At 43.3% G+C, this 64,274-nt stretch overlaps 4 protein-coding genes across 4 annotated transcripts in view; 2 read left to right on the top strand and 2 right to left on the bottom strand.

Moving 5' to 3' along the window:
- Positions 1-16,460: 16,460 nt before the first annotated feature.
- LOC149279242 (RAS protein activator like-3-like) lies at positions 16,461-26,623 on the bottom strand. The gene is made up of 13 exons (XM_089501443.1): positions 26,614-26,623; positions 26,217-26,326; positions 25,690-25,768; positions 25,138-25,190; positions 24,397-24,470; positions 23,218-23,338; positions 21,789-21,887; positions 19,940-20,464; positions 19,713-19,857; positions 17,987-18,131; positions 17,442-17,678; positions 16,760-16,961; positions 16,461-16,568 (listed from the first exon to the last, which is right to left on the bottom strand). Exons 1-13 carry the CDS (start codon positions 26,621-26,623, stop codon positions 16,461-16,463), a joined length of 1,908 nt encoding a protein of 635 aa, XP_089357569.1.
- A 3,272-nt stretch (positions 26,624-29,895) lies between these two features.
- LOC149279241 (N-acetylmuramoyl-L-alanine amidase-like) lies at positions 29,896-32,307 on the bottom strand. Its single transcript, XM_089501404.1, has 3 exons — positions 31,428-32,307; positions 30,696-30,906; positions 29,896-30,199 (listed from the first exon to the last, which is right to left on the bottom strand). Exons 1-3 carry the CDS (start codon positions 32,305-32,307, stop codon positions 29,896-29,898), a joined length of 1,395 nt encoding a protein of 464 aa, XP_089357530.1.
- A 6,627-nt stretch (positions 32,308-38,934) lies between these two features.
- Positions 38,935-48,714, top strand: LOC149279240 (mucolipin-1-like). The gene is made up of 14 exons (XM_089501442.1): positions 38,935-38,986; positions 42,872-43,068; positions 43,658-43,825; positions 44,089-44,239; positions 44,607-44,673; positions 45,054-45,150; positions 45,409-45,508; positions 46,123-46,229; positions 46,490-46,639; positions 47,039-47,140; positions 47,641-47,763; positions 47,927-48,133; positions 48,324-48,457; positions 48,678-48,714. Exons 1-14 carry the CDS (start codon positions 38,935-38,937, stop codon positions 48,712-48,714), a joined length of 1,692 nt encoding a protein of 563 aa, XP_089357568.1.
- Positions 48,715-53,260: 4,546 nt separating this feature from the next.
- LOC149279239 (patatin-like phospholipase domain-containing protein 6) overlaps positions 53,261-64,274 on the top strand; it is a 21,395-nt gene continuing 10,381 nt past the window's right edge. Inside the window, exons 1-11 of the mRNA XM_089501441.1 lie at positions 53,261-53,348; positions 56,733-56,833; positions 57,007-57,080; positions 59,483-59,642; positions 60,892-60,972; positions 61,747-61,875; positions 62,343-62,470; positions 62,580-62,667; positions 63,418-63,510; positions 63,824-63,901; positions 64,116-64,274. The exon at positions 64,116-64,274 is cut by the window's right edge and continues 44 nt beyond it. Coding sequence (XP_089357567.1) covers positions 53,261-53,348; positions 56,733-56,833; positions 57,007-57,080; positions 59,483-59,642; positions 60,892-60,972; positions 61,747-61,875; positions 62,343-62,470; positions 62,580-62,667; positions 63,418-63,510; positions 63,824-63,901; positions 64,116-64,274 — 1,179 coding nt within the window. The remainder of the gene's footprint in view (positions 53,349-56,732; positions 56,834-57,006; positions 57,081-59,482; positions 59,643-60,891; positions 60,973-61,746; positions 61,876-62,342; positions 62,471-62,579; positions 62,668-63,417; positions 63,511-63,823; positions 63,902-64,115) is intronic.

Below are 64,274 nucleotides of genomic sequence, written 5' to 3'. Positions count from 1 at the left end.
CCTTGGACGAGTTTGTACCAAAGAGGCATTTTGGGCACTGCAGACGAGCGCCTCTTCCCTCATCTGCCAAACTTTCCAGCTTGCGGATTTCCTCCATAATTTTCTGCCTGGATTCCTGATGTAGTTGACGATGGGATGTTAAACTGCTTTCATCCCCAAAACATTTTCCACACTCCCCGCAGGTATGTGGACCATCACCTGTTTGTGTTCCTTCTCTTTCACCCTCTTGGGTGTGCTGGAACATATGCTCCAACAGGTGGGCTTTTTTCTTGAAGTATATGCTGCATTCAATACATGTGTAGACAGAGCCTTCTTCATCATCTTCATCATCATCCTCCTCTTCCACTTCTACCTGCGCTTCTTCCCCTGAATAGTTGCCTCTCTGCCAGGCCTCTTGGACTCTCCCCAACTGCAGAGCTCTTCTGAACACAGGCATGGTAATAGCTGGTGGGTCTGACCTAACCATCATGAGTTGGGAGTGACCTTCACTGCCCTCCACACTTGAAGTCCAGTCAAACCTTCCTGTCTGCATATACTCCCCGTCTGAAGACATCCCATCCGCTCGTCTTTCGTCTTCTTCCTGAGCGTCTGTAACTGAATAGCTCCAAGAAGAGGGACGGGAACCTATCTGATGTAGGGTCTTGAAGTCAGCAGGAGGAAGAGAGAATTTCGATGTCGCCAACATTGAAGTGTGGTGGTCTTCTTCTGAGCTGTAGGACAAGGAGGGAAACATTGTTACCACAAAATAACGTGGTATAGTATTTAGCAAAAGGAAACGTACTGGTCATTTGGATTCTAATTAATATACTAGCCATTAATAACAATGTATGCTAATCCAGGGCTCGACAAATCCCAGGCGCCAGGTCGCCATGGCGACTCAGAATTTTGTCCTGGCGCCTAGGAGTTTGTCAGCCTCTTACATCCAAAAAAAAAAAAAAAAAAAAAAAAAAAAAAAAAAGGAGTCTGGGCAGACAGCACAGCAACTCAGAGCCCGCCCCCGAGCCTGAGATCCCACAGAGTGATCCTGTAGGCTGAAACCGCGATTGCAGGAAAACCCGCAATAGCGTTTTCAGCTGCCACAGGCAGCTTCAGGAAAGGGGGGTTCAGTGTTGATTGGGTCCCCACACAAGCAGCCCCAACACCCCCCCTGCTGCCTGATCGCTCCCTGAGAGCGACAGTGCAGCGTTAACCCCTTTAATTCCACAATTGTCTATAACACATTCGTGGCATTGCAGGGGTTTACATTTGTCCCCACAAGCTTGTGGGGACTAAATATCAGTCAATGCTGTGCTCCAATGGAACATCAGCATTGAAAGCGTTAAAAAAAAATAAAATATATATATATATATAACAAAAAAAAAAAAACAGCACTGACCTGAAAGTCCAGGGTGCTTCCAGGTCAAACGCTGTGAGTTTAGTAAGTGGGCTGATGATGATCAGATCACTCCTAACCAACTGTTAGTTTAAAAAAAAATCCTGGCTCCTAACTTTTTTAGCTGGCGCCGAGATTCACAACAAATTTGTCAAGCCCTGGGCTAATCAATTCAGTATTTGTCCTGAAACCTTTCTGGTTTTCATGGTTGGTTGAGTGTCTCTTCCTGTAGTCTCCACAAACCTCTTGCAGACCGTTTTAAAATCGTACATTTCAAGCAGCCAATCAGTGGAGATAATAGTCAGGAATGCTTTATTTATTTATTTTAATGAAAAATGCCTACTGAACTGCTCACACTGTATTTTAATATGCATTCTCCTTTTACAGGGGACGTCAGGGACGTCAGACTGTCCCTTTAAGTAAAACAATGGAAATTGGTGTATTTAGTAAACAGGAATAAGATAAGCAAAGAAAACACAAACACTGAAGTATGTTTAGAATGATAAAATAAGTTGTAAAACATACGTGTCCAACATCACCTCTCATAACAATGTACATAAGACTACAATGTCCCAACGCTTTTACAAAAGTGTCCTCACCGTCCAATGACGCCACCGGCGACCTCATCTGGCTCCATAGGGAGGTGGCGTCTCATACCTAGAAAAAAAATGAGGAAAAGTGGTAAACTAACACAGAAAAAGAGTGGAGCTAAAAGCTAGATAAAGAGTGTCTCGTATGTCTCGCGAATGTAATGCAAACCTCCAGAATGTCTCTTTAAATATGAAACGCTCACAGCGCAGGTGGCCAAAAGCAAAAACAGCAAAACATTATTTAGAAAACGCATAATAGGACTAATTAAACAAAATATTGGCGGTCATAATGAAAAATATTCTCCAAAAACTGGTGTCATTCCAGAATAACGAATATCTTGGCTCAGAATCAAGGGGATATGGCTTCAAAGTTGAGTGGAGATGAAGCCATATTTACCAAAAAAGAGCAAAGTTGTAAAGTTGGAACAGATCACAGAAATAAAAATCGGAATTCTTTAGCTTTGCCCTGAAACCCGTGGTCCACGAATCCTAGCGCTTTCCACGTACAAACGGAAAAATACGGGCTCTGTCAGCATAAGAATACAGCCAATCAGAGCTGAGCCTGCATTTAACAACCAGCGCACGACACAACTCAGCAGAGGTCCAGCACATGGAAGGCGACTTTCTTGACAATCCGTGATCATGCCTGCCTTCAGATGACTGCATTATACAAATATGTTTAATGACCCATGGAAAAAAGTGCGCGCTCCAATAAAATACAGCACTGTGCACCGTAAAGTAGGCTGGCATTGACGACTAAACATGTTATCTCGTTTTGTTCCAACAAACCTCCTTTATCTGCAGTTATGTTAAGCGACTCTCCTTGTTCAAAAATCACACGGAGCCGATTCTTTCTAGTAAAGCCTGTTCTTCAATAGAGTGTCTGGCAAGGTGATTAAGACTGAGCCTTACTGTTGTTTACCTCAATCACAACCACCACCACCAATGGCGGTACCGAAATAATTAGCGCCATGGCAATAAGGCGTCGTAGTTATAGGACATATCATTCTCATATTGTTGGTGGCTTCCAAATCAAACAAGAACAGTGCGCCCTTTATGTAAAAACAGGGAAAGAAACAACTTTGTTTCTCCACATCGAGAGGAATTGGAGCGTGGTGGTGGTAGTGGGGGATTTACCAAAGCCTCGAGTTATCCGATGATGAATCGCATAACCCAGGATATGTCCGGTCAACACTAAAACGCAGCAGTCCTGTACAACATGACGCTACTGACATGGAGGATGTAAGCGACGATGTGTGGAAAGCCACACAACCTTATAGAGAATAACAATTTGATATGCGGACGAGTGACCATAACACAGACTATAGGACTGTCATGGCCCACTGGGTATCCTTCTCACCTCTAGCACGTGCTCAGATCTCAGATCTAAAAGACTGAAGAGTCGGAGTAGGATTCGGTGGACACACACACACACACACTCCTGATAAAGCAAGCAAACCTCACCAAAGCATGGACATACAGAGCTACAGCACGAGTGGGTAGAAGACTCTGCGGGTACCGTGCCACAACTCTGGCATTATTAAAATAATGGAAAATTATGCTACTGGAAGGAAGGTTTGTTGGTGGAGTCCAGGACACTGTAGGAGACAGTCCTAGAATACAGCTAATTCGGCACTCAGGACATGGTGGTCTGACGTGGTAGTTGCTTACATGCATGATAACGTGTGTGCTGGCAGGATACACGCTAATGTGCACTGCAATCAAAATCTTCAGGTGCCCAACAGTCGTTTCAGAGACAGTCTCCAGTGCAGCAAGTTACGTTGTCAATGAGATGGAGCATTTCTTCTCAGCTGCAGCACGGAGATCCTAACTTTTCACAAGATGAATTAACACCTCATTCTTACACATGTCATTCTAGAGGCAAGCCGGGGGGGGGGGCATCAGAGCTTGGGCTGTACAGAGGAATAATGAATGAACACCACGAACAATCCGCGGTAAAAGAGCAGTCCTATTCCAGACCCAAGAGGTAGACCCGGATTCTGTGGTGGCAGACATTTCTCCTACAAAGTGTTTTTTTCTGCTGAACTGTTTTTCATCGGGCACAGACAGAGCTCAAAATTCATTTTCTATTTTGACATCCAGTGGGGCCTCCCAACCACAGCCAAGAATACAATTAATCCAAACATTCTAACCAAGCTTGGTCCTTATTCCTTCATTTGTTCTTCTGTGGGACACTACGATAGACTCATGTCTACTAAACATTCTGAACGCTAATAAGAGGGGCATCAGAGGAAGAACGCGGGACAAAGGAATTTGGGTTCAAAGAAAGACTTTGGGTTGAAAAGAAGGGTGTACAGGGTACATACCAGTCGCAAATTTCATATATATTTTTAAAAATGCAATGTCAATTTTGCATTTTTGAGTTAGAAAATGTTGCTTTGGTCTCCTTTTCCTCTTTCAGCATCTACTGAAGCATGCAGTGAGCTTAAAGGGAACTCTCGTCATCTTGTAACAGTCTATTCTTATAACATTCATCTAATCAAATTACCAATAGCTTGTGCCTTATGTTTGTCAATCAGTTTAATTGAGAAATTCATGGAAGACTGATGACAGCTTGTGGCAGGACCAGCATTATCAGATTGATTTCCTTATACTGAAGCTATAGTGCCTTAAAAAAAGCCTAGATTGTAAGCAGGACCCTCTACACCTAATGTTCACACTACAGCCTAAAATTATTAACTATTTTAAGGTGACATTGGTTTCATTTTGCTAAAACTTCAACTCTTAAAATGCTACGCATTCATTTTTGGGCCTTTTGGTGCAATTAGGTTGCTCAGGCTGGTTAGATGTCAGGGGATGATCTACGGGATTAAGAGCACTCACTGGGCCACTTTTGGATATTCAACTTTTTTGTTGTTAAACCATTTGGGATTATTACCCTGCTGTAAGGTGAATCGCCCCCCAAGCTGCAGTATGTTAATGGACTTAAGCAGGTTTTTCTAATAGCATTGCACCCAGGTTTGCTCCTTCAATTCTTCATTCGATTGTAAGAAGACACACAGACCATGCTGATGATGAGAAGCTTGATAACGCTGTCTCCACCATAATGTAAGGGTTGTTGCGTTGAGGCATGGTCATGGTTAGGCTTGAGCCACACATAGCGTTTTAGTTTTTAGCCAAAACCCTCTTGTTTGACCACAAAACCTTTTCCCACATAACACCTTGGACGCTCTCTTGATTTCTGCCTAACTCCAGATAGTACTTTTTGAGCAATGGCTTCTTTCTTGCCACCCTCTCATACAGGCCAGTGTTATTTGCTGCTCTTGATGTCGTCTACTGATGCGCCATTACTCCACTCCCAGCCTCTGTTGCTCCATGAAATATATTGTTGGCGTCTCTGTGTCTTCTCTGAGAACTCCACTTGCTTGAGCTCTGATGCTTCTGATGGAGAACATTTCCTTCAGAGCCACAGATCTGACCTGTTAGATTTTTATCCTAAAATGTCATAGCAACTTCAATAATTCAGAGGTCCAAGGCCTGGTACGAAAATGTTGTCCTCTCGCGGGCAACTTCTTTAACCTCTAAGAACTTCCAAAGCACAGGGATCAAAAACTAATCATAGCAACATCCAACATACATGATTATGTTTCTTAGTAAAAAGTTTACAAAAAAAAAATAAAAAAAAATAGTTCCGTCGTGATAACTAATTCAATGTTTTACACTAAATTATTATACAGAATGAAATTCCGAATACTTTTAACACGACTCTCCTCCACCCACTCTTATCAAGGCTGCCCAAACAACAATCATCAACTTATAGATATGAGATAATGGGGTGCAATAATCACGCAGATCCTGAGAGCAGAGAGATACATTCCCCTGTTGGTTTTTTTAATAGGTATATATTCACACTATTACACAAGGTTATCTAGTGTAGAGAACTGTATAATACAAGATTTGGGAAAAGTGACATGCACTTTAAGTATCGTAGGAGTTCCCACTGAAACACAAGACTTGACACAAGTCTCTAGTGCAAAGAAAATTACATAGCGTTCCTATAAAAGTGGCAGAAGTTCAAATATCTGAACGCTGATCTCCTCCCTGATCTCCTCCCTAAGTCTCTAAGTTGTGAGAAGGACATTATGAGACTGATGTCCTCAACGACTGCCCACTGCAGGCTCTCCACCCCAAGGACCACGCATGGGGGCGCTGGCTTCATTCTGAGCCATGGATGGAACCTTGGCAGGTTGTCAATATTCTCATGACTAGAAAATCACATCTATGAAGAGAAAGAGCTGTGAAGAGGGGGAAAATGGTGGTAGGAAATTAGAACAGTGATAAACAAGTGATTATTGTATTTCCTTGATGATAACAAGAAAAAAATCATCTGAAAAAAACACCTTGTGTTTATAACCGTGGTCGCCTTTAGTTCAGACTTCAGATCCGCGGTTAAGCCGACTAGGTCTAGGGGCTTGTAACTCATACTCTCCTAAAATGCTTCCCTTTCTCCACGAACCTTTTTGCAATATTCTGGCCTCTTGGAGTACTTCCGCTAGGGGCGGAGCCAGGGCGCGCACCACGTGGACAGCCTATTCCCATTCCACCAACCAGGGGGAGAGGGTGTGCACCGAGGCTGCGACCTTTTGCGGAAAAAGTACCTGGATAACGGAGCGGATACCGGGGAGGAGCGGACGAAGACAGAAGAACAAGAAGAAGCAACGGAAGAAGCGGAGCTGCAGAAAATGAGACAGGGACACGGAATCGGACGGCGGAGAAAGTAGGGAGACACTGACAGAGAGCTCGAGAGATTGTGAATGAGAGAGTGAGAGAGTGCTAGAGTGAGTAAGATTGTGAGCGGAGTTTTTTGTTGTTTTTTTTTGTTTTTTTTACATATGGTCGTCTTATATTCAGGCCTTTTCCTTTTTTTTTTCTTTTCTTTCATTGAAATCAAAAGTCGTCTTATAATCTTACAAATCGAGCAAACACAATAAAACAGTACAGAGTGACGGACACTAACAGAGGAAAGAAGAAAGGGAGGTCAGAAAAAGGTATTCCTACTAATCTTTAAATGATAAATTCTGCTTTTAAAAAAAGTAATTTAAAGTATTTCTTTAAAAAGTAATCCAATAACTAAAACTGGGCCTTCAGAAGTGAATGAAGTGCAGGACCCTTATTTCAAAACAATAAAGATACACATAACTCACCGCTGCAGGCCGTAGAGCGCCAAAAACTAACCGCTGCAGGCCGTAGAGCGCCAAAAACTAACCGCTGCAGGCCGTAGAGCGCCAAAAACTAACCGCTGCAGGCCGTAGAGCGCCAAAAACTAACCGCTGCAGTCCATAAAGCCTCAAAAACTAACCGCTGCAGTCCATAAAGCCTCAAAAACTAACCGCTGCAGTCCATAAAGCCTCAAAAACTAACCGCTGCAGTCCATAAAGCCTCAAAAACTAACAGCCGCAGGCCCGTAGAGCGCCAAAAACTAACTGCTGCAGGCCGTAGAGCGCCAAAAACTAACCGCTGCAGTCCATAAAGCTTCCAAAACTAACTGCTGCAGTCCATAAAGCCTCAAAAACTAACCGCTGCAGTCCATAAAGCCTCAAAAACTAACCGCTGCAGTCCATAAAGCCTCAAAAACTAACCGCTGCAGTCCATAAAGCCTCAAAAACTAACAGCCACAGGCCCGTAGAGCGCCAAAAACTAACTGCTGCAGGCCGTAGAGCGCCAAAAACTAACCGCTGCAGTCCATAAAGCCTCAAAAACTAACAGCCGCAGGCCCGTAGAGCGCCAAAAACTAACTGCTGCAGGGAGTAGAGCGCCAAAAACTAACTGCTGCAGGCCGTAGAGCGCCAAAAACTAACTGCTGCAGGCCGTAGAGCCTCAAAAACTAACTGCTTCAGGCCGTGGTGCGCCAAAACTAACTGCTTCAGGCCGTGGTGCGCCAAAACTAACTGCTTCAGGCCATGGAGTGCGAAAGCTGGTAGAAAACACGCTACAGTGGCGCTCAAACAAATTCTGCTTAAAAGTAGTATTTATAATATACACACACACTAATATAATGCAATATATATATAAATACACACACACATATATATATATATACATGTACACACACACACACACACACACTCACTGTAGAGCGGAAGTTTGTGAGCAGGACCCTCTTAACTTAATGTATGAGTTTATAGTCCGGCACACGTACGTTTATCATATCGTTTAATGTATCTTCTGTAAGAAGAGCTGTATCGTCTGTTGCTGTTGTATAAAAATAAATAATATAAACACACACAGACAGCCTGTCACAAACGTCAGTCGTATACGATTACCCCACAGCGAAACCTCCATACATACACACACTATATAAGCGACACACAACAATATGTTATCTTCCCCATACAGCAAATCCCACAACACCAAGCCACTGCCAACAAAAACCTTTTGTTGGGGCCAAATATCAATCCCACCTCACAGACACAGGCTGGCAAACTGGGGTCATACCCACTCCCGCAGTGTGTCACTATCACCACATACATGATGAGCACACATATATGTGTATGTGACACTGTCATGGGTACATCATATAGATATATAGACTCGTATACACACGGTCAGGGACGGGATGGTACATAACACATGTCTCTTTATAAAAGCACTGTTTACACATATGTCTCTACAGATCTTCTGTCATCCTCCTGCCTCTCTCTCCCTCCCCTCCTCCCCAATTATTGCCCTCAAGTGACAGGTGCCTAGGTAAGTATTTTTTGACCTATGCTATAGTCTCCACCCCTAGCGCTACCCCGGTGTCTTACCCCCGCGTTGGATACCGGGTGCCTTTTCCTGTGCATGGCCCCTTTAAGAGCGGCTCCGGTACAAGACGATCCGTCCGGAGACAGGAGACGGGCTGAGCTAGACAGGGCGCGGGTTAGTAGCGTCACAGGCTGCACCGGCCTCACAGAGGCGCCATATTGGACGAGGCAAGGTAGTGGGCGTGGCGACAAGGGGTCAATGAGGAAAGCGGGGCGGGCTCCCAGTGTGTGTGAGAGAGAGTGCAGCACGGTGTCTCAATGCTCCTGCACAAGCAGCTGTTACATAGATTAAAACAAACCAACTTGGAAGCGAGTGCTGCCACCTCTACACAACTTTATCATGTTTCAGAATACTACATTCTCTTCAACAGAAAACACTTTTTAGCCCCCAAACACTTGGCCAGACATACTGTAAATCCATACCTGCTAAGTATTCCTCTTTAGGAGCGTCGGTCCCTTTTTGTCTCCCAAAACCTTTTACCCCTTCAATCCCCCTGATGTCCCTCTTTTGTAGGAGCTCAGAATGTTTGCTGGAAATCATCAAACTTTGGGGTTTTTACCGTGCCAGCGATGCGATCTCTTAAGAAATCAACTAGCTGCACGCTGGCGCTTTAAATTCACCCCCACGGTGTTTGTTCTTGTATAGTTTCTAGTGATGGGAAGTTCGGATCATTAAAGTGAATCGGATCATTTCGATTCGTTCACTGAAATGATCCGATTCATGATCCGGATCTTCGGATCACTCAGTGTGTCTGCACGGAGTTACTGTTTTCCAGTAACTCCGTGCAGGCACACTAACGATTGGCCCCGCCCCTTTCATTATGAATCCTCCCCCCTGCCTCCAGTGATGTCAATGAAGGCAGAGAGTCGTTCAAAGATTCGGATCTTACAGGGATCCGAATCTTACAGTGATCCGGATCACTGTAAGATCCGGATCACTGTAAGATCCGGATCATTGTAAGATCCGGATCTTTGAACGACTCTCTGCCTTCATTGGCATTCTAATCATTCAGAGAATGTCACCATACTGTTATAAATAATACATTAATAATCACTGCCCCCAGGATTTACATCCCCCTTTACCTGCAACTGCACCTTAAGTTAACTTTATTAAATTAATTAAATTAACCCTCACCATTAAATTAACCCTAAACACCCCATCAACCATGTCTGCCCCTAAAATTAACCCTTAACACCCCATCAACCATGACTGCCCCTAAAATTAACCCTTAACACCCCATTAACCATAACTGCCCCCAAATTAACCCTAAACACCTCATTAAGCATAAATGCCCCTAAATTAACACTAAAGACCCCATTAAGCATAACTGCCCCCAAATTAACCCTAAACACCTCATTAAGCATAACTGCCCCTAAATTAACACTAAAGACCCCATTAAGCATAACTACCCCCAAATTAACCCTAAACACCTCATTAAGCATAACTGCCCCTAAATTAACACTAAAGACCCATTAAGCATAACTGCCCCCAAATTAACCCTAAACACCTCATTAAGCATAACTGCCCCTAAATTAACACTAAAGACCCCATTAAGCATAACTGCCCCTAAATTATCCCTAAACACCCCATTAAGCATAACTGCCCCCAAATTAACACTAAAGACCCCATCAACCATACCAATTTATTAGGTAATTTATCTGGAGTACATGCAATTAATTTAGGGGCAGTTATGGTTAATGGAGTATTTAGGGTTAATTTCTGGGGCCGTTATGGTTAATGGGGTCTTTAGGGTTAATTTCAGGGGCCGTTATGGTTAATGGGATCTTTACGGTTAATTTCAGGGGCAGTTATGGTTGATGGGGTATAAGGGTTAATTTTATGCTGATGACTGAGGGTTAATTTAATTAATTTAATAAAGTTAACTGTAGGTGCAGTTATAGGTAAAGGGGGGGCAAACTCAGGGGAATCTAAATCCTGGGGGCAGTGTGAACATTATTAATGTATTTATTTATAAAAGTATGGTATCAGTGATATTCTCTGAATGATTCAAATCTCTGTAAGATTCGGATCCTTGTAAGATCCGGATCCCTGTAAGATTCGAATCATTCGACTCTTCGGATCATTCGACTCTTCGGATCATTCGACTCTTCGGATCATTCGACTCTTCGGATCATTCGACTCTTTGAACGACTCTCTGACTCTAAGAGTCATCGTTCCTGTGTGAATTAATGAGCTGTAACCTGACCCCAGAGTCTGTGTCTGAGTGCTCTGCAGATGACTCACAGCTCTAGGATCAGGTTACAGCTGCATGATTCACAGACTGAACCGTTACAAACGAATCGTTCAGTCTAGTGAACCGACTCATCCGGATCACTAAAAAGAACCGGATCAAATGAACGATTCGTTCATGATCCGGACATCACTAATAGTTTCATCAAACCGTGGGGTAGTTCGCTGCGGGCGGAAATCCATGAATTAGGAGACGTATTTTTGATGCTGATTCATCAGTCTGCCGGTGATTTAAACAGCTGAGACGCGCTGACAGCTCCTCCCTTTTATTATGTCACTTATAATGTGCACTTATATCACCACGTTTCTACCCAAAGTACCCCAACATCCCTTTATATAATAAATTATTTACCCACCGCATAAAAATATCCATAGTCAAAAAGTTCACCATCCCATTCTGGACCATCCATACGTTGTGATGTATATAAGCAAATGCCAATGGACATATGACTTGGGTCATTGGTATGTATTGTTTCTATATAATACTTTAAATCTGAGTGTGTTTTTGCTATTTGCTGTAAAATAACCACCACTATCGCTGGTTGTCGTCAGCCTCATGAATAATTTAGCGTTGGCCGTATCCGTCAGGAACGCAAGTAATTCCGGCTAGTTGTCGGGCAGGTGGGCTCGTTCTTGCGTGGGAAACAAAGTTTTGAAGATGCGTAAATGTATCAATGATACTGGAATGGCTGAGTATAAGAAGTCAAGGCTATATATCCAATCACCATGATTCAATGTATTCAATGTCGATGCTATAGTGGGGAGTGTTTGGGTTTTTATATATATTTTATCCATATATGTATTTATATACATGTTTATTAAGCACACTTAATGTACACGTTTGGTAGAAGAAGGTACAGTTATTGTTTTAAGAAGTGCAAACGGGGGCACCAAGCACCCACAACCTCTTACTGCAGCCACGCAGCAGTGAAGATAAAGAAACAAGAAATCTGTGGACCCCCTTCTTTTATTTTATCCCCTCTTCCCAAAACGTGACCCATCTAGAGCATCTATTGACGTTATCATTATGGGTAAAGCAGTTGGCTAAATGGTGGGTAATCTGTAGGACGCAGAACACCAACATGCACATTCTTATGGCAGAGTTTGAATGAAGTGTCACATGAATGAGCGATACCACGCGCACTACGCTGGTCGGATGCGGTCACTGTTGGAGATCCTTTGTACTGGGAACACTTTCTAAGATAGATGCGTGTTCCCTGGGAGAGAAGGGGAACAGGGTGTTAGGGAACTGGTTGTGTTTTCCTCTTTGGTCTCTCCCTGAAGTGTGGTCTCAGCGGAGTCCACGGACGCCTTCAATTCTTCCAGTGTAGAAAGGCGTTTCTCCTGCCAAGGTATGAGATACATGCTTGAATGAGCCATTTAACTCTATGTACACTATATGGACAAAAGTATTGGGACAACTGACCATTACACAACAGGGACTTTTATGACATCACATTCCAAATACATAGACATTAATATGAAGTTGCAGTTATAACAGCTTCTACTCTTCTAGGAAGGGTTTGGGGGAGTTTCTGTGGGAATTTTTGCCCATTCATCCACTAGAGCATTTGTGAGGTCAGGCACTGATGTTGAATGAGAAGTCCTGGCTCACAACCTACGTTCCAGTTCATCCCAAAAGTGTTTGATGGGGTTGAAGTCAGGCCTCTGTGCGGCCGGTCATGTTCTTCCGCACCAAACTCATTCAACCTGCTCCTACAAAGTTGGAAGCATAGCATTGTCTAAAATGTCTTGGTCTTTCCTTGTTGGTGTAATGGCCGGTTGTCCTAATACTTTTGTCCACATAGTGTAGCTATGTAACAGCATTATAAGCATTACGCTGCATCTGTATCCCAGATTTACCGGAGTTATGCTGTGTGTCCCAATGTAGCCCGATACATACATTCCAAGTGCCCCAATCTGTCTTTCTTTTCTAGGGGCTCATAATGTTTGCTGGGTATGAGTGGAACCATGCCCCCCTAAAACAAGTCTCTCTCTTTGGCCATATGAGATGTTTGGAGGTATGCTGACAAATTTTGTATCTCTTTTGCCAGTTTATCATTATAAGGCATATCAGAGACCCTGAGGTCCTGCCCGGCAGAAAAATTGCCACCTTCCAACCCAAATCCAAATCCCCAAGCGTGGTAATGAGCTGGACATTTCCTTATAAACTTCATAGGGCATAGAATCTCACCAAAGCCACAATGTGCTTTTGCGTATCTTCTCCATTTGTCGTCTCCTGGGTCACTTTCCCCTCTAAGGCAACAATCCTGAAATAAAGCATCAGAGCAGTCATTGAAACGAGACGTCTATTTTCTTGCGCCCCAATGCCCTGCAGAGCTGTGAATTTGCAGCATTTCAACTGAAACACTGCTGACTTCTACGATGGGAAAAATTGGGCATGACCATCCCATTGAATTAGACGTCATTGCAAATACTCCAAACTCTTCTAAAAGAAGAATCTTTTGTCTTAAAATGTTACATCAGGGTGTGGGTTAAATGAATCTGCCATCCAATAAACTAGATGAAATCGTCTTTTAAATCAGCATGTATGTCTTCTGTTGATGTTGTACTAAACATACCCGGTGAAGTTCCCCGCGTAGGCTTCATTGAGCTCTCCCTCTTTTGGGAGAGACACGGCTTGCTTTGTGTTTGGGTTGGACTTGGACAATGACAGATCTACTAAAGTTTATTGGGTTCCACTCTGAGATTGGAAGAGCAGAGATTTCATAGATGACAAAGGAAGGGATTCTTTACTGTAAGGACAATAAAGGTATGGAATTCACTGCCTAGGGAGGCGGTGTTATCCAATACATTAGATGCCTTCAAAAGGGGTTTGGAGTCATCAAGGAATTTTTCCCCCTGACGGCAGAATTCGAAGTAGCTTAATTAGGGGGTTTTTTGCCTTCTTTTGGATCAAGAGTTACATTAGGAAGAAGGGTTGAACTTGGTGGACTTAGGTCTTTTTTCAACCTTATGTACTATGTAACTATGGCTTAGCTTGCCAAAGAATGCAATGAATGCTTTGTGTAAGTGGAACAGCACCTATAATTCTCATCAGCTCTCCTCTCCTGCCCGGGATTAAAATTATATTAACAACCAATTATAACAGTGTGGATGCATTCAGATTGGGATATTGATATCTAAAGAATAGAAGAATAGGTAACAGTGAAACAGTAGCATTAACAGACGGCCAGCAACTCGAACAGTAGAGCAGGGGGGGTTACCACAAGAGTTTATTCACTAAAGGGGTATTTGCATAAGCGTTAATCAGAGAGTTGCACCTTAAACTCACTCACCATATATCATGAAGTACTAATTCAGACACACTTCGACTGCAAGAAGACAGGATCTGGCCCCAGGGGCTTCTTGGCAAACAAGTGGGTACTAATGACATTTGCTGATAATTATTTATTACGTTATTATGTTTTCACATCACTGTCCCATTTTTTTTTTTTGTGCAAAAGTTTTATTTATTTACTGCAAATTACAACCAGCACATGTAAAATGCTGCCCTGTAGTGTGTAGATTGTATAATTGAGAATTCCTTCAGTGAGTTTATACAACCTGCACACTGCAGGGGGCAGCACTTTACGTGTGCTGGCCAGTGATGTGATTTGTACATGGATTATGGGAACTTCTAACTACACATAACAAAGTATGTTGGAACGTGAAGAATCGTGGACCGGCCCGGGGAGCAGGAACGCAGTGGGATGTATGTATGCATGTTAGAGTTGTATGTATAAGTCTGTGTGTGTTAGCATGAATGTGTAGTGCGAGCATTAATGTGTAAGTGTGCTTGAATGGCAGTGTGCTAGCATGAGTGTGTATGTGTAAAGGTTGAGTGTGTATATGTGTTAGTGTGAGTATGCAAGTTTGCGTAAGTGTGAGAGTGTAAACATGTGTGCCAGTGCGTATGTGACTTATTGGCGAGGCAAGAGGCCTTGGCTTTTTCCTGCTCCCTGGGTCAGAAGGTGGTGGCCCTTCCCTTTGCATCATACAGGGCAAGTTTAGCTCTGTTTTTGCCCTTTATAATGCATAGACTCATACTTTAAGAGTGGTTTGGCTGACAGTATGATCATTGCATCAGTCAGGGTATAAATGCTGCCTAAAGTCCTTGTTACTAGAGACACCCAGTGGCTATATGTGGCATTGACATCCATTTGAAAGCCGTCCAACGGGGTTAAGCCTTGTTATAAACAGAGATCCTTGACTAACCTGTTCAGCATTTGGCTCATCTGTTCAGCCAGCTCTGTCTGTAAAGTCTTCTGAGTCTCTTCCACTCTTGCCAGTTGCCCCAGCACAGCCTGTACTTGCTCAGCCAAAGCATGTAACTGTCCCTCTAGGTCCTTTTGCTTGCCCTGATTCTCCGCTATCTGCCCCCTCATCTCTTGAAGATGCAGTTCCTGGGGAGGGCATTAACCAATTTAGTCATGAGTATACATTACTGGTATTGATTAGGTTCATTTACACATACCCAGTACCAGGACAAAGAAACGGGGTGAGATCTATAATCTATAATTGTATTCAGCAATACACTCATGTCACTCATGTGCAATTTAAGGACACAGTTTTATTTACCTGTTTGGTGGTTTCTTCCCTATGTTGTCCCAGGATGGCTAAGTTCTCATTCCTGCACCAGGGCACAGTAGACTTCCTCCTTGGGAGAGTAGAAGGTTCTCTTATTCGTGGCAGTTTCTGTGTCACAAGGAAAGAGTCTGTGGAACAGTCTGTTTGTTGTGTTATATACCTTATACAGTTGGAATTTCTAGATTATATAGAGGATAACACAAGAGTGCCTCCAGTTTCCTTCTTTCTCACCTTTGCAGTGGTCTCACTAATATCCTGCTCTTCCTCTTCCATCGTGTCAGTGCCTGTTCTACGTCTGCGCTCCTTTCCCTCTCTTCTCTGGGCAGGGACACTCTGTGTGCGGGTCACATGACGCCTGCTTCTCCTTTCTCTCTCTTCGCTCCTCGAGGGCGGAACCAAACGTTCTTTCATCAAACTACTCAATGATTGGCTCTTCTTCACAAGGGGGCGGAGGTTACGCATGTCTCTTGGTGAAACAAAATCTGGTTCCTCTCTATCCTCTTGGCTGCAATACAAACAAGTTTAAGCATACAAATACAATGACCTATAAAAATTAGAGCTAGTCATGTGTAGCTAGTACCTGGAAAACATGGTGGCTGTAGTAGTCATGCCTGACTTGGTCAAGTGTACTGAGCTCTATGCTCCATCATCTTGGGTTTCTTCCAAGAAGGACCAGTCAATCTATGCCTACCTCTGATGGCCTGCTTCCTTGCTAGTAAGCAACAGCACTGGGTAAGCATGCTGTCCTCACTTCCTGGCACGTTCAGTAACTACGTGAGCTGAGCCATTGGAAGGAGAAGTAGTAGGTACCACCTTTCTGTAAGACCACTAGGGATTGCTGTGGACTCTGCACCCTAGTGATTGAATGGAATGCCGAAAAGAATCAGAATCCTCTACCTGTTGTGGAAAACGGGGTCTTGAGTGATGCATTCTGGGACAGGTTGTCCCTCTGCTAGGGCCTTGAGGATTGTTGGTAAGGGCTCCAGCTGGTCTTTTGTTTGCTGAAAAAATACAAGAGAATTATAGAACCAGATGATTCTATTTTACAGGCCAAGGGAGAGATCTGGCTATTCCATCTACCCAAAGAGAAAAGTCCAATATAGGACAAAGATATTAAAATATATTTTGTAGATGGTGGTCTAGATTTTTATAATGTAATAGGGCTATAGATTTATATATAGTTGTTTTGTACCTGGTGGACATCAGTAAAAATCCCACAAAGCATGGAGTGTAGAGCCGCAAGCTCATATGCCAAGTCCACACTGCCTTCATAATTGACTTCGGAGACCTCACTGTCTGGATTGGCGACAGTCAGCAGGAAGTCATTCATCTGGTCCCAGAACTGTTCCAGGAAACCGTTCATGAATGCCATGTAATCCTCTTTTTCCCCAAACCTGTTGATTTCAGTCAATACATGAAATCGATCAAGGGCTAGGATTATTTAGAAAGATAGAATATGCCAACAGATAGAAACTATCCAGCTCATCAAGTCTGCTTGTTTTTTTATCCCCAAACCTTGATCGATGCTTGGTTTTGTGTTACCAGTATAGCCCTATTCCTATCCTATGTATGTTTAAATTCCCTCACTATATTAACATTTACCGCTTCTGCTGGGAGGTTGTTCCTCTTATTTGCTACCCTCTTTGTACTACCCTCTTTGATGCCAAATGAAAACAATACAATTGATTCAAAAGTTATGGCAAAGCTTCCTCAGAGATTTTTTATACACGCCAATGGGTACCAATTATTTCTATGGTGAGATATATTCAAACTACCCTTTATATTGCTTCAAAGGAAAGTGTACCCTCTTAAAGTGAATTTACAAGTCTCTCGAAAAAGGTAGAAAACGGTGAAGAAAGCACAATATTTTTCACCTTGTAAAGTTGGCCAGATTTTGTAGGACCTTAGCCACCAGAGTCAGTGCTCGAGCTGCAAGAGGATGCGGATGTTCTGGAGAGAGATTAAATAATCTTGGGGAGAGAATAGCCGGGCAAAGGAAACGAAGAAAGAGGCAGGCGCTGACCAATCGGGATCCCAATTCGGGTCTACCTCTTTGGGCAACTTTGTCCTGCCAGGCAGAAAAGACGGCCAAGAGCTCAGGTGGAAATGATCTGCAAGGTGTAAAAAAAAACCCAGAAAGGTTTAGAAGATGGAGAGAAGTATGAGAAAAAAGTGAAAACAGAATGAAACTGTCATTGTCCAAAAGAGATGGTCCCTAAAAGGCGCCTGAAGAGCACGAGAGGACTCGACGGAACAAGACAGGAGTATGAGAAAGAGAGGCACCTGGAGCAAAAAAGTCATAGTAACAGAGAGTAAGAGAGAGAAGTAGGAACTATCAATGGATGATGTACTTTCATATACTTTTCCATGTGTCTCGCTATTATTTTCTGCAAACTTCTGTAGCAGAAGGAAATCTCACCTCTGAGACTGCAAGATACTTTGTAAAGCTTCTTCACAGCTACTCCACAGATGACTCCTGTTCTCACTTAAGTCTTCTGGAGAGCAACGCAATGGGTCAACTTCATGGCTGTCCTCCGAGGCATAGAGTCGTGTTACAAACGGACCTAAAAAAAGTCAAAAAGAACGTTGTTTTTTTTTTTGGTTGCAAAATCTATGAGTGATAAGCATGCGGTTGTACTGTAAGTATAATTTGTTTGCAAAACCCATAGAATGGTTGCGTTTAAAAAAACCCATATATTTAAATAGCATGTATCAGTTCACAAAATTTCACAAATCTCCTATCAATTTTATTCAATGACAGATATATATTTAGACATTAATGTCCAGTTTACTAATGCACATAATGTCAATAACCCCCATAACACCTCTCACTATTGCTGTACCAGATGTGGTCCTAGTACCGTATTTGCTCGATTATAAGACGATGTTTTTTTCAGAGCAAATGCTCTGAAAAATACCCCTCGTCTTATAATCGGGGTCGTCTTATAATCAGACCTCAAATAGGTCTGACTATGAGACGACTAAGATCCAGATCCCCCGCAGCTGCAGGGGACCTGGATCCTCCTGTCCCCCCCCCCCCGCCCCACTTACCGGTACTTCTGAGTCCCCGGTGTGTAGCTGGGGCAGCGTGTAGATGTCTCCGCGATTCGCGTAGACAACTTCCGCTGCAGCAGGAAGGAGGTGTGGCTGGCAGCGGGGGTTGTCTGCGTCCATCGCGCAGACCTTCCCCGGCTGTCAGAGATCAGAGTTCCCCGCCGGTGCCGCACCGGTGTGGGGAACTCTGATCTCTGACAGTCGGGGAAGGTCTGCGCGATGGACGCAGACAACCCCCGCTGCTAGCCACGCCTCCTTCCGGCTGCAGCGTAAGTGCGTGGGATCTACACGCTGCCCCGGCTACATGACGGGGAAGTCAGAAGCACCGGTAAGTTTGGGGGGGGGCGGGGGAGTGTTAAATGGGGGGCATAAGGCATTTCTGGAGGCAGAGTGCTCTGTGAAATGCCATTTAACCCCCTTAATGCCACTCTGCCTCCAGAAATGCCTTTTTAACCCTCTATATGCCACTCTGCCTCCTGAATGCCTTAAACCTCTCTATATGCCACTCTTCCCCATAATATGCCTTTTAACCCTCTAAATGCCAGAGTGGCATATAGGGGTATAAGGCATTTCTGGAGGCAGAGTGGCACATAGGGGGTCAAAAGGCATATCATGGGACACAGTGGCATATAGGGTTAAAAGGCATATCATGGGGCACAGTGGCATTTAGAGGGTTAAAAAGCATATCATGGGGCACAGTGACATATAGGGGGTATAAGGCATTTCTGGGGCAGATGTGCATAACTGGGGGGCAGGTTGGAAAATAGAAGGAAAAAAAACCAAAATATTTTTCTCAATCATAGCTTTTATTAAAAAAAATAGTTTAGATGAATTAACATTTACTGGTAAAACTTTTCTCCTATAGGGTCGTCTTATATTCAGGCTTTTTCTTTTTTTCCTAAATTAATATTCAGATTTGGGGGGTCGTCTTATAATCAGGGTCGTCTTATAATCGAGCAAATACGGTATTAAGGTCTAGCATAGCACAAATAAAATAGTCTTATGCTCACGCTGTAAAAAAACGATGCTGTTTGATATTATAGAAAGCAAATCCAAATTCCTCCCAAAGCAAACAAATTTCTATTCCTCACCCAACGTCTCCAGGAGATAAGTCTGTCCCACCATCTTCATGTACTCCTCAATAGCTTTGGTGAGAATAGTGTTTTCTCGGAATATTAATGAGTCTTGGACATCATAACGAGAGATCTCTGCCACCCCAAGCTCCACCAGAAACTCCTAAGGACACAGTGATGCAAAATGAAAACAGTACCAGACAAAGTGGTGGAATCGGCCAGAGCAACACACATTAACATCTGACCTTAGCTTGACCGGTGCTCTGCAGGACATAGACCAATGACCTTCCCAGCTCTTCTTTTTCGCGAGCACTCAGAATTGGCTCCATCGCTTTGCTAAACAAGAGATACCTCCACGTGAGATACTCTGCAAACTCTTTGTACTGCACCATAGGTAGAACACGGAGCCTCCTGTATCTGCCCCTTAGTCTTAATGTCAGCTCTCCTCCTAGTGGAACCCATCTTTCCACACCATCCTTCATTCCTTCCAGTGCCAGTGTTACAGTGCCTACCCCGGTAGCCTCCTTCCCTTCCCGAAGAAGGTGAATAGCCACATGACCTCGGGCAGAGGGCAGATCTCTCAAGTTAAAGCTTTCGCTCCAGAATACCACCCCAGACTCGGCTGTCTTGCTTGAGGTACGTCCATACAAAGCGCCATCCAGGTGGACCTCACAGAAATAACGGGAACGAGAAGCAGGACCTGAGTGAGAGAGGCCCTTTGCTTCATGGATCCACAGGCTGAGGGAACATTCTTCGTGTTCATAATTATCCTGATAAAGATAAAGTGTAAATTACAAAAAAAGACTTTTACATTCAGGCTTATAGAAAATTAGAGGAGGCTTCAACATGATCATAGAATGTGATTCTATAGGCTAGAATTAGTGAATTCTACATTCTAAAGTTATTAGATTCTAAAGAATTCTAAAGTTAGAACAAGATCAGTGAAGAATATTCTATAGATGCCAGAAAAAGCTTGCAGTGGTCTCCAGTGGAACTATAAAATCAGGGAGAACGAGTTGGCCCACAGATTTTAAATTCAGATTGCCTTTTTCACAATTCCTTTCGCATTTCTCCCTGAGGTCCCTGTGCAGTGACAGACCTCCGGGATATTAACTCATATCTCAGCTTTCAGAGAGAACAACAAACAAGCAAATAGATGCCAGACACATTTAGTGTTACTTGGAAGGTAGGTAGAGAAAAGTAGTGTGCATGTTTTTAAAATGATTTCACCAAAAACAAATTGCCCCTCAAATTATCCTGCACATTGTCAACAAATCCTGGGATGAGCTTTGTGTTACTTGCGTTTATTTTTTTAATTGAGTTGCTTGCAATGACTAGAACACTTAGACGTGTGCATTCGGATGAAATGTGTGCATACAAATCTTTAAAAACAAAGAAAAAGTGCTTCACTCACTCTCTCCCACACTCTCATTCACTCTCTCTCATCCCTTTGTCTCTACTTATTTTCTTGCATCTTCTTGTTGTTCTTCTATTTTCTGTCTTCTTCCTTCATCTGCTGCTCCTTGTGTCTTCTTTCTTTGTCTTCTTCTCCGTGGTCATGGCCTCCTGGTGAACTTCCGCACAGAGAGGCCTAATAGTGCAGATAGACTCACTGAGAAAGAAAAGCGCAAAAATGCTTCTCTTTCTCAGCGAATCTGTCTTTGTTATTCCGGCCTCCTGGTGAACTACTGCATACTGACAGGGATTCCGGAGGCTCCACCCATAAAGTTCACCCCGAGACCATGTCCACAGAGAAGATGAAGAATGAAGACACAAGGAGCATCGGATGAAGAAAGAAGAAGAAGAAGATTGAGAGAAGAAGGTGATAAGGACACTAAAGCGGTTGGTGAAGAAGGCAGGGAGACATTCAGAGAGTAAATGAGAGTGTAAGAGAGTGTGAGAGAGCATGAGTGAGAGTATGAGAGAGTGTCAAAGACCAAGTGAGGGTGAGTGACAACGAATTTAATTTCGAAATGTAAAATGCCCTCAGACTTTCGTCAGAACCGAAAGGGCAGGAAACGAAATTCGTTGTCCGAAAACAAATGTACCAAAAAAAAGAAGAAAAAATTTGTCAAAATGTTTTTTTGGTCAAACCTTGTCTGGTTGGACAATTCTGCGAAGATTTTCAATCCAACGATCACGTTCCTGGACTGAGGTACAACCAAAGCAGCGACTTCCGTTTGCAGTGATCACCTAAGTAGAAACAAAAAAACTAATATAGGATATTTTTTAAAATAAGGATTATTCTCATGTTTTACAAGCGAACTAATCACCATAAAAGCCAATTGGATTTTCTTTGCATTAGAACCATTTTTATACATAGGCCACAATAGAACAAGTAGAACTTGACTTACAGTGGAGATTGAAAAGCTCCCCACTGTTCCTCACGTTCAATACGAAACTATTACCTGAGATAAAGTCATAATAAAATAAAGCACTGAAAAACCATATATCACTAGTGTTATTATAATTATTTAATGTTTATTTTTTTAAAGTTATTCAGAGGTATACTTTCTAGCACTGGTTTAGCACAATATTTCATGCAAATTTTCCTTCACTTTCCATTGTCCCAATTGAGCAGAATGCATTGGAATCCTAATTTATGTCTAAGTTGTTACCCTTTTATCCGGACTCCACCTGACAAAAAAATTTCCAAAAAGGAGCGGCCACTGGTGTAAGCAGTACCAGTACCCCTCCTCCACCTTGTTGGGGTCTGAGTCGAAGTGGAGATCTGTGCCCATTGCTCATCCAGCCACAGTCACTCTCATCTCATCAGTCCATAAAACCTTTGACCTGTCTTCAGATATTTCTTGGCCCAGTCTTGGCGTTTCAACTGGTGTGTCATGTCCAGTGGTGGTCGGGTTTCAGCCTCCCGTACCGTGGCCATGTCTCTGAGCACTGAACACCTCGTACTTCTGGACACTCCAGGTAGGTTGCACTTCTGGAATATGACGGCACTGGGGGATAATGGCTTCCTGGTAGCTTCATGTTTGATTCTTCTCAAATCTCTGGCGGTTAATTTGTGTCTTTTTTCAATGCGTTTCTTGCGACCCTGTTGACTATTTGCAACAAAATGATGGTTCTGCGATCACGCTCCAATATCTTAGCAATTTCAAGAGTGCTGCATCCCTCTGAAAGACTTTTTATGAATTTTGACCTTTCAGAGTCAGCTTAATCTCCTTTTCTGCCTATTTTGAGAAAATGAAGCTGCCTGGTAATTATGCACACCTTGACATAGGGTGTTCACCTCCCTAGGCCACAACCTTCTTCATTACACAAATACACATCACCTGATATGCTTAAATGGCATAAGCCTTCAAGTTTATACAGCTTGGAGTTATATATATATGATTTTTTCCCTTACATACTTATTTGGATCTATACATTTTAAACCTTTTCTGAAACAGAAATTTGCCATTGACAGAACGCAGCCAAATGTGTGCGTTTTAATGAATTGGACCTAATTACACGTATGAGCAAGTCAACCCAAATGAGCAGGGGAGTAATACAGGGGTTCCGTTACCTCAAAGCAGTAGCGTTCCCCCCGGATACTGCTGTGTAGTGCTCTTACTATGACGTCCTTCTCGTTGGCCAGGTCAAAAATTTCGATGCAATTCAGGGATTCCCGCGATCCGTTCACACTTCTGTGTTAAAAGTGGCCCACAATAACAGTAAATGACAAGGAACAAGCTTAGAATGTTGGTGCTTCACAACACAGAATAGTGGACAGTAATGTCCCCCTTTTAACAAGCATCAGTAGAGAAATGCTTGTTTCACAGATTCCTTTCTTGAAACAAGCAGTTTTGTGAAGGTGCAAGGAACTGTCAACCTCCTAACGATGTATTCCTTAAAGTCAGGGATGAAGGCAGGGGAGATCTGGCATCTTCTGGCCTCGTGGACAGGTAAATCCAAGGTCCCTCCCTCGCTGGCCCCTCGCACCCTGGTAACATCTGCTTTAGCACACACATACTTACACTAACACATTCACAATCACTCCAACATACACACTTACACTCCCTTTCATGCACATACACACCAACAGTCCCACTACACACACTCACATTCTTACTAAAATATACTCATTATAACACCTCAGTCGGACCCCTCCTTTACTACGAGTGGTCTGTTCCAAGACGGACTTGCCCTGTTTGATGGACCAGCTCAGGGGGCAAATGCTCCCCTTTGGACCAGCCTGCCCCTTGAAGACATGCCAATGACTTGCTGGCTTGGTAGACCGAGCTGTAATGAATGGAGCCAAGTGGAACTTCAGAGTGTTTCACAGAGAAATAGAGAGCACCAAGAGGCTGAGTGCTGAGTGACTATGTAGAAAATTACAAAACTGTTAGCACCATGACTACTGAACGTAAAGTGTCCACCATGTTGGCGTTATATTTGAATAAAAAGTGTGGGTTCTGTACCTTGATACTTTGTAAATGAGCTGATGCTGAAACCCTTAAAAATATAAGCACTTTAACAGCTCATGGTGCAGATTCTGTATGTCTACTATATATTTGTGTTCTTAATGGGATCACCTGTACTCAAGCAAGGGTTCTATTTATGACATTACTGGCTTTGGGATGATAGGACTGTCCTTGAGGACCTATTATCAGCTGGGATACTTGTAGCCTTAAGGTAAAATGTAAAGACCCCCTTTGTAAACTCTGAAATCCTTAGACTGCAATACAACATGCAGCTTAGTTACCTCTCCTCTTGTTGTAATGATGAAGTACTTGTTTTATTTCTGTTCTTCTTTTTTTTCCTCTTCAGAATCAAACCCTGAGAGGATCATTAAAGAATTAGTATTTAGAGTTATTTACAAATGTATTTTATGAGGCAGAGTTTCTGACCATCTCACTTCTTTATCCATCCACAGCCCGATCCCCCAAAAAGCAAATTGGGTCTTGGTCACATTTTAATGGTTGACTGAAGATTTTCTAATTGGCAACCAAACCATATCCCAAGTGACCGGTATTGCACCGGTATTATAGTATGATAAAGGTCCACTTTAAGTGTAGAAGTGGAAATAGCTGGATCATTACTGACCAAGCCAATGTTACATTGAAATGAAGGCAGTTGTTGGAGACATTAGGGAGACATTGAGAGAGCGTGTGAGAGAATGAATGAGAGTGTGTGAGAATGAATTTCATTTAGGAAATAAAACCAACCCTTTGAATTTCGTCTGAAGCGAAAGGGCACGAAACAAAATCCGTTGTCAAAAAATAATTGACCAAGAACGAAATATAAACGCAATGCAATATTTATTTAGCGAATAAAACGATAAAATGTAGGATCTGAGAAAAGTGAAAGCAACAATTTGAGGGAAAAAAAAGCAACCCAATGGAACTTGGGAAAAGCAGCGTGTTTGGACCAGAGCTTCTCATACAAGAACGACATTAATGCAAGCATGATGTAAATAATGAATATAAAAAAAACATGTACTTACCTTGACATTATTAAACTGATTTTTTGAATCCAAGTGTCCATCAGTGAAAATGTCTGCAATTAAACCAAACCAAATTCAGTATTTAAAGAATATCGAAATTTTGATGTATAAATTAATAACGGCAAAATTCTAAAAATAAAGAACAAAACAAAGCCACAGATTGTAAATTTTTTTTCTCAAATACCTTCCTTTTCTCAAGCCATTTTTTTCTATGAAAGAGTGTTGATTATGCATTTATATGGGTTTTGACTACAGTATATCTCTCCATTATCGTATAGGTATGTGTTTCTAAAGGAAACAGATACAAATCGTCACAACTCTAGAAGTAGATAAAGAATTCTAGTATCAGCTATTTCCTGCAGGAAGGAAGTGGTAAAAACGTAAGATTCCTCCTTACAACACATCTGCTAGACCGTAATAAATAAAGCATCTTTTTCAACTAACATTTTTTATTCCAAACCACGCCAAGCTTCTAAAAGGACTTTTTCTTACATATTTTTCGAGCCACAATGTCCAGGAAGAGCGTTCCTTAGTGTGTTAAGTGTCACTTACCTGCTTCCACTTGGCCAAGTTGAGCCGCCCCATTACTCAACACACAGCTGCCTGTCCGGCTCCTGATGCTGAAAGCATCCTGAAAGAAGCAGAGGATCTGTCTTGTGTTCTTTGAGGAATACTGCACTTATCTTCTCAACAACCAAAAAACATCAGCTAAAAATATATCAAAATCTTGAAAGTCTCCTTCGGGTCGAAAGAATGAGATCTCTAGGACATTAAGAATCATTATAGTTCATTGTTGCGTCTCAGCAATAGGCAAGACCACCCTCAGAAATCCTGGGGTCCAGTACAGACTTAAAGCCTGTGCCCCCCCATGCCTCTCCCTTCAGCAAATCCTTCCATAAGTAAGGGTGAGGCTAGGGTTAGTGGCACCCCATAACACGCATACATACTAACATGCAAACTCGCTCTAACATTAATTCACTAACACATCCTCACTGTAACATTGTACATATACTGTAGTCCTTATAACATATGACGTGATATATTTCCCATGCCCATCGTGCACCTAACACGGCTCTTACCTGTTCCTCTCCTCTTGTGAGCATTAGACATCCGTCCACCAAGGAGAAGTTTGACACGTCCCACACAGGTACGTCCGGAGTATGCTGACGAACCGAGGACTGGGGGGAATCTAGTAGAATGGAAGTAATGTATTCATAAGGCAGTGCAGATGTTTATTACATAAATATAAAAAGCGTACGCATTAATTTAAGGTCGGAGTTTTGCCCTTCATCAAATACCCCTAAGGCTGTCTATATGTCGCAACTCAAAAGCTGTTTGTGAGTCCACATCGAAATCAAAAGGCAACTCTTTCCACTATTAGGTGTCCTGGAAGCCACGATAACCAAATATCTATACAAATGTTATTATCAACGTTGAGATGAGCAACTCCACAAGTGCCAACCTTCTATACCATACCTCCTAACATTGCAACTCTCCAAAGTTCTAGGGGTTGCACTAGAGCTATGGTTAGGGGTGAGTTTTACCGAGGCTTTTTAGGTCACCTTGTGACTTATTGGTAATTACACAATTGTTTTATAAACCCATTGCGTGCGCATTATTGTTACTTTTAGGAATATAGAACATTCCTATCCAGCAAACATTCCGGGCTACTAGGAAAGAGGGACATCAGCGGGATAAAGGGGGACACTTGTGAGTGTGCTCAACGGTGCTGGATTAACGTTCTAGAGTACTCCCTGATAAAAACACGCACAAGATCATGCCAGGTGTGTGGCTCCACTTCTTACACTTTGGGCAAGCTGCGACTGTAGATCCAATGTGGCCGGATCCTCCGATAAAGCACCGAGGGCTCATAGGCGTGCACCTAATGTGCCAAATCGGGCACTGATGCTATACGACTTTGTTGGGAGGATATATGGCAGTGATTTAATCATATTTTTATATTTGCACTTAACAGGAGGGGCAGAATCTCAGGGTCACACAGTCTAAAGCGGACTTCATATTCTCCTCTGATTTAATGATGTAGAAACATTCCAACGGGTGCTTATCTCATCGGTATCAATCTGTATACAGCTGATAAGTATGTCAGAACATCTTTCCTTCCTGTTTTTAGGGCCATTATTAAAACCACGGTTGACGAGTCACCACAATAATCTTTCTGATGAGCTATCAACGTGTCACCCCAATTAGAAAGGGGTCTATTAACTAAAGGTAGAGTTGATGTGAGAGTTTACAGGAGAGTTGTGGTTTAAACGCATTGGCTTCGCTATACATTATGAAGGTCCAACTGGAGGGAGCTTCTGCTGCAGGTAAAGCATGGCTGGCCCTGTATCATGTATAACCCATTGACTTCCACATTATACAAGGCCAACTCATCCCTTCTTGCTAGAGAAACCTGCCAGGGTTGGCCCATCATAATGAATTGATAAGTCCGGAGCACGCTTGCTTATAGAAAGCCAAGGAATATTCCTTTTTTTTATATACTTTGTGAAAATAGCAGACACTATACTGTATAATATATCCTGCATGTACCAAAACCATGACTGTGTAAAACAGGAAACAAGTTAATATTTCCGTTTAATAAAACCACATCGTTACAGCAAGGAAAGAGGCGTGCAGCGTCTCAAACAGCGTCTGCCCTTCTTACAAGCAGGATGGCATCATGGCTCACAAAGCCTCTGCCTGCTCTCGCTATGACCTCATAATATAGATCACAAGCGGGGGACATTCTAAAAAATATTAAACCTTTAATAGCCCATCACACAGATTCTATGTAGTGACTAAATATCAACCAAATAGTTCTAATAACCATCCTTGAGAAAATCAAGGGTGGTTATCAGGAGGTTATCAGGTTACCTGTGTTCAAGCAGGGATTTCAGCAGTGATCTAGTATTATGAAAGGCATCAAATCAGACGATCAACACATGTATAGGTTTCTATAGCAAAAGTCAAGATTGATAAAGATGATACCTCTATTGGGTAACTACATTGCATAAGTTTGCAAGCTTTCAAGTCTACTTAGTTTTGTTCTTCAGACATATAATAATATCGTAATATACCATGCCCGAAGAAGATAACTGTTAGCCACAAAATCTATCACCTTCACCAAATTGGCTTAGTTTTAGTAAGTGTAGAAGCGTCCTTAGGTATAAGTCATAAGTGGTGTTAGTTGTAGGATTATAGTACCAAGACTAAAATGCCGTGCTGAAGTGTATGATGGCATATGATGGCCGAGTACTGACCGTGCGGAATATTTTAGTAAGGGACTGAGAAAGGAGAGGTCCCTTCATACACTAACTACTCACCCTCCACCGTCTCTGGCTGTTGACAGGTCTCCTTCTTTCTTTCTAGTTTCTGTGTTACAGAGTGCAAATAATGAACAAAGCTGTTGGTTCGGGGCTCTGCTGCATCTCTTTCCTTCTTAAATAGGGAGAACCTTTTATGTGGTCCCCGTGAATCCTTGACCTGTGAAGTTTGTGAATGCCTCCATCCTTTCAATCGACCCCAAACACTGCGCTTTCGCCCGTCTGTCTTCCATTGGTAAGAGCCAATGGTAGGTTGCTGTGGTGGAGAAGTGTCTGGAGCTTCAGTGATTTCACAGGGTTCCTCCATTACACTAATGATTACTTCTCAGTCTTCTGTCCCCAATAGATGTCTTTTCAGTCCTTTTATAAGCTGTTTTTGCTTTTTCTCTGGTCCTTCAGCTTCCTCCCACTCCTGTGTATGTATGAACCTTCAAAACGCTTGCTTCTCCGACCTCTCTCCACCGCACACTCGCCTGGTCTGCTTGTCTGTCTCTTCCTGCCAGTCTTTTCTCTATTTACCCAAATTTTTTCTCCCCCTTCTTTCGCTGTCTGTCTATCTTGTCTCTTCCACCGAACCTCTCTTTCTCAAACAGGAAAGATGAGGTTTACAGTTTGCTCTGACAACCTCAGAGAGCTATACACAGGGCCAATGGCAGGCGACGAGCATTGTCATGCAATTTTGTGATAACCCAAAAACTAAATTGAAGAACGACAACAAAAACTCAAAACCAAACTTTATTGGACAAGACAGAGGCTGGTACACGGCAGATGGAAAACTCTTCATGTGCCCTAGAAAGAAAAAATACATTCTATATAGCATATATATATGATATATGATAATCCAGTTATACTTAGTAGTATGTATCTCATGCTTGTAATAATAGGTATACTCTGTATATATTATCTTACACAGTTACTGTACATTGAACATCCCCATCTTACACGTATAGCAAATACTACTTCTATTCAGGAGCACACATACAGGGGTTTCATTGAGGTTTATCCCTATGGGGCCACTGTCTCTTTCATTGGAAGGTGAGTTATATGTAGTTTTTACTTCTCAGTATGCACTAAATAAAACGTATGCTTGCAGGAACATGCATGTCACCTTTTTATGTTAGATTTAATTCATTATATTAAATCTGTAATATTCAGTAATATTTAAGCTCCCGCAGAATCCCAGTGCCTAGTTTGCATGGATGCTATAACCTTTTCCTTGCTTTCCCCTTTGGCTACCTAGCCGGCTTGGGAACTAGACTTATGGGTTCAACCATGACGCTCGGGTAGAATACACTGACAGTGTGTGAATGCCCACTTGGAATGCCTTAGCATTCATAGCTTTCTTCATGGGTCCTTTATTTTAGCCCCTAAACCTAATTGGAGATGGTCACACCAAGGTACAGTTGACTAGTAACGCAGAACTATGGTCAATGGCTTAAGTTACCTTAAAGTTCTTCCAGCTCTTGATATCGTTGTACAAGAAATCTCCTGGACAAGAGGTGTCCACCAGTTGCCGGTGACCCCACACTGTGTAGTTGGAGGAGACGTATCCAGAACTGACTGCACACTGTAGGAAGCGATCCCTCACCAAACTCAGTATTCTTTCCTCAGGCAGTAAACTGGTGAAGTTTCCAATGAAGCTCACCCCATAACCAATGGAATTATGGCCCTTAGTGTGGGCTCCAACCCAGAGCCAGCCTCTTCCCTCATATAGGTACCCATCTGATCCAACCACAAAGCTAAAAAAAATACAAATTAAATGATATTAAGTTCCCTCCCTGGCTCTGGAACTTGTATCTCGTTCCTTTCACATCCTTGGATGGAGGCGTTTGGACCAATGGCCAAAATGCTGGAGAGAAGACTGAAAACATGAACTGTCAGGCTTTGAAGACCAGAGTTTATAACCCCTGCTCTAGGCTCTGCTGGCATACAAGAATGAGTTCTTGTTCGTCAACAAGATGATTCCAGAACACCAAGCATATTACCCCTGCCACTAACCACAAATAATCTCTTATGCCTTCCTATGGCCTCAGCAGCGAGGACGAACTGGCACCTCTTTATGAAGAGTCATCTCAAGTATGTGAAGACAGGACCATAATGAAGCTTGGCTGGGCTTTGACCATTCTAGACCATCGACCCGTATAGTGGGGTGGGCACTCAGGAACAGATCAAACAGTATGTAGTTCACATATCGTTTTCCAGCATCTAGTCTTAACGTGTACTTCAGTTTCCTACCTGTACCCAATGTCATCCCAGCCTCTGTCCTGCTGATGAAAGTCCTGCATGCTTCGCATATCAGCACAACAGTCCTTGAAGGAGGTGCATGGCTGTGAGGGTGTGTAGGTATGATGGATGTAGATTTGAGCAAGAGGGAGTTTCAGGAACGTGGGGGTCCCCTTATATGGCTTGGCCTCCCACATACAACGAGGTATTATTGCAGGACAGTCTGTAAAGAGAACACATTATAACAAAATACTAAACAAAAAAAAAACTGGAGGATGAGTTAGGTGCTATCAAATATAAATTAGTAGAGGAAGAGAGAACACATAAAATACCGCATACTCCCAGGACCTGAATTTATTTAAAATAGCCAATATTGTAGTCCTAAAAGCTCTTGTTGTCAAGGGTGGTAACAACAGCCAGACATAACTTTATAATCTTTAATATCTGGGCTACAACATGAACTTAATCACTAGGAATTCTAGGATGGAGAATTAGGGGGCTTGGCAGAGACTGTTCTCTAGGATTCATTTCTAGATACAGATAAAGTTCCTGCGTGGTTGGAATCCAGACCTACCCAGAGATCACATCTGAGGTTCAAGATGTTGAGACCAACATGAAGGTGAATGAGAAGACAATTTGGAGCTGACTCTGGTATAATTTAATAATATCTGAACATTCCGAATGGTGCTCCACTACTGAACCCCCTACTTGAATACAGAACTTTATGCATCTGGTAATAGTTACCTAGATAATGTTGCTCAAATTCCCTCGCTGCTGTAGCAGCAACTTTGTCAAGCTGATGATCTGTTATACTGTGTAGGCTGCAGCCTGCCCTGGACTTTCCGAAGCAATAAATCGCTTTACGTATTGCCGCTTCCATATTGTCTTCTTGGATCAGGCTTTGAAATTCTTGCCTTCTAAAAGCACTTTTGGCAGGCTTCCCCCAGTAAAATTGCTGAATGAGGGCACTCAAATGCAGGCCCTCTGATTCATTTCTTAAACTTTTCCCAAGTAAGGTACCGTCCACGGCACCGTTGAGATAGGCAAGTGTCAGACCTCTTTCGGCAATGGCTTGAAGCTGGAAAGAACAGGGAGAAGACAAGGAGTCCCAGCAACCATCAATCAGTTCTAGCGGTTGTTCAAGGGCAACTCCAGAAGCAAGGAAGGCCACTCCTAATGAAGTGGCTAATGTGGCAGGGTGGTCCTTGTGGTCTGACACTGAGCTTATTCCTTGCTGATAGTGAGAACTTGACCACTGGGCACAAACATTATTTGCCTGGGTTTCAGTAACGGTGTGCCCAGATTCCTCATTCTTGATTGCAGACTCACATAGGAAGTCATCACTCCAACCGTTAACCACTGCCCCAAGAAAAGGCCTCAGTGCCACAGTGCTACCATCAGGGGCCAATACTACTCCTAGCTCATGCCACCCCGTTTCATTTGACTCCACAATCTTGTGAGCCAGCAGGACATGGGCGAGAGCGGCTTGTCTGTCCGATAGAACCTCTGAGCGGAATGGAGGGGTGACAACATGGAGCAGAATCTTAGCCACGGCCAGAGCTGAAGATTCTGTTAAGCTTAATTCTATGTCTTGGACAAGGGCAAGAAAGGTGTCCATCTTCATCACAACCTTGGCTGTGGGGGAAAAAGGTTTTTTTAAAAACTGTTTTTTTAATGACTGATGAAGAATGTTACAGAAATAACTAAGAGAAGATGGACTGGAAGGAACACAAAGATACAACGAGTAACAATGATACAAGGGGTAAATAATATTAGGTTCTACACCCCACAACAGTTAATTTTATCTCCAAAGGGTCCTGCTATAGGAGGGGCAGTCATTCTATAGGAGAGCTACATATATGCTATCAATAAGCTGCAAAGTCATTGAATACAACATCTTGGTAAAGCTCCGTCTCCAGCCAAATCCATAACCCCACCTAAAACAAAAGTTCCCCTCTTTGGTCATTTGATCATATAGTCTTCTTGATCTGCAGAATATTATGGTGCCATATAACTCAGATGATAATAATAATAATAATAATATAAATATTAGAACACGTGGTTACTTACTATTACCAAGGTCTGCAGACAGACAAAGAGAGAACATAAAAGCGTAGATGAGATGCCAGCCGACCATCTTTAAGTTACTCTGCGGTAAGACAAATCATCGTTAAAAAACAAAAACACTCTTGTGAGGGATGTGGGGGAGGGCTGGTATATTATCCTTATACTTCCTTATCCTAGAATGCACTTAATCCAGTCCAACCTGTTACTTAAGGCATCAAAGCTGTAATGTGTATTTGAGAGAGACACGATTTTCGGGCACCGTCGTCCCACTCTGCCCCACTGTCCCTCTTTTGTGGGAATTGTGGATCGTGGGTCGGTTGGGGAGAATCCTCTGATCTTCCATGACTATTCCAGGGAGCCGTGAAATCAATGGAAGTCTGTGCTTTTGCATGCATGTGCTTGTCTCTTTACATAGGAAAGAACCACATGGCATCAACCTTTACCAGGCATAGGCCTAGTTTGCCTATATTTGCGTATCCAGTCCCATGAATGGGACAGCTGTCCCTGATTTTTGCTTTAAATGCCATTAAACGTACCATCCATAGTCTATAACATTCTAAAACTTCCCACCAGCCATATCTGAGAGTTTCCTGAGCTCTGTGTCTTTAGGGCTTCATGTGTAGGTGGGGCTTGCTGCACATGGGGGCGGAGCCAGCCCCAAACTGCCTTTTGTGTGCGGGTATGTGGGCGTGGATAACAGGAAAGTGAATGGGAAATGGGCAGCGGAGTAGGCGTAGCCACACAACGCTCCCTGTCCGGAGAAAGAAGAAGCTGAACAGGAGACCTAGGGAAGCAGCACTTCACCCTGAGACTCCAGGTCAAACCTGGAAAGTTCCAGTTATATTCAGCAATCACGCATTTGAGCCCACCAAATACAGTGTATGGTGGCTGTTCATTCCTTCTTAGGATCCATCCAGATTCTAAATAAAACATTAAAGAATGTCCGCAGATTTCATTTTAAAAATTGGATTCACTTAGGTCATGTAGCAGTGCCATATCTATGTTCTATGCTAATATCAAACAAAACAGTTACCTTTTACCTCCAAATAAACATGAGTGAAGCTGTAACGCACAGGCTAGGACGACCTTACCATCTATGGACGACCTTCCCCAGCTCCTAAATGAGAACTGCGTGTCCTCAAAGGGAAAGCAATTAGGAAGCTAATATTGGGTTTTGACATAAGAGCTCATAGGTTGCTCGCAGTTATCAAACTGTACTGTTTGTATTTTAGATGTACTTTGGTCTTTTGCATTTCTGCAGACAAGCATTTACTGTGTAGATTATGCTGTATAATAGCATAGCCCTATTATAGCATACACAATTAAAAATAACATGAACACATATAACACATACCAATAGAGAATGTGAGCAGGGTTCTGCTCTTGTGAGCTTACTGTCTATAAGAAGTGGGTAGGTGGAACTTGGCCTGGAAGAAGAAGAACCTGACCCTGAGACCCGGGGAAGCAGTGCTCCATCTGGAGACTCCGGGTCAAACAAGGAGAGTTCCCAGGAATGGTCTCAGGCCTTAGGGTATTCCTGGTATACAAGTGGGCTTTTTCACTCTAATGTTATCTGCTGCTTGCAACAGCTGTTATTAACTCACAAGCACAAGGTGTTTTTTTTTATCTTGAAAACCAGTTTCACACATATGGGTTTCTCATTATTATTAAACAACATGTAGGCCGTATCATAGCAGCCTCTGTTAACCGTCATCTATTGCCAACGCCATGCCCCAAGTGAGGGCAGCATAAGGTGGTGCCTCCTTCCACTATAGTTCCACTTGGCCACCTAGTAGTAGACTAATACCGCATTTGCTCGATTATAAGACGAGGTTTTTTCCAGAGCAAATGCTCTGAAAAATACCCCTCGTCTTATAATCAGGGTCGTCTTATAATCAGACCTCAAATAGGTCTGATTATGAGACTAAGATCCAGATCCCCCGCAGCGATGCAGAGGACCTGGATCCTCCTGTGTTAATCCCCCCCCCCCCCCCCAATTTACCGGTGCTTCTGAGTCCCCGGTGCTTAGTCCGGGCTGCGTGTAGAGCTCTACGCGATACAATCGCGTAGAGCTCTACACGCTTCCCGGACTAAGCACTGGGGACCCAGATGCAGGGGACCTGGATCCTCCTGTGTTAACCCCCGACCCAACTTACCGGTGCATCTGAGTCCCCGGTGCTTAGTCCGGGCTGCGTGTAGAGCTCTACGATACAATCGCGTAGAGCTCTAAACGCTGCCCGGACTAAGCACCGGGGACTCAGAAGCACCGGTAAATTGGAGGGGGGGGGCATAACACAGGAGGATGCAGGGGACCTGCATCCTCCTGTGTTATGCCCCCTCCAACGTACCGGTGCTTCTGAGTCCCCGGTGCTTAGAGCTCTACGCGATTCGCGTGGAGCTCTACATGCTGCCCGGACTAAGCACCTGGGGCTCAGATGCAGGGGACCTGGACCCTCCTGTGTTATGAGCCCCCCCCCCAACTCAGAAGCACCGGTAAGTTTGGAGGAGGGAGGGGGAGTGTTAAATGTGGGTTTGAGGCATTTCTGGAGGCAGAGTGCTCTGTGAAATGCCTTTTAACCCCTTTAATGCCACTCTGCCTCCTGAAATGCCTTAAACCTCCCTATATGCCACTCTTCCCCATAATATGCCTTTTAACCCTCTAAGTGCCAGAGTGGCATATAGGGTTAAAAGGCATATCATGGGGCACAGTGGCATATAGGGTTAAAAGGCATATTATGGGGCACTGTGGCATTTAGAGGGTTAAAAGGCATATCATGGGGCACAGTGGCATATAGGGGGTATAAGGCACTTCTGGGGCAGATGTGCATAACTGGGGGACAGGTTGGAAAATAGAAGGAAATAAAACCAAAATATTTTTCTCAAGCATAGCTTTTATTAAAAAAAGTGTTTAAATGAATTAACATTTACTGGTAAAACTTTTTTCCTATAGGGTCATCTTATATTCAGGCTTTTTCTTTTTTTCCTAAATTAATATTAAGATTTGGGGGGTCGTCTTATAATCGAGCAAATACGGTAAATCTCAGGACGGTGCCAGCGTTATCCAGATAAAGTCCAAGCTTTATTATCCCATTGTAAAAACATCACGGCATGAAGAGAACACATGGGTTTAATCATAGACAAACAGAATAAGAAAACACACCCCAATTTATAACAACCATTACACCTGGTAGGTGGCAGGTATCCACCCTCCTTCCATGTGTGCTATCAGCACCCTAATGAATACATTTATAGTACAAAAAAAGAAACAAATATAACCTATTACAAAATCACAGCAAAGAATGAATTCCAATAAATATAAAACCCCAAATAAATTCATATGCCTAATAAAGTTATATAACCTAATCATAATAAAAAAAAGAAAAATCTGATTATAATTTCATGATAAACAGAAAATAATATAACATTTTAATTGAACACAGCGATGATAGAGATAAATTCATTCAACATAACAATTCAATCCCTGTTCTTTATTTAATACCCGTTGGGACCTTTATGACTACTTTAAAAATGTATTCGCTCACATAATCTTCTACCAGTCTACATATTGAATTTAAACCCATAACAATTGGGACTTATGGAAACAAAAGGTGAGGAGGGCCCTGCTCAAACAAGCTCATAAAATAGAAGGATATAGGCAGCCGGTGAAGAGATTGACAGAAGGGAGAGGTGTTAGTAGAGCGATGGATAAGGAAGATAAGCCTGGCACCAGCACTGATAAAGGATTGCAAGGGGACAAGGGGCTATATGAGAGACCAGCTAAGACTGGGTTGTAGTAGTCAAGACGGGAGCCAATGAGGACACTAACAAGATGTAGTTTTTTAAACAATATTATGAATGTCAGGGAAAACAAGAGGTCGGAGTCAGAGGCAGTGAGCGTGTGGGGTAGGAACGATGGTTTCAGCATTGACATTGAGGAATGTTAGCGTTGGATAGAGGGGACATAAGAAGTTCCATTTTAGAGTTTGGGCCTCATGCAGACATTTTATTAGAAGAAAGGTAATTAGTAACACAATCAAAGAGGGAAGGGGGAGAGATTTATGGAAGAAAGGCAGATCTGAGCATCATCGGCATTCAGGGGACCTAACAAGAGTTGGTTTCCCAAGGGAGTGTAAATTGAGAAAAAAAATGGATCCTAGAACTATGCTTTTACGAACACCAATTCAGAGAGAGGTGGAGAGGAAAGGCTAGTGGAGAGGAAGACAATGAAGGTGAGATCAGAGAGGTCGGATGTGAAAGAGCAGTGTCACAGAGATTGTGAGGGGTTTGAAGAAGAAGAGGATGGTCTACAGTGTGAATGGTGGCAGACAGGCCCAGAATTACCAGCGAGTGGCGCACAGGATGGGAGAAAAAAGAGTCAATGGCGTGTCCATAATTGTGGAAAGTTAGTATACCGTGTAAGATCGAATGAGGAGGTAATAGAAAAGTTGAGACTACAGATCTAAAGAGGTGTTCGCTGGGATGTTGAAGCCATCAAGGTTGAGAGAGGGGCTGTCAGAGGAGAGGACATGTGGTAGCCATGGAGTATGGCATAAATCAATGATGCCTAATGATTGAGCAATAGGTATATGGCATGATCCTGGAAGTAGGAAGCCTAAACCACTGCCCTTGCTGTAATCAGGTCTCGAGGCAGCAGTGGCAGAAGAAGAAAGCCAAGTAACCGAGTAACCCTTTTATGAATTATACATATCCTAGGGCTGAAAATTACACGTGTTGGTCAACAATGTGTTCAGAATATACGTGGTCTACAAAACACGGCCGATGCGGTCACCCTGGGCTATACCCGTGTAGGACGTCACATATCGCTGATTACACCGGCAAAAACATAAACATTGGTAAATTAAAGATGAGGTTCCTGGGGTCCCAGTTAACAAGTTAGACAAATGTTTTATGTCCTGCATGAACTCATCCTAGAGGACCACCTATTGGACTAAAGGACTTTTGTGTTGTTTAAAGTGTATTGTGTTTTAGGATATGTATGGAGATGTAGTGACAAGTTGTGCGTTTCTTAGCGTTCATTCAGTAAAGTACTCTGGAAAGCCCTTTCTGTCCTGGAAAAAAAACAGTTTATACTTTGCATGGATGCACCGAATAAGAAAGAGGGGATTCAGGGCTGGATAAACATATACCGAAAATAATAAATAAAAGTTCATGAAATGTGTCCAAAATCCTTAGATACAAAGGGTTAACAAAATGCGGGCAGTGGGCATCTCAGGCCAGATGGGGAGATCTTTTTTTTCCTCCTTATTTAGCGGAGTCATTTTCCCCAATAAGCAGATTATTTAAGAAAATATAATATTTTTAATTGAAATCAATAAAAGTTTGTTATTTTATTCCGTTTCTTCCTGCAAACGTGAATCGGTTGTGGAGATCCTCTGACCGGCGCAGGTAGCTGTAAAAGCGACGGACAGCTGTTGGGGCATTAGATCTCCCACCTGGTCAACCTCGCAACACCCTGGTGCCAAGCAAAGCAAGGCGGCACTTCGGGTGAAGTAGGGGGCTACCGCTGACCGGGCATCCAGGCTCACCCACCTCTGGCAACAGCCCAATCCCCGTCTGCTGCCGGCCCAGGTGCAATAGGCCGGTTCAGGCCTCTTAAACCTTAAAAATGTATATACAAGCAGGGTTTTACTCTACTTAGGATTCTGCCAAACATGATTTGGGTTTACCAAAACCCTCACTTTCCACCCCTATTTTATTTGTATAGAATATTGGGTGTATGTTTACATATGGTTTCACACAAAAGCTCTATCTGTTCTAACAACATATATGTGTGTCCTTAAGGGGTTAAACAGCAGACAGGGGTCTAGGCATGGTCTAGGCATGGCCGTGACGTCAAGTATACAGGTAAAGAAAGCAGAGCGTTCCTAACGCTGAAGCGGAGAATGTATGAGGCGGGGCAACGAAGATGTCTAAACAGCAGGTCACATGACTAGCAGCTAGCAAGTCAGCTGACTAAAAGCAAAGCGCCTAAAGTACGGATACCCCGTTGGGCCGAAAGGCGTAATTTAAAAGATATTCAGGCATCCTTCTGCCTGCGGGGGCACACGGCACACATATGGTCCAGTAGGGCAGACATCAAATGAGGCAGCCGCATAGTGGAGAGCTATTCTGATCAGAGAGACCGCTGGAGAGACAGACAAGTGGATGTGACAGACCAGCTGACATGGGGACCCTGCACAGGAGCCGCAGTCTAAGCGACAGCCCTAAGCCATCAGGTGCGTATATGTCTCATAGGTAATCCCTGTGTATACATACATGTCTCTGTGATCATATATGTTTCTCGGGCAGGTATGTTATGTGTATATGTCTCATGGGTAATCCCTGTGTATACATACATGTCTCTGTGATCATATATGTTCTTTGGGCAGGTATGTTATGTGTATATGTCTCATAGGTAATGCCTGTGCATACATACGTGTCTCAGTGAGTATACGTACCCCGGGCAGGTATGTTATGTGTATATGTCTCATGGGTAATCCCTGTGTATACATACATGTCTCTGTGATCATATATGTTCTTTGGGCAGGTATGTTATGTGTATATGTCTCATAGGTAATACCTGTGTATACATACGTGTCTCTGTGTACATATATTCCCCACACAAGCCGGTATATGAGTCACTCCCATTACACACAGACTGGTTCTATATCTGAGCTGCCGTCCCGTCAGGCTGCATTTTCTTACAGTAGATTATTTCACATACAATAAGCACCAACAATTCAATTTCTTGTGGATTTTTTTCTTTTTCTGATTCATTTTTTTGCACTGGAGTTTGTAACGTTGTATAAAAAGTATTATTATTTTGTGTACGAGCGGCTGGATGGCACACGGCCGTGTTATCACTGAAATAACGTTATAATGGATTATAAGTGATCTGATACGTTGATGGCAAGTGGGACTTGTTTGTGGTATTTGGGTGAGATTTGGTCATTTAGTTTTAGTAATTTTATTGCACTTGTTGTTGGGTGGAATAAACATTGGGTCCATCTAGTCTGTCCGTTTTTCCTGATGTAAAGAATCAGTTGTTGATCTTGTTTCGGTTTCAGGAGCCATGTGCCTATCCCATGCATGGTTAAATCCCTTCACCGTATTAGCCTCTACCACTTCTGCCGGAAGGCTGTTCCATTTATCTGCATCCCTCTCAGTAAAGTAAAACTTGCTTACCCAACATCACACACTAAGCCTCTAGTTTTAGATTATTGGGAATAATATGTGAAATAAACTTCCCTCCTGTACTTTGTTTAATCCCTTCCTGATATTTTTTTGGTATCCAAATACAGCAGCTGTGGGACGAAGCCTTAAACGCAAAATAATTCTGCTATATTCAAAAGTTCTGTTTGTTTTTTTTTGAAAGGTCATAAAGGTCATGATCTATTTAAATATTTCACTGAGAGATTTGCTTACCCGGCAGCCGTCTGCCGGGTGCTGATATGCCTGTGGGCAGCGCTGTGTATCCCCGCGTGATTGTGTGCTGCTGACCTTGCGTTCGGGTGCACCGGGTGCGTCCTAATTTGAGCAACCCTGTGCAAAGGTGACCCACGAATGTGTAATCCCAAATCCACCATGAAAAATAATGATTTAATATACAAAAAGATCATTGATGATGATCAGGAAATCATAAAAATGGAAATGGCGTAAATAATGCCCAAAATACTCCACCGAATATTCCGGTATATGGAACTAAAAATAAACATAAACCGCATATAGTGTAGGACCTTTAAATGTAAAAATAACATATATAAATAAATATGGTTTCAATCGTAATGAAAGCTCTGTAACTTGGAGCTGTGTATGTAAACTTTTATTTTATTTAGTTATATATTAGACTCTTAGTATTATCTCGTATTCTTCTGCGTATGTGGCTGGCTTGGTGAAGAACCAGGCTCTGAAGAAACAGATGTGTATTACATCTCGTCTCCAGGGGCATACTAAGAAGATCACATTTCTTGTGTTATCTCAGAACAATGGTTACATCCAGAGAAAAGACTATCTCTAAGTGGGTTAAATGTAGGGCTGCAACTAACGATTATTTTAATAATCAATTAGTTGGCCGATTATTTTGTCGATTAATCGATTAATCGGATAAAAAAATACATTATTTTAAATTGAAGAAAAATTGCAATAAAAAACGTACAATTTACACTTTCATCTCTTTATTGCAATGGCCTCTCTCTCTCTCTCTATTCACCTTCTTATTTTACTGACATAATAATAAAAGCTACAAGAACCCAAACACAGTGTTTCTCAAACTAGGTTTTAATACAAAGTTATTAGTAAATATTAATTCATATGTTAACTATTTTTCATATTTAATAAAAACTATGAGAAAAAAGCCTTGTTTACATTTTTTTTTATTTACCAAACTGCCCCCAGTTATGCACATCTGACCCCCAGCTTGCCACTCTGCCCCCATATATGCCTTATACCTCTTATATGCCAGATTCCGCTGTGCCCCTGATATGCCTTTCAGGGCATATAGGCATATCAGGGGGCATAAACATATCTGGGGGTAAAAGGTATCAGGGGGCTCAGTGGCATATAGGGGGTAGAAGGCATATCGATATTAGGCATATCAGGGGGGCATAAAACAAATCTGGGGGTAAAAGGTATATCAGAGGGCTCAGTTGCATATCACTGGCATATAAGGAGTATACAACGATTTTCATTATCGATTATTATTGATTTTATCCATTAGTTGTTTCAGCCCTAGTTAAATGGATGTTTCCTTTTGACTCCAAAAGCTCAGATCTGTGGGAATGGCTTCTATGCGATTTATTATGTCTCTTCTGGAGTTGGTGGGGTTTTCCCACTTCGCTGTTCCATGGCCTTTAGCACACGTGAAATCTCTAAAAGGTTTCCTCTTGGGCATCTGAAGCCTGTTCGTTCTTGGATCAGATGGTGGCTGGAAGTAGAGAATCTTCTTGGAGGGCTCTCCTGGAAGTCTCCATGCTGGACCATAAGAGCGGCGAATGCCAGTTTGCTGGCTTGGGGAGCCGCTGTAGAAGACAAACTCATACAGGGAAGCTGGTATGGGCAAGAGTCTCGCCCCCTAATCACGTGGCTGTTGACATGTTCGACATCCTAGGTTTAAGTTCCATCGAGACAGCTTTTCTCAGCAGGCCTGTATTTCATTACATTACACAGACAGGTGGGGAGTCCCTCAAATAGTTCTCATGGCCACAAACTTAAACACGCAAAAAATAACTTTGTCAATCTCTCGCCCCGATATTTGAGTTTACATCTGTCTTCAATCCCCCCCCCCATCGCCTTTCATCTTCCGAGTTCACAAGAAGCTCACGTCTTGGTCGCCTCAGTTGCTCCCTTTTGGGTTTTTTTGGAGCTGATTCACTATCACTATAGTGATTCACTATACAATACAACAAGATCTGGAAATCCTTCTCCCATTGGGGAAGGTCTTTTATGCCGGCCTAAAACCTGAGGTACAGATTGTAACGATTCCCGTCTTGCTGAACATCCTTGGATCCAGAGGTTCTATAAAGCTATCTCCAGACGTCGCTCCATCCTTGACTCCCTCAGTTTCACCGATGAAGACAATACGTCTCCATGGGATAAAACGTACTTATTTTTGCACGCATTTTGCGATATGTGCAACCCCCCCTAAGCTTATCAAATGACCGAATTACACACGACAAAGCGGGAGAAAAACAAGTTTTGGATTGGAATATAATGCATATTTGTGCTGCTTTATGGAATGCAGTCATGTGGGGGACATCTAATCACATGTTCTTTAAGAAAAAAGGCATAGAAACCAAACACTGTAGTACCCGTACTACACAAACTCTGTGTATATTCTGGAGACGCAGTGACTGCCGTCATGGTCCATGGTAAGTGCTCCGTGCTCCCCCATTAAACGTCCGGGCTGAAGTGAATATCCAAATGGCTTTGGATTGGTTTTGCTTTTAGTAGTCTAGTCTGTCCCTGGCAGCATTTAACCTTTTGTGTTAGGTGATCATTCGTCCTAAAATCAGGATCGTATTTTTAGGGCGCTGATCTGGGTCAGGACAGAGCGCCTGCCTCCGCGGTCGCCGTCTATTAATCATCTCTTATTATTATCTATTAATCCGAGTCTTCGTTTCCAGCAGAACGACAGCGCCTTCTCTCCCCGACGCCTTGCTATGGCCCTCGGCTGTGTGAAATCGTCGGCCCTGAGGAGATCCAGCTCCGGCGCAGGCTGAAGTATTTCTTCATGAGCCCGTGCGACAAGTTCCGGGCCAAGGGACGCAAGCCGTACAAGCTGGCTCTGCAGCTGGTCAAGATCACGTTGGTCACCATTCAGGTACGCATAATGGCTTCCCGCCATAAGGGAAATTCACCATGGCCAAAATATCTACGTGATAGGAGTTGGGCCACGTAGAAATATATATTGGCCTAACTCCGGAGAAAACCTCTACGTGTAGAGCTTCATTTGAAATGAGAAGGAGCTCTTTCTGTATTTGTGATGGAGTGTCATTGGATCTCCTGTAAATCTCAAGCTAGCCAGTGCCGGAGCCGGTTGTTGGTGAGTGTAGTCTGATGAATACCTCCATGCATTGGCAAGGGGAGGAAAAAAATCGGCTATCATGTGCATATGATGGCTCAAGTGCCCCTTCAAAAACACGGGGTCATATGGTCCGCAGGGATTGGGTAATGAAATAACCGGCTGAAAAAGACCGCACGTAATGCCCTAAATGTGTGGCACCGGTAAAACCTGGCACTGGAAGCGTGGTTACGGGACGGGCTGGGGGTACGACCCACAACCACCTCGCGTTTGTAGGTACCTTGTAATCTATTGAACTAGAAGCTCTGCTTCAATAGGTCACGAGGTGGGGTCAGCGATTGGGATCTGTGCTGCTGAATTAACCCCTGATCACCCCTGTGTCCCACAGCTCATCCTTTTCGGGCTCAGTAATCAGATGGTGGTGCAGTTTAAAGAAGAGAACACGGTGGCCTTTAAACACTTATTCCTAAAGGACTACTCGGATGATTCAGATAAAACCTACGCCGTCTACACGCAGAATGACGTCTACCAGAACTTGTACTACGCTGTGGAACAGGTGAGCGTTTCTGCGTGCTCTGCGTCACTTAGGCAATGCACTAACCTCTTAAACGACTACAATGCCCATCATCTAGCCCTTTGTAGACTTAATCGCAGCCAGAGGCACCAATTTTGCTACATTTGCTTTTCCGTAGATATTAAAAAGATATTTAAGTCAATGGTCTGAATTATTGGCTAATAGATAAAGTAAGTCCGCTCAATGTCTTTTTTTGTTAACCCTTAAAGAACATCAGATCTTGGTTTTTATTCCATTCCACACAGTACCTCTCGCTACCCAATCAAACAACGGCTCGATACGCGTATACCCGTCCCTTCAACCAATCCGCTCTCTCCGTGTGTCAGCAGTACTACCGCAAAGGCCACATTGACCCTGCTAATGACACTTTCAATATTGACCCCAAGGTCATCACAGGTATGTTTTTGTGTATAATTGTATCTTTCAAGCTGAAAAAGAACACCGGGGAGCTGTAATTTAACCCTCGCAGGCCACATGCACAGTTATTTATTCATTTTTTTTTCTTGTTTATTGGGCAACCCGCTAAAACGCTGGTAAGTTTGTAGCTGTTGGGTCTGTCTGTCTGTCTGTCTGTTTTTATGAGCCACATGGGAACTGCATTGATAGTTTATAAGAAAGGGGGTGACAAAGCCCACACCCTTGTTCCATGATGTCTCTTGCCCGGGAGGCATTGGGCATTGTGTGCCGCACCGTAGGCTTTGACATGGGGCATTTGGTTGGCACGGACTTTGGCTAATGATTGTACGTGCCTATCTCTCTGCAGACTGCATTTATATGGACCCGTCGGACTCCAGCCAAAGCTACCGGAACCTTACTATTAAGTTTCACAAGTAAATATAATTCTTCTGTCCGTTAACCCTTCCCTGCCCGTGGAATAACCAAAGGGCTTTGTCAGATAATGTCTCCGCGAACGGCCGGAATGGACTGCCCGTTTAGCCAGTAAACCCTTTTAAGCAGCATTCTAATGACAAGGTATCGCTTATATCTGGTAGAAATGCTGTGTTAACACCTTACCTGCTGCTGCCCTAAAGAACCTTTTAGCTTGTGGCTGCTTCTATCTGCCCTTTTTTGTTTTGCTCTGCAGAGACTCTTCCTTCTCCGCTTCTCAGCACAGCTTCCGTCCCGTAACCCCCCCCCCCCCCCGCATGAATCGCCGCGGTCCATATGTTGCTCTGTTCTTTATCGCTTCTGTCCCCTTGTGCTTTTCCAGGCTAATCAACGTCACAGTAAAGTTCCAGTTAAAGGCAATTAACATTCAGACGATCATTAATAACGAGATTCCAGACTGTTACACGTTCACCATCACTGTAAGTGGGACATGGCAATGGATGCGAAGATATCGGTCCTATGTAGTCATGGATGATAAATTTAGAGAGGGCAGAATGTTGTTTTTTTTTTTGGTCAGATTGACCAAGAGTATGGGCACAGAAGGTTAAGATTCAAAGAATAAGTCTTCAAAATACAGACAGGATAGAAAGTATGTCTGTAGGAAGCTGACCAGGAGCCTTGAGTTGCATGGCATTTCACTGAATGGTGGCTTTTTCTGTGGTTTTTCCTTTTTGTAGATTGTTTTTGATAACCAGGCACACAGTGGCAGAGTGAAAATTAATCTGGACAATGAGGCGACTATTAAAGAATGCAAAGATCCCAGCGTTTATGGCCGAGGTGAGCTCTCCGTCGTGCGGCACAGGGATGGCCCTTTAAATTCTGCTTTGATCATGGTCTATGGTGGGAGTAGATGGCCGTCAACAGCTGAGAGGCTTGGCTGACCATCCTGAGGGTTTTGTATGTTCCTGAATGATTTGGGCATCAGCACTGAATCTCTGATCACATTCATTAACTGTTCCTTACTGCGTATTTATAGCCCTAGGGTACTTACTAAGTACTAATTACTGCCCCACTACTTAATAGATGTGCAGCTTACAAGTGATGTGTGGGACACCCCAGCTATGGGGTTTATTCGCTAAAGGGAGAGGTGTCAGAGTTGTCATTTCAACTCTCGCTTCACCGTTCATTATGAAGGGCCACCATTGGCAAAAAGGCTTTAACTAGCCCTGTATAATGCATAATTTAATTGGTGAGGAGACTGAATAAATCTCCCTGATGTAACTATACGTCATACAGGACCAGCCAAGTTCTTCGCCGGTAGAAGTGAAGTCAAGAAGCTGAAACCACAACTGTCCCTTTAGTGAATAGACCCCAGTGTCTTATCTAGAAACCTGTACCCCGCGTCCAGTGCAACCCGAATTCTGCAGCTTTTCTCTTCTGTTTCCTTAAAGGTGACAACCACTCCCGACTGGCGTTTGATGTTTTTGTGATCGTTTGCTGCATTCTGTCTTTCATTCTGTGCGGTCGCTCCATCTTACGAGGCCTCAGACTGCAGCATGTGAGTCGTAGTCCTGAACGCGCGTCTTATATTTACAGCCCCAATAATGTACCCTTTCTTTATAAAAGATGACCTTTAACTATATACGGACAGTTTATTGCCATTTGAGGTCTTGCGCAACACTATTTTCACTCTTCATGGACACCTTCTACATCCTGTAACTCTTTCTGATCTGCAGTAGGGGGACATCTCGCTCACATGGGCTGACTTCTGCGATGTCAATTACCAGACAGTCAGCGATGTCTCTCTCTTTTTTGCAGGAATTTGCCGGCTTTGTGCGCACCCGGCATTCTCTCGCGGTTTCGCTGTCTGACCGCCTGGCGTTTGTCAATGGCTGGTACATGCTGCTCATAATCAGCGACATCCTCACGGTTTCTGGCACGATTATGAAGATTGGCATTGAGTCAAAGGTGCGTCTCCAAGTACCCTTAACATATAGAATTACCGCCTCTCCAGTCTACTGCCTGGACTTACATAGGATGACCACGTATTACCGAAAAAAACCCTCAGGGCCCTACTACGGAGGGAGCTAGAAGGGGAGTCATGGGTTTCAACTCTCCAGCTTCACCCTGGATTATGAAGGGGTCAACATCTGTATGCATAATGTGTAGGGAGGTGATTATAATGAACTTATCTATTTACTATGCATTATACAGGGTCGGCAAGGCTCTTCATGCAGGAGAGGCTCGCTGACCTTGGTCCTTTTGTAGTGCATAGATGCATTATCCTGCAGTTTAAAATATTAAGCCTTGGGGGTCTGTATTGTTTTACAACGTGTTCACTGTCGTGCTGCCCCCTGTATTCCTCAGACGTTTGCCAGTTACGACGTGTGCAGTATTCTACTGGGGACCTCCACTCTGCTGGTGTGGGTTGGCGTGATCAGATACCTCAGCTTTTTCCAGAAGTATAATGTGAGTACTCCTCGGTATTAACAGAACCAGAATGGACACAAACTGTGATTATTTATATTTATCAGACTGATAATGAGACTTCATGCCTAGTGACGGCATATAAGGGAAGACAAAAGGCTGTGAGAGTCTGAAGCATCATAAAGAAGCTACAAGAATTCCAGTACAGAGAATGGGAATTACTAGGACGAGAAACTATGATGATGGAATGAGAAGGTGCTAGATAAGAGGAACACACGGCTACAAGAATGGGCAGATTAAATGGCATGAATGACCCTTATCTGCCATTAAATACTAAATATTAATGTATATAGATCTATTTACTGTTACCATTAGTTAAATCAGGTTTAAATCAATATACTGACGTATTAAATGTTTGGAAACCTTTAGAATAGAGACACCCCCGGTACTGGGTTTCACCTCCAGACATTCTTCTGGCCTGTTTTTCAAAGCTTTTATATTTTACACGTTCCTTGTTTTGTCCCCCCCCCTCCCCCCTACAGATCCTGATTGTAACACTAAGGGTTGCGCTCCCCAACGTCATTCGCTTCTGTTGCTGCGCGGCCGTCATCTACCTGGGATATTGCTTCTGTGGATGGATCGTGCTGGGACCGTATCACGTCAAGGTTAGTGGTGGTCGTTGACTGTGCTACTCGCGCGTTCCATTTAACTTTCTTCAAAGCCTACTTTCCTGATATGTAACCAAACGTTTGCTTGTTTAAAACCTGATGTTCCCTTTAAACTAGAACCCACTCTTTTTTTTTTTTTCTTTCTTTTCTGTGTCTACAGTTCCGCTCTCTCTCCATGGTGTCCGAGTGCCTCTTCTCTCTTATTAATGGTGATGACATGTTTGTCACCTTCTCGGAGATGCAGCAAAGCAGTAATCTGGTGTGGATGTTCAGTCAGCTTTACCTGTATACCTTCATCAGCCTCTTCATATACATGGTACTCAGCCTCTTCATCGCTCTCATCACGGGAGCCTACGAGACCATCAAGGTGAGTCGCGTTCATGTATGCTGCCCCTTACTGTGACTGCTGGATAAAATAGCACTCCTTTCCGTGTGGATTTTAAATACCGTGACGGGCCGTGTTGCAAAGCGTCTGCCCCTACCCGAGCAGTCTAAAACAAATAGTAAAGGCCTATGTACTGATGTCGTTCTCCTTGTAACTCGTCTGTTCTCTCCAGTGTCAGAACATGGGGGATGTCACGGTCACTGTCCTCGATCAGTATATAGCAGACTGTAAGGACAGTCCCAGCTCAGGGAAGTTCCGCTCTGCCAGTAGCAAAGACTGCTCCATGCTCTGCTGGTGCGCTAAAAAGTGAGTATTGACCGCGTGCCTATTACACTCGCATTCTTACTCTCTGCCATGTGGTTTACCCCACCGATACACCCCATTTCCAGCCACCACCAATGCCTTGCTTCTCTACGCCTTGTAAGGGGTTTACTCTCTAACATTGCCCTTTTCCAGTCCGCCGTTATATTCCTTTCCCATATCATGACTTACGTTTGTTTTTGTTTTTTCTCCCCCCCTCTTTCAGGTCAACCGATGATGATTATTCTGAAATCATTAACTGAAGTTCCCGGTGGGTGGCCTGGAGAAGCTCCCTTCGGTCCTAATATATTGGAATTGTATTTTAAAGACTGTAAAGCATTTTCATTTTTAAAAAAATGTGTTTTAATACAGGGAAGGTTAGTTTGTCCTGGGTGAACGCCACCTGCCAGGGGCCAGGAGACATGATTGCTGTTTTTATGCAAATCTTATTTATGATATTAGTTAAGAACTGTCACAGGAACAAGGAGGTAGTTATAGGACTGAAACATTGTCTGGGGGTATATTTAGGAGGGGTACATAGAGTCCTAAGGGATTCATTTTTTGCGCAAGCAGGGAATAGAACGTCCCTCTAAATGGGAACTTGACTGTGGTGACTAGGCAGAGTAATTCATATATATATATGTGAGTGAATGAATGAATGAAGTGTAGCAGGAAGGATTGGTGAGACTGTGTGATGCAGATTACTTAAACGCACAACAAAACTGTGACTGTGGCCAATCATGTTTTAATTATCTGACATGTTGTGTCTTTTTTTTGTTTTAAAATATTTTTTACTTTTTTTTTTTTTTTTTATTTAAAAATAAAGTGTCACAGTAAACGATCCCTAACAGTCTCGATATGTTTCTATAACCTCTTCATGACCAACACTATTTTCAGCTCTTAAAACCAGAACTTTTTTGCAATTTTGGAACGATATTCACGCAGATTACATTTAAGATTAAAATATACTATTCACAGTTTCTATTTGTGAGCCTTGCCTATCCTCATACAAATCTTTATGGCCAAAATGGTTTGGGGGCAGCAAACATGTCATATAACTATTTCATACAATGTTATCTCTGTTCTGAAATATCTTTAAATGATGCACAGTCTGTGTGTTTGCTTCCAGAAGTAGAGAAGGATAAAATATTTTGATCCCTACATGTTAGCAAAACATGCATGTCCACTAAGCAAAATGATGTGAATCTCCCGTCCACCACATCCCGAAGGTGCTCTATTGGATTGAGATGCGGTGACTGTGGAGGCCGTTGGAGTTCAGTGACCTCATAGTCCTGTTCAGAGCTTTGTGACATGGTGCATTATCCTGCTGGGAGTAGCCACGAGAAGATGGGTACACTGTGGTCATAAAGGGATGGACATGGTCAGCAACAATACTCAGGTAGGCTGTCACATTTAAACGATGCTCAATTGGTACTAAGGGGCCCAAAGTGTGCCAAGAAAATGTCCCCCACACCATTACACCACCAGCCTGAACCGCCAAAGTCTGACCCTGTCATCTGAATGTTGCAGCTGGAATCGAGATTCACCAGACCAGGCAACGTTCTTCCAGTCTTCCATTGTCCAATTTTGGTGATTCTGTGTGAATTGTAACCTCAGGTTCCTGTTCTTAGCTGACAGGAGCGGCCCCCGGTATGCTCTTCTGCTGCTGTAGCCCACCTGCTTCAAGTTTCGGAGTGTTGTGCGATCAGAGATGGAGTTCTGCATACATTGGTTGTAACGAGTGGTTATTTGAGTTACTTTCTTTCACCTCGAACCGGTCTGCCCATTCATCAAAAAGGTATTTTTATCACACAACCGCTGCTCACTGGATATTTTCTCTTTTTCGGACCGTTCTCTGTAATCCCTAGAGATGGTTGTGCGTGAAAATCCCAGTAGATCAGCAGTTTCTGAAATACTCAGACCAGCCCGTCTGGCACCAACAACTACCATGCCACGTTCAAAATCACTTAAATAACCTTTCTTCCCCATTCTGATGCTGCTGGAACAGCATGCTGTCTCTACCACGTCTACACGTCTAAATGCATTGAGTTGCTGTCATGTGATTGGCCAATTAGCTATTTGTGTTAACAAGCAATTGAACAGGTGGACCTAATAAAGTGGCCAGTGACTGTATTATATATATATATATATATATATAATATAGGTAGATATACACATACACACGCTACCCTTCAAAAGCAATTCTTCACTTAGCAATGTCCCTGTTTTTATTATTATAATAAAGAAAAGCACATTTTGTTCATTAAAATAACATGAAATGGATCAGAAATCCAGCGCAGACGGTGTTAATGTTAGAAATGACTATTGTAGCTGGAAACGGCCCTTTATCACTCCTGTGTTCCAACGGCCCTTTATCACTCCCATCACTCCTGTGTTCCAATGGCCCTTTATCACTCCCATCACTCCTGTGTTCCAATGGCACGTTGTGTTCGCTGATCCAAGTTTACGTTTTAAAAGGCAAATCGAGTGCTAGAAACCCTTTTGCAATTATGATACTGCTAGAAATGTCCGCGTGCGTGCATGCGTGTAACGTACATACACAGGACAATAGCACGTAACATAATGGAGCGCTCTTGAGGGAGAAGTGACGCTTTCATGTTATAATGCAAAAATGCAGACATCGCTGTTTCCGTGTTTTATATATATATAGAGAGAGAGAGAGAGAGAGAGAGAGAGAGAGCGAGAGCGCATGTATAAAATGTGATCAGTGTAAAGTCATTGAATCCATAAATAAAGGATGGGTACATAGCACTGGCAAATTATACTTTAGCAGTGTATAACAAGTGACGTCGCCCACTGATGACGTCATCGCCGTGCGCTAGAGCGTGATAACAGGTGAAGAGAAGGTCGAGCAAGTGAGGACAAAGGTGAAACGTAACCCCGGTTACAGGTAATGGGAGGAAAGTCAGCTGCTGGGCTCTGCGGGGGAGGATAGAAGAGCTGCGCGTTATCATCTAATAGTAATAGCAATGATCACGTGTTCAGAAGTCCTCCATGGAGGAATAATACAAATTAAAAAGAGTGCCGGGCTTTGAGGGATGGTGTTGAGCTGTTTAGAGTATGTGGATAGACACAAGCAGTTTGGGACTCCAGCTGCCTGAGCCTGATGGGAGTTGTAAGCACTCACAGGATGAGTTGCCTGTCACAGTATAGAGGATTTAGCATACTGTGTCGTTTGTTGAAGTAACATGGTGTCTCCTTACCTGTGCAGAAGCCGCAACATAACAGAAGCCTGGATGGGGTGGAGATGGTAAGGACTTTACTGCGATGCAGGGGCTCTGCTAGGTCTCTAAGAGATCCGGGCGAGAGCCCACAGATGGGTTAATAGCAGCGGAGTCCGCTTTAGGAATGGACGCTATGCTATCACTGAACATATTTACATATGCAGGAGGTACTCTCTAAGGTCTCCTCTTGATCATCCCCTTTCTCTGTCTTTTCTTACCTCTCCTCTTTCTCACACTTACTTTTTCTCTCTCCCTTTTATCTCTGCCCCTTTTCCCCCTTTCTCATTATCGCTCCTCTTTTTACTTCCATTTCTCTTTATCTCTTATCTGAATTCACCTTTTTTCACTTTTTTCCCCCCTATGTTCTCCACTTTTGATATCCCTCACCTTTCTCCTCATCTCCCCTTTTTCCCAGACTTACACAATCACGCCAACACACACACACACACCCTTACACATACTAATAGTATACTTGTACATTGCTGACAACTCTAGTGCTTGTGTGAAATGCTTTGCATGGTCTCTTATCTCTTCTCTAACATATTCTGAACATCAATTGTCTTATCGACTTTATGACATTTTCCATTTCCAAGCAAAGAATAACAACTGGCGTCAGCTGGCTTGTTGAAGTTATTATAGAACATCAAAGAAACCGTAATATGGGGAGTTCTCTGGAGGTTAATAGAAAGCGCAGACGGACATACTCTCATGGTTGTGCAGCCGGATCTCTCATGGTTGTGCCTCGGTGTCTGGTTGTGCCTCGGTGTCTGGTTGTGCCTCGGTGTCTGGTTGTGCCTCGGTGTCTGGTTGTGCCTCGGTGTCTGGTTGTGCCTCGGTGTCTGGTTGTGCCTCGGTGTCTGGTTGTGCCTCGGTGTCTGGTGATCTCTCATGGTTGTGCCTCGGTGTCTGGTTGTGCCTCGGTGTCTGGTTGTGCCTCGGTGTCTGGTTGTGCCTCGGTGTCTGGTTGTGCCTCGGTGTCTGGTTGTGCCTCGGTGTCTGGTTGTGCCTCGGTGTCTGGTGATCTCTCATGGTTGTGCCTCGGTGTCTGGTGATCTCTCATGGTTGTGCCTCGGTGTCTGGTGATCTCTCAGGGTTCTGCCTCACCGGAGGAAGCCCAAGATTCCCTAGAAAATATAAAGAAACGCCTTGATAGCTGCTACCCCAGCAGGAGACAGAACCTAGGGCTTTAGGTTCTATCAAAGGCTGTGTTCCTCAGCAAAGCGGACCCATCACAGTGATATAGATTGGAGTTTTTATCTCTGGGACTTCACTATTCCCACCACTGCCCCAAACGACAATGAAGAATCTACACTTGGAATAAGGATGGGGAATTTAAACATGCAGGGGGGTAGACACAATGCTATCCTGAATCTAAGACAAGATAAAGGACTGACATCAGGAACAATGGGTGGACAAGATGGGCCGAATGGTTCTTATCTGCTGTCAAAGTCTATATAACAGATAACCCTCTGGGTCTGTCAGCCGAGCTCGTTGGGGTAAATGAGAGGGTTATGCCGTGTGTTCTTCCAAACTTTCCCTTTTCCTTCCGCAGGATGAACCCGCCATGAGTTATATTCTAGGGGCCGGGCTCTTTGTGGCTGGAGTCTGCACCATGTCATTAATCCTGTACATGTTTCAAGGGAGGCAGACAGGTGAGTCCCATTCAGTAGTCCATCTCTCACCTGTGTCCAGGGTTGGCCCTACATATCAGCAGGGCCGGACTGGCCCACCGGGATACCGGGAAATTTCCCGGTGGGCCGGAAGGTCCGTGGGCTGGGCGGCCGGCAGACTAACCATGAAGACAGCCGCTGAGCGGCTGCAAATGGCATTGAACGCCTCCCTCGGTGCCAGGGGCGGGCTGGGCAGGGGGGCAATTGCCCCCCAGGCTGCCCGAAATCTAATCAAAGCGGCCGCTGAGTGCTGACGCGGCCGGCCGGCATCAGCACCCAGCAGCCGTGTGCGATGGCCGTCTAGTGATGGGAGCAGTGTGAGGGGTGAAAGCTCCGCCCCCTCGCACTGACCTTTCACCCCTCACTCTGCTCCCATCACTATGCGGCCATCAGATTGCTGGGAATGTAATCTGAACGGCCGGTGCGTGCTGATGCCGCCGGCCGCCTCTGCTTCAATACTTTTTTTTTTACTTTATATGGCAAGCCGATCCAGTTTACCATATAAATAAAAAAAAGTGTTAAAGTAGCTCCGGCCGGCGGCATCAGCACGCACCGGCCGTTTAGATTACATTCCCAGCAATCTGATGGCTGCATAGTGATGGGAGCAGCGTGAGGTGGAAGCTCCGCCCCCTCGCACTCAGACTGCTGCAGCACCGGATGTCAGGTCAGTGACTTCCTGTCAGCATAGAGGAGAACAGTGTGCAGCTACCAGGAAGTCAAGAGAAGTAGAAGGTGAGTAAAATGATGTATTTTTTGTACTGTATAATGTTTTTTGTATTTGTTAAAAACAAAAAAAATCGGCATGTGTGTGTATGTAAGTGTGTCCACCTATATGCCACTCTGCCTCCAGAAATGCCTTATACCCCCCTATATGCCACTCTGTCCCATGATATGCCTTTTAACCCCCTATATGCCAGAGTGGCATATAGGGGTATAAGGCATTTCTGGATGCAGAGTGGCATAAAGGGGGTTAAAAGGTATATCATGGGGCAGAGGAGCATATAGGAGGGTATAAAGCATATCGGGGAGGCAGAGTGGCATATAGGGGGCATAAGGCTTTTCTGGAGGCAGAGTGCCCCATGATATGCCTTTTAACCCCCTTCATGCCACTCTGCCTCCAGAAATGCCTTATACCCCCTATATGCCACTCTGTCCCATGATATGCCTTTTAACCCCCTATATGGCAGAGTGGCATATAGGGGGTTAGAAGGCATATCATGGGACAGAGTGGCGTATATTATTTTTTATTTAATATGGCAAGCTGGATCGGCTTGCCATATAAAGTAAACAAAAATGTCCCATGATATGCCTTTTAACCTCCTATATGGCAGAGTGGCATATAGGGGGTTAGAAGGCATATCATGGGACAGAGTGGCATATAGGAGGGTTGAGGCATATCAGGGAGGCAGAGTGGCATATAGGGGGGTATAAGGCTTTTCTGGAGGCAGAGTGCCCCATGATATGCCTTTTAACCCCCTTTATTCCACTCTGCCTCCTGAAATGCCTTATACCCCCCTATATGCCACTCTGTCCCATGATATGCCTTTTAACCCCCTATATGGCAGAGTGGCATATAGGGGTATAAGGCATTTCTGGATGCAGAGTGACAAATAATGAGATAAAAAGAATGGCGAATAGTGTGACGCGGGTATGTATAAGTGGTGCGTGTGGGTATAAGAGCTTCACCGTGAGATAAACTATATGGGGCTGGTCTCCAAATTTTTCCAGGGCTGCTTTTCAGTCCCAGTCCGGCCCTGCATATCAGACTCCGCTCGGCAGGTAGAACACAGAGGTCCACCCGATTTCTGTCTCCCAACTGAGAAGAAAGTTCTGTACCAAACCATGACGATTGCACACAATATGCTCCTGGATTTACACTCGCACCATAAGGCACATTACATTGTTATGTAGTTCTTTAGAACCTCGCCCGTCATCAAGACGGGACTAAAATGTTTGATTCAGGAAAACATATGAAATCCATGTAAAAACAGAGAATTAATACGAAACGGTTAGTACTTGCTGCCTCCGGCTTTATAGGGTAAAATAGATCACATTTCCAAAATTCTACAATTTGCATTTCACTGCACTAAATATACCTTATATATACCATATAACTCAAGGGGCCCAGTGTCAGTAACTAAATACATGTAATTATACTTAAAACTGTGTAGGTCCATCCTGTCTTGGTTCTGACTTCCCGAGATAAGGGAGTTCTATTGAGAGCCTGAGAGAGGACTGAATGATCCAAATTAAACCATAAAAAAACTAGAGATGATGACATATTACAAGAAAATGTGTGTTCTAGGTAACACCCCAAAAGATCACTTTTTAAACCACTTATTATACAGTATATATAATTGCTGCCACAGCGTCCCCTTGTGGTCTATTTGGGAATCTTCAATTAGCTGAATTGGCCAATATTGAATCCTTACCTAAAATATGATTTACCTCTCGCCTTTCTGCCCCTATATAAATATAAAGATAAACATTGATAGGTGCCACCCCAGCAGGAGACAGAACCTAGAACTGTAGGTTCTATCAAAGGCTATGTTCCTCTGCAACAATGACCCAAGGAGGTTCTAGATGACCAGGAGGTGGGTACAGGCAGTGTTGCCCCCATCAGGTAGTTTTGGCCCAGGTTGCAGCTTTACCCCCGTGCCTGTGCTTACTACTTGCCCTAAAGGGGCTTCTTTGTTTATCGCTCGCAGAATCCCCATTACCAGAAGAACCCCAGCGCCTTCAAGTTCCGAAGATCTGTGGAAAGGTGACAGTTTGTGTTTCTCATGATATCAATTTATGAAATATTTATAAAATATACACACAGCTTGCATGTGTTGACGCCTGTCTGTGCATTTGCGATGTTCACATAGATTTATTGCCGTTTTACCGGGCATAAAGGTATGCTTCTTTAGTCTGTATGAAATATGAGCATTATAAAAAAAACTACACATGTATTAAAAAATGCCCCCAAAAAACGGACCAGCGCCTACTAATTTGTTGGAGGAGGAAAAAGTTCACCTACCTAAAGGACTTGAAATTCCAGCATCGCCTGATAGATTGTAAGCTCACAAGAGCAGGGCCCTCTTCTTTACCAGTGCGCTAATGTTATTGTCAGGTTTACATATTTCTTACTTAAAATTGAATGCTAATTTTCACTGTAATTTTCCCCTAAAAGCGCTCCAGAATCTATAAATAAAGTGTCAAAACCAATTAAAACCATTGTGTAGAGGATCAGGAGGACAGACTGTAATGATCTCTAATTTATTTTGGAGGTCATCATCGAAGACTTTTTTCCCTTCTGATCAGTGAAATGCGCTGTGCATCGCCTCTTGTAAGCTTGCGCTCGTTTGTTGCGCTCGCTTGCAGCAGTTGCCATGTTTTATGTCTCTGGTAACCGGCTGAAAGGGTCATCGTCTTTCCATTTGTTTCCAGCCAAAGAAGCGGAAGATTTTGTGTATGAAAAAGAGGTGAGCAGAAATATATTTTGGGTAGAAAAAAATAAAATAAATTGAGGCTGGTTAAAAAAGAGCTAATAGAATAAGGTAAAGTGTGTTAATAAACGTGAAACCCGTCTCCCAGGGTTCGGAGGGGACGTTGGGAGTCTCCTCCCTTGCATCCCGTGGATCCTCCACGTGCTCAGCTCCTCAGCCCCCCAAAGGAACCGATCGCATCCACGCTGCCCCCTGAGGTCTTGTACATGTTAAAGAGTATAAGGTGAGCTCGTTCTGCTTCTGCCCTTTTGTTTATGCCAGCGGTTCTCAACCTGTGGGTCGCGACCCTTTCACAGGGGTCGCCTAAGACCATCGGAAAACACATATTTCACAATCTATAATTACATAATTTTTTGGTTGGGGGTCACCACAACATGAGGAACTGTATTAAAGGGTCGCGGCATTAGGAAGGTTGAGAACCACTGGTTTATGCCCTTATCCTTACATCTGTTCGCATTCTACTTGGGAATGAAATCATTGGGAATCTATAGTAAGAGTATACGTTGGGGATCTATGGAAAAATGTAAATTGTTCTATAATGCAAACAGATGAGAATTTACCAACATTTAGTTCTCTACTTCTTGGGCTTGGTTCCAGCGATCATCAGAGATGAAATTCAATGATAACTCTAGAGCCAAGGGTTGGCCATATCTCCTCTACATTTGTTTACTTTGTGCTGCTGGAATAGGTGATGCAACAAAAAATATTTAATAATGGTGTGTTTGAGGTGTATTCGGCTGGGAGCACCAAAAATTGGGCCACTCAAGCAAAATGGAAAAGAACGTTGACTCAAGTGACGCCAAGTCCGGCAGAACCAAGTTCTTGTTGGCTTTAATGGATACTCTGGTTTTGAGATGGCAGGGACCACAAACTCAAAGCCAGTAAGTTCTCTGAGAGGAACCGGTTGCTCTCCATATTCAGCCATGATGAGCTCCTGAAAGTAGGAGAGATGCGCTGTTTGCCAAACCTGATAAATATGAACTTTACATCATTTTTTTTATATATAATACAAGTGTTTTATATAATAGATACTAATGAGATCCACGATAATTATTAATCATGTCTAATGTATTAGGAGGACATTTTTGTAGTGATGCTAAATCTATGTTTGCTTGGGCTCTTCTTACCTTCCTTAATGATGTCATCCTAGGCAGATCCTTATGGTGCCAAGTCACTTACAAACGATTTTAGTTCAGGGTTGATAGGTTATTAAATATACATTTCGGCTTATAGGTGGCACCTCCATACTAACACCCAAATAAATGGAATTTTTGATAAATTGGATTGTGGAGTAGCGAGAGTGGGGCACAATAATGTCATAATGTACATAATGTACACGGTTCATGGTTGGTATTAGGTTTAGTATAGAAGGTTTAGTATTCTAGGTTTTAGTATATTTAATTAGAACCTCTTACATGTCCAAAGCCTTCGGCTAGGTTTCCACTTGGGTTTTTGTCCTGCGTTTTTTTTCTTGATGAAAAACGCCAAGAAAACTGCCACTGCATTTTCCTGCGTTTTGGCGTTTTTTCTGGAGTTTTTTCTGGCGTTTTAGCCTTTCTGTGGAAATTGCTTTTTTTGACCTTAGGCAGTTTTTCCAGCCTTTACAAGTTAGCAGTTTCACCCAGCTAAAAGGGATTCGGATAAATGGCAAGTATCTGCCCCCTGATGTCATTTACTTGGTAGACCCCTTTGTCTCTTTTCTGTGGTTTGTAAGGCGTGCTTTATTCCGAATGTCTGCTCCTCTAGGAAGATTGGCCCCAAATGATGGTGCAAATTGTTTGCTGTTGCTTTTGGCACGCAGGATCCAGTTGATGCGTCGCGTATGTTTGTTTGTAATGGCATGTTTGTTCCAAATGGTGTAAAATTCAATATGAACCAGTCCAGGACTTTTTTTTGTGTGAAACTGTTTGTTTCCAGCCTATTTCTCGTAGGACACACAGATACTGGGTCCATCCTCTGCATTGTAACTGTGGAAAAAACGCCATAAAAAACGCCAAGGCAATAAACCCACATGGCTTTTTCATGGCGTTTTTTCTCTCCCATAGACTTCTATTGGAGAAAAACGCCAAGATTTCCTTGAAAAAACGCCAGAGTGTCAACATGCTGCGATTTTGAAAAGCTGCCACAGAGCCCAAAAAAGCAGAAAAACGCCAGAGGACTGAAAAAACGTCAGACAGAAAAACGCCAAGTGGATATGGCATTGTGCGATTTCCTGTTGAAAAACAGCTAACATCTGGCCGCAGCGTTTTTCCACAAAAAAAACGCCAGGTGGCGCTATTGGCGTTTTTATGGGCGTTTTTAGCATAAAAAAACCAAGTGGAAACCTAGCCTTCCACTAGAATTGAAATGAAATAAAGTAGCAGTTATATCGGTTTTCCTTTAACCCCCCGTATTTTTTCTCTGTTTTGTTCGGTTTATTTCTGCTGCTTTATTCAGCTATTCTATCCTTGCCATACTTTCAGCTGTCGCTCTCCTCCGATACATAACCATTCTCTGTGCTCGACCCAGACAGTCGTTTTCTTTATGGTTTTTGTGCTTGTGTGTCTTATCATGTTATCATCACCACCAAAGCAGCACCATCACACCTCTCTCTGTGTCTCCCCTCTTATTCTCCGTCTTTCTCAGAGTGCTGGGTCATTTTGAGAGACCTATTTTCCTTGCGCTGTGCCAGCACGTGGTGTACGAGCATTACAGCCCGGGATCTCTGGTTTTCTGCCCCGGGCAGCCGGACTCCAGTATTTACATTGTCCTGGAGGGGAGAGTGGAGCTGTCACTGACCGATCCCGTGAGACCTTATCTATTTCTTTTTCTTTATATGTATTCTCTCTTTTTCATGTTTTTGTGTATTCATTTTCTTAATATATTTTTTTCCCTTCATATTTGTTTTTTTGGGGTTTTTTACAAAATAATTAGGTTTTTCCACTTTTTTTCCCCCCTAATATAAAAATGTTTGAAAGGTTACAAAATAGAAGAAAATAAAATAAGGAATAGCATATAAAATCACTGCAGCGAACACAATATCTGCCCTCCGTCCATCTAATTTGACGACTGCAGTTAGCGTCCCGAGTCCAATCTCTTGGGTCAAAACGGGGAAAAACCTGCAGACGTTAGACGAGGACCTTTGGGAAAAGACAGATCCCAAAACGATTTTTAAACCAGGACACTGTTTAATGCTCCTATTTTTGATATAAATGTGGCATGATTTAAAGGGACACTATACCCATTCCTTCAGTTATGGTTGTAAGGAATACATACACGTAATATTCGTTGCAAAAATTCCCATCGATGGTAAGTTTATTATTTATTCGAGTGACTGAACTATCCCTGATAGGGTGACCACATCAGCCATGTTTTCCAGGACACATACTTTTCACATATTGTTGACCAGCCCAGATAAATTGGGGTCCTGCAGTATGGGGGATGTATAGCTAACTAATTGGTTCCACTTCAGGAGTCTATACATCCCACATACTGCAGGGCAGCATTTTATCTGGGCTGGTCAGCAATATGTAAAAATTATATGTGTCCTGGAAATATGCAGTAGGGGAAATTGATTGCTCTTGGCTTGGCACTCTGCGGTAGGGGAGTTGATTGCTCTTGGCTTGGCAATCTACGGTAGGGAAGTTGATTGCTCTTGGCTTGGCACTCTGCGGTAGGGAAGTTGATTGCTTCTGTCTTAGTACCCTTATGTATAGAAAATCTTTATTGTTTTGGCTTTGCCCACTCCTATGTATGGAAGCGATACCTCTATAGTAATATGAATTCGGTACACCCTGGGCCATCTATCTCTCTATGTATCCTTTATATATCCTTGGACTAAGTTCTAAAAGTGGAGCAGTCACTATGGAAACTAGTGAATGATGGTTTTTCCGCATTCACGCTTTGCTCCAGATTTGCACTAAATAAACATGGCCTACTATTAATGACAGTGAGCCTAAATTTGCAGAAAGCACGACTCTTGCAGGCACATGTGCTTCATGATATAATATGGGAATTGGCTGGTATGACATGAAATCTCTCTGTCCTGTTCTTAGGATGGCACCCGGCATTACATGAAATCGGTGGGTCCAGGCGATAACGTGCACAGTCTCCTCAGTATCCTGGACGTGCTGACGGTGAATGGACTTTTCCTTAATTAAGCCGTAGCGTAACGTTAAGGTAGTGGGGACTGCTCTCCAGGGCAGGTCCAATGGTCTCCAGCGCCCTAGTCATGAAACAGCGTTTAACGCCCCCCTCATTCATTTAATTTCTTAGCAGAAAATGTCATGTTGGCGCCCCCTATTGGCACAAAGCCCCAAGCTGCAGCATACAGTGAGGAGCAGAGGATGATGGAAGAAAGATACAAAGTGGCCAGTAAAATAATAACGTGAAGTCAGGTCCATCGGGAAAAGTCAAGAGGTGGCCTGGGAAGGAAAACCAAGGAAAGGCTTTAACGTCATCCATCTTTTCTTGGTGCTATCTGTATTTAGTACAATGCAGTGGAGAGGGAGGGCTTTCATCGTCCTGCTTTTTTAAACTGAGCCAAATCGTCAGTAGTTTTAGACGGGGGTTTGCCTTCATGTCGAACAAAGGAAAATTGTGGATAGGATGATGTAATATAAGATGTGGGAACTTTCTAGATCTACCCCTGTGGCTCTGGGTGTCACAGCCAATTACCAGGCCTCCTGTCATCCCCAGGTGAGGGTCAAGTGACATCTATCTCAACCCAATACCTTACCGATCCAGCCCCCAGGTTCGGCTAATCCTGTCTCTTCTAGGATGGCTTTACCCCCTTCTGACTCCTGTATCGAGATGGAGACCCCTAGGCAGGGATACCAGAGTCTCCATGTTTCCATCACTGATTCTTAGAAAGACAACGCGGTATTCAACCTTTTACTTTCCTCTCTTAGGGTCACCAGCGACCGTACCGTACAGTAACGGCACAGGCTGTAGAGAAGAGTACCTTACTACGTCTTCCCGTTGAGGCATTCTGTTCCATCTTTAAGAGTTACCCCCAGAGCCTGGTACGGACGGTGCAGGTACGTAGGCATAAATGGAATCTGTTTAGCTACGTTTGCTATAGGCTTTCATTCCATACACCATACACCATACTGCACCACATATTGCTTATTCCAATCTATTACGTTCTTGTACCTGCTGCTAAGTATGTTTTGTGGCTTCTTGACATACAAACCACCATGGATTTTTTTTGTATTGCTAACAGTTCTGTTTTAGAGCACTGACATGCAAATATAGATTTTTTCTCATTTTTCTTAGGTACTAGAAATGTACCCACCATAGATGGGTGCAAATGGTCATAGGTAGATCTGACATTGACTTCATTCTAGTATTGTGTTTCGTAGATGTGGATTTAAATTATTAGCAACATTACAGCCCTGGCACTCATAATACATACACCATATCCAGCAAGTTTGGATATGCACTTTAAAATCTACTATTTACACAGAAATAATGGTAATCAACCAAATTCTCTTTTTCTATGCAGATCATAGCAATTCGCCTGCAGAGGGTCACCTTCCTTGCTCTACACCACTATCTGGGTCTCACCATTGAGCTCTTCCAACATGTAAGATCCACTTGTTTCCCTCTTTCTGACACTAAACCCAGGGATTGGTGGGGTTTGGAGACTCAATGAAAGTAACCAAGCTATATATGAAACTTTTAGAAGAATAGATAATATTCTGAATAGGATATTTCACGTTTTCTCTGTTTCTCCTTAAAGGCCCCTCAGGATGAGTCTCATCCATCTCAGTCTAAGTCTGTCTGCCCTCGACGACCACCGCTTTCAAGAAGTAAAACACACGACGAAGGTGAGAACGTACTTACTACAGCTATCTTCATCTGGAAGACTTTCTGTATTTATTAAGAATCATTATTTCTTCTCCAGGAAGCACAGATAATTCTTCTAAGTCCCCACCACAAAAACACAAGAGAGCTCCACCGTTAGGACGCTGTAGATCTGCATCTTTGGCGGTGCCAGGTGAATGCCATTTAAATAATGTGGACATGTTGTGCAAAGATCCAGGTGGCCATATCTGTGACGGGCGCTAGTGAGGGCTGTATATCCACCATTCTTTATGGTAAAAATTCATTTTTTCTTCCATTCAGTAAAATGAACTAGAAATATTTGCCTGTTCTGTTCTAATATGGAGGTCTCTCCTCCTACATGTTTTCTATATTTCACCTTTCTTTGGCTTAGAAGAAGCTAGCGTTGTAATGTTACATCCTCTGTAAAGGGTCAGTGATTTTCTTTTTTCTATCATTTTATAGGAACTATGTCATCTTCTGGGTTCTGGCGCTCTCTGGATTGTGAGTTAAAGCAGACTCATGGTCCTTTCTCTAGTAAAGAAAAAGAGACTCTCACACATTGTTCACTTATGGTAAGAGGCGTATACTGGTATAGGCCTAGGGTGACAGGTCCAAGGGGCGATCAGGACCCCAACTGTGCCGCTGCTCAGTGGGCTCAATGGGCTGTACCCAGCGTTGGCGCTCAGCAGTGAGGACGGTGGCTGCAGATGGTTAGCCCATTGGTTCCAAGTCATTTTCTGGATTTTTTACAGCTTGATTCTCTGGATCCAGAAGACACCCAGGAGAGGATAAGTAAATTAATAGAAACCGGAAAGAAAGAGATGGCCGGTCTGATGGACCTTGAGGTCAGAAATGCGGGGATTGGTTGTTATTTCTTTGTTGAAACGAGCCAGTTGGCCAACGTGGTCTGTCCTTTTTATTTATTCATTCTTGACAATGGCTGCATGCACATGCCAAACTTTCTTGAATTCCTTTATCCACCATTGATGTGTAAGCGATATACCTGCTGGTAATTTATATGGCATTTTTAAGAATTTTAAGAAACCCACTTCATTAGCAAAGTTAATTATTAACTAGGTCACTAATTACAAAGAGTTTATACCATATCCATGTTCTCTCTCTTTATTGTGTGTTCCATGCTCTCCGTGTCTCTCGTAGGATGTATCCCTGCTCGATCACAAGGTGTCTCTCCATCATGTGAAGGCTGATACTGTCATTGCCAGGCAAGGTGAACAGGTGATGAAGCGTAAAGGATGTGTCTATTGTGTGTAATCATTTAAAGCTTTTGGACTTCTTACTCCCCGTCCTTCCTCTTCGGTTTTAGCTATTCTTATCTTCGTACCGTTATCCAGCCACTGTCTCCCTCCCCTTTCTATCCTTGGTTCATTGTGTAGTCACGCTCCCTTTCCATTTCTTCTCAACACTCCGTTTCGCTCTCTCGTGTCCTCAGGGAGTAGGTCTGCACCTCTTGCTGTCTGGCTGTGTCCATGTTTATCAGGGCGTCAGTGGCCGCCAGGACTTCTGTATCTTTGAAACTTGTCCCGGCGAGATGATCGGGCAGCTTACGGTTCTAACTGGAGAACCTTTGATCTTCACCATGAAAGCTGTG

This window comes from Sceloporus occidentalis, unplaced genomic scaffold (assembly GCF_023333645.1).
Source record: "Sceloporus occidentalis isolate IW3139 unplaced genomic scaffold, rSceOcc1.0.p SCAF_174, whole genome shotgun sequence".
NCBI classification, from domain to species: Eukaryota; Metazoa; Chordata; class Lepidosauria; order Squamata; family Phrynosomatidae; genus Sceloporus; species Sceloporus occidentalis.
This window is presented reverse-complemented; position numbering and strand designations above follow the sequence as displayed.

Coding starts and splice junctions, on each gene's coding strand:
- LOC149279240 (XM_089501442.1), top strand. CDS start 38,935: ATGGGGACCCTGCACAGGAGCCGCAGTCTAAGCGACAGCCCTAAGCCA. Junction 45,509..46,122: donor TCCCAGCGTTTATGGCCGAG/GTGAGCTCTCCG, acceptor GTTTCCTTAAAG/GTGACAACCACTCCCGACTG. Junction 47,141..47,640: donor GCTTTTTCCAGAAGTATAAT/GTGAGTACTCCT, acceptor TCCCCCCTACAG/ATCCTGATTGTAACACTAAG.
- LOC149279241 (XM_089501404.1), bottom strand. CDS start 32,307: ATGAAGATGGACACCTTTCTTGCCCTTGTCCAAGACATAGAATTAAGC. Junction 30,907..31,427: donor ATTTGAGCAACATTATCTAG/GTAACTATTACC, acceptor TTCTCTTTACAG/ACTGTCCTGCAATAATACCT. Junction 30,200..30,695: donor TGGGATGACATTGGGTACAG/GTAGGAAACTGA, acceptor TATTTTTTTTAG/CTTTGTGGTTGGATCAGATG.
- LOC149279242 (XM_089501443.1), bottom strand. Junction 25,769..26,216: donor TCACAAGAGGAGAGGAACAG/GTAAGAGCCGTG, acceptor TGCTTCTTTCAG/GATGCTTTCAGCATCAGGAG. Junction 16,962..17,441: donor AATCTGGCCAACTTTACAAG/GTGAAAAATATT, acceptor TGAAATCAACAG/GTTTGGGGAAAAAGAGGATT.